General features: G+C 36.5%; 4 protein-coding genes across 4 annotated transcripts; 1 reads left to right on the top strand and 3 right to left on the bottom strand.

The window, feature by feature from the left end:
* Positions 1-44,893: 44,893 nt before the first annotated feature.
* Positions 44,894-53,639, bottom strand: LOC143566718 (peroxisomal membrane protein PMP22-like). Its single transcript, XM_077053340.1, has 6 exons — positions 53,481-53,639; positions 51,772-51,870; positions 45,790-45,891; positions 45,621-45,696; positions 45,173-45,243; positions 44,894-45,052 (listed from the first exon to the last, which is right to left on the bottom strand). The coding sequence occupies exons 1-6, from the start codon at positions 53,547-53,549 to the stop codon at positions 44,909-44,911; spliced, it is 561 nt and encodes a 186-aa protein (XP_076909455.1). The 5' UTR covers positions 53,550-53,639; the 3' UTR covers positions 44,894-44,908.
* Positions 53,640-55,849: 2,210 nt separating this feature from the next.
* On the top strand, positions 55,850-59,174 carry LOC143566727 (uncharacterized). The gene is made up of 8 exons (XM_077053352.1): positions 55,850-55,867; positions 56,140-56,218; positions 56,948-57,034; positions 57,226-57,268; positions 57,341-57,368; positions 57,697-57,764; positions 57,884-58,011; positions 58,807-59,174. The coding sequence occupies exons 2-8, from the start codon at positions 56,153-56,155 to the stop codon at positions 59,002-59,004; spliced, it is 618 nt and encodes a 205-aa protein (XP_076909467.1). The 5' UTR covers positions 55,850-55,867; positions 56,140-56,152; the 3' UTR covers positions 59,005-59,174.
* A 547-nt stretch (positions 59,175-59,721) lies between these two features.
* On the bottom strand, positions 59,722-64,557 carry LOC143566726 (arogenate dehydratase/prephenate dehydratase 1, chloroplastic-like). The gene is made up of 11 exons (XM_077053351.1): positions 64,104-64,557; positions 62,872-62,939; positions 62,706-62,798; positions 61,565-61,765; positions 61,407-61,487; positions 61,233-61,328; positions 61,033-61,110; positions 60,848-60,937; positions 60,680-60,747; positions 60,510-60,591; positions 59,722-60,116 (listed from the first exon to the last, which is right to left on the bottom strand). Exons 1-11 carry the CDS (start codon positions 64,402-64,404, stop codon positions 60,060-60,062), a joined length of 1,215 nt encoding a protein of 404 aa, XP_076909466.1. The 5' UTR covers positions 64,405-64,557; the 3' UTR covers positions 59,722-60,059.
* Positions 64,558-68,746: 4,189 nt separating this feature from the next.
* On the bottom strand, positions 68,747-71,343 carry LOC143566716 (proteasome subunit beta type-3-A-like). Its single transcript, XM_077053339.1, has 7 exons — positions 71,229-71,343; positions 70,960-71,141; positions 70,020-70,127; positions 69,857-69,946; positions 69,416-69,500; positions 69,225-69,319; positions 68,747-68,915 (listed from the first exon to the last, which is right to left on the bottom strand). Exons 1-7 carry the CDS (start codon positions 71,232-71,234, stop codon positions 68,867-68,869), a joined length of 615 nt encoding a protein of 204 aa, XP_076909454.1. The 5' UTR covers positions 71,235-71,343; the 3' UTR covers positions 68,747-68,866.
* Positions 71,344-72,089: the final 746 nt, after the last annotated feature.

Raw genomic sequence — 72,089 nt, 5'->3', positions numbered from 1 at the left:
TATATCTATCATCTTCATCAATCCTCATTCATTCACATATTTTCATCAAATTCTAACTCTTGAATCAAATCAATTAGCTTGGAATGGTTGATGTTTGAAGCAAGATTAACACCTCCCCGTTTACATTTTATTGGAACATAATCATACCTTTCGTTACTCGTTTGCCAATTACCACCATAACAAACAACAACATTATCAAATTCCATGGAAGATAAGGTTTAGGGTGGTATGAAGTGGAAGATGATGAAGATAACTCATGTATATTCTTTGGATGATCATGTCGGAAAAGACGGAATCTCATACTATATTATCGGTATAGACGGAATATAAATATATTTTGAAGATCTAGACTAAATTTAAACACATAAGAAATAAACTACAAACTCGTCTTTTTGATACAAATTCACCCTAAATGCGTCTTGAAAGACTGAATTTGAAGACACATTTTCCCATGTTTTTGGAAGTTGTGGGGACCCGTTAAGAAACATTAAAAGACCGTCGGAAAAGACTGTTTAATTTCAAGAACTTTTAATAGGAAATATGGACTGGTCCACCAATATTTTTAAAAAACCTGTCGGATTTTGACACTTGTCTAAATTTTATTGGCCGGAAGATTTTTCAGATCTCATCTCCTCAGTCCAAATTTAATGGGCTATTTTGGGAATATGTTAAAATTTAGGGCTATTTTTTAGTTTCTCTCTCCTAAAAAGGCCATTTTGAAAATTTTCCATAACAAATAACAATCCAACTACTTATGTGAAAAAAAGTCAACGGGTTGACTTCAAATTTAACATAAAGTCAAACACAAGATCAGATTCAAATCATCCAAACCACAAAAGATTCAATTAAATCCCAACATAAGACACGATCAGATCAAACCACTTTTAGAATAAGTCGCCGGATTTGCAATTTCTGGATGCCGGAAAGCTTTTGAGACGCTATATCACTGATCGCCGATAAAACTCCGGCCGTCAAAGCCTAAAACATGCAAAATGTCAGCACATAATTCCAGAAAAAAAAACACTCAATTTATTATTAATCAAGAATCTCAAACCCCAGTTCTTGATTCAACTAAAAAAACACAAAGTTATTATTATTTAAAAAAAAACCCAGTTTATAAATCATAAAAATAAAGAAAAACCAGTTCAAAATTGATAAAATGAAGTACCTTTGTTCTTAAAGGATGTTGTTGAAGCTGTAACATGTATTGTTGAAGCCCTTTCTTTGCTATTGACATTTTTATGAAATCTTTCTTTGGATGTGTGTTGGGATTCTAAATCTGAATAACGTGTAAACTGTAGTTATAAAGCGTGAAGTTGTTAACTAATCTATAATTAAATATTATGGATTCCATTATGAAATTGGATATCAGTTTTCCTATTTTGTCCCTGGCTCTACCTAACCGGCGTTACAACGGCTGCCGGAGACTATTCGTTAGCAAAACATTTTAATTATTAATATTGTCCTAAAGTTGAATCAAATTAATGTAGAGTTGGTTAGTAACCTAGAGGACAATTCGTATAAGCCAATTAATAATTAATTAGTTGATATAACTCAGCTTTCTGATCGTTCTCTGGGTCGACCGTTGATTGTGTTAGTGGCTTCATGCCACTCGACGTTCCTCCTCCTCATGGTCCTATGTGGTGCTGGTACGTATGTAAACGGGTTGATTTGGGTTGGATTTTATCTCAACGAGTCAAGTTTAAAAACTTACCTGAAAAAGAGCTGGAGAATTAAAGTGGTTAAAATTCGTCCCCAACTATATTTCAAATATGTTTAACCTATTAATCCAAGCATACTAGAAATTATTTTAAAAGTGCAGGTTTATAATCATATTAACACATTAACCACCGATAATTTTTTTTTAAAGAAAGACGGATACAAAATGTTTACAGAGACTCAACCAGACTTTATTGTTTTAACGCTACATCGTTACCCTATCTTTGTTATTATTTTGGTATATGATAAGTAACATTTGTGTGATGCGCACTATAGGATCTTGGGAGATGTTTTCATGGGTGCTTACCACACCGTATTCGACTATGGAAATCTAAGAGTTGGATTCGCTAAGGCGGCACAGACAAGTCTAGATGTTTGTTTCCGCCCGTTCGTATGTTGTTGCCATACTAATGGTTCTTGGGAATAAACATGTTTGTATATACATCAATCGATTGTGGTTGTGGTTATAATATTGAACGGATCATATGGGTGAGGCAACTGATCATTGTTTAATCACATGTCTTGATAGAATATTATTAGATTGATGAAAATTTTAATGTTTGAAAGTTTCATGCAACTGTTGGGCAATTGATACCAGCAAACATTTGATCTACTGTTGGGGAAAAAAACACGAGCCGGACAGGTATACCCAAAATTCGAAACATCCCGAATGGGAATACCTAAAGCCCAATGGGTATTGGGCTAGATATGTGATTAGTTTAATGTTTTTTTGCGGGCATAGACAGATATGTAGTTAGATGATACCCGGACCAGTTATTCAAAGCCACATACTCGTTTCCCTGAATATATATATATATATATATATATATATATATATATATATATATATATATATATATATACCCGAATCAAAAGTTCAAAAAATTTGTTTATAATTTTATTTTCCCTCGACCTCCCTTAACCCGTGTCTAGTAAAGCTCCATTTCAATAGATTTATTTATCATATATAAAAAAAACTTTACATATATATTTAATGATATTATTTATATTTTATATGTTACGAATTATATACATAAATTTATATAAAAGTTATAATAATATTCTTTGTATATCTATGACAACATTTATATGTAAGAAATGTATCATATTTTAATTTTTAATAGTAAAAAATGTACTTGGTACAAGAAATTTTCCATTATAACAAACTAATTGCTACACGTGGGCATCAAGCAACCCGTTGGGTAATGGAACATCCCACTAAATCGAAAGCACATTGTTTACAGATAATTGGATTATGAACACATTAATTTAAAAGAGAATACTAAAATGTATTCATAATCATTCACACGATTGCTTACATGAACATTGTTTTAAGTTACACACAGAGATTATCCAAAATAACATAAAGAAAGCTAGTAATTTATGTCAATCATCATGTAACTTGCTCATGCATGCCTTCCCGAGCTTACACATTTTCTTAGAAATATACTACAAAACGTTAACTAAAAATAGTTGGTGAGCTTGTTAGTTTAAGACACGATTAATCACTATTTCATAATGCGTGAAAGTTTGTACATCAAATCCCATATTAATATTCACACGTAAGGTTTGTAATTTATTTTCTTTTGTCCGAATAAGTTATATATTTTTCTCACTTTTAAGTTATAGATTTCTTCACAACTTAATTAATTAATTAAGCAACTTATTTATTTCAGAAAAATATATTTTGTATATTTATATATAGAATTAATTATTAAAAGTTTAAATAAATCTATAAATTAGTGACAAAAATATAACTTAAACAAACAAAAATAAATAAGTTAAATAAAAACGTATAAAATAACATAGATTTTCATTAAATAAATAAGTGGTTAATTAAATAACATTTTTTTCAAATCTATAAAATGTAAGTTATAAAAATAGTAAAAGAAAAAAATAAAGAAAACATAGCATTTATAACATCTGGGTTCAAAACCGCTAACAAAATTAACTGTTAGAGACTAATTTGCACATTTTAGGCTGAAATAATCTGTGGGGTGTATACTGTATACCACAAGAACCAAAATGCGATTTACTCTATGATATAATATTATATTATTTAATATAGTGATATAATTGAATTAATGCAATAAATTATTATGGAGAAGATATGATCATACGAGACCTTACATTACGATATGAGGATGTGATACAATTCAATGCAATGCATCGGAATGCAATATATTACATTACGATATCATATAAGGTATTTTCATAATCTTATTGTCATTTAACAAATATATTTTTTATATCTGAAATGTGATCTCATGAGTAGAAAACAAATAAGTTGATTAATTAATATTTTTTTTTAATAAATCTATAAATTAAAAGTGAACAAAAATATATCTTACTCAAGCAAACGAAAATAAATAAATTAAATATATTGTATAAAATAATATAAATTTTTATTAAATAAGTAAGTGGCTAATTAACTGAGAGCTTCTTATCAAAGCTATAAAATGTAAGTTATAAAAATAATAAAAGAAAAAAAAAATAAAGGAAACATAGCATTTATAGCATCAGAGGTCAAAACTGCTAACAAAATTAAATATTATGGGCTAATATGTACAAAAGTTTCATTTTGGACCGAATAATCTACAGGGGTGTAAACCAAAGAAGCCTAAGTGCAACTTACTCTGTGATATGGTATGGTGATATGATATGATATAATAATCTTATTGAATTGATGCAATAAATTGTTATGTATGTGATACGCGACATTACATTAAGATATGATGTGATACAATGCAATGTAGCGAAATGCAATATATTACATTAATAACGATAACATGTAAGACATTTTCGTAATATTATTATCGTTTAACAAAAATACTTTATAATATATGAAATGTGATCTCACGAGTATAAATATCTCCTAGAGGGTTTTTTTTGTAACATTTCGGATCTTTCATATTTGTGTTCGTATTTGTTTACCCGATTTGGGAATGTAATTCGGACATTTCGAATAAATAAAAACTTGTATATATTTATTTAACTTGGTTTAACTTATTTTATATTTTCATAGCTTTCAATTATGTCAAATAGCTCTTAAAAACCCTTAAAATCACTTAAAATGTCTTAAATGTGTATATTTGGAACATCATGGACCAAAACAGAAATTGCAGACCACCCCTCACGTCACGCCACGTGAAGAGGATGGCCTCACCTGGCCACGCAGCGCGACCAAGGTACTACAGATCATACTTTTGGTAATTACGGGTTTTAATGCAAAATCGGTTATTTTCGACCCAAATCTTGTGTTTTAAGCTCCAAGAAAACCCCTTTAGTCATGGTATATGTCCACATTTATTTTCCCCTTCTACAAGAATCAATTTTTATGAACCAATTCTGTCTTAATTATGTTATTCGTTTTCCTTAATCGAGTAATTACTAAAACAACTAACATAACCTCTGTGTATTTAACCCTAAGACATTCTCCAATCCTAAAACACTTTGCCTCAGCCATCCATATCAGTAAACCCACGAAATCCTTTCTCTTTTCATCATCTTCTTCGAGAATTAATCAAGTTCGTCTTGCTACATAGACTTTTAAGTTCAAGAACTCTTTGACCGCGAATTTCTTCTATTTCTAATCACTTTCCGGCAAATTGTCTTCTGTAAATTCGTTCACTTTTATTCAATAATAAATTGTAACGATTCCGGCAAATTCAGGTATACCCTAGCCGGAATATACTATTTACGTGTTATTCAATACTGAATATGAATTATAATGTGTTTATACGAGTATATAAGATTCACAGTACGAATTATACTCGAATGAACAGTTAGTCGTATTAGAATTACGATTAACCGATGAACGGTTATTGAAACCCGAACGAATCGGGGATTACGTCATAGATGAAATATATGATGTTTAGTAAGGTTTACGAAGTATTAAGGCTTCGGGATAAGTGAATTATAGCACAGAAAAAGGATTTCGATTTATTAGTACGTCGGTACGTTAAACGAAACCTTTAACATCAAACCAAGCAAGAGACGATCGATCAAGCCGAAAAAGATGCACAATGACCGACAATATGATGTGTTGAGTCAATAAATGTCATGGTTTAAGTTTTTAAAGATTTTAAATCGGTTTTATATAAATTTTATTTTTAAGCCGAATTAAGCGTTTAACCGAAAAACGAACTGAACCAGATTATCCACAACGTTATCTGGATTACACAATCCAAATGTGTGGCCATGGTTGGAGTTGTGGGCCCCCCCCCCACCTTACTATGGACCGATCGGTCCATAGCCTCACACATACACATTTCATTTTTCTTTTTTCTAACTCTCCAACTCCAAAACCCTTTCAACCCTTTACACATTCATCCAAAACCCTTGATTTCTAACAAGAATTGTAAGGTAAAAACACGGTTATAATGTTTGATTCATAGTTTTGATTCTATGATCTTGAGTTATTTGCAAGAGGATGAAGTTTCAAATGAAAAATGGGTGAAAACCCGAGATGAAACCGATTCTTGGAGGATCAAGTGATGTATACAAGTTATACAAAGGATCTTGGTCCAAGAAAGTAGTTAAAAGAGTCAAAAACGAATTTTTACGGTCAAAATCTTTGTTTTGATGTTTTAATCGAAACCATGAAAGAAATGGCTTGATTGTGGGTATAACTTGCTTGGTGTGGTGTTGTTGTGCTTGTAGGTGTTGTATCTAGTGGCTAGCAAAGGCTAGAAACCAAGATCTTTGCGATCTAACGCTAGAAAACACAAGGTAGTTCGGTTTTCGTATGATTTAGATAATTTGGGCAGATTGTGATAGACCTAGTGTTGGGTCACTAAATTTCACAGAGATGATCTACACATGAAAATATGAGATCTGTGAATTTTTAGTAATTTTTGGATAAAGGATGAATATTTGGTGAATTTAATGCTCGGTTTTGGCCAAAAATAGTGAAAAATAGCTAAACATCATGAAAAATTCTGGAAAATTTAAGATAAGCTTTATATAACAAATAAAAATCACACACAAAATTTCAGGTTCATTGGAGAAGTCTAAGTAGGATTTTCGGTAAAACGAGTTCTAGGGATTTCTAGCTCGGTTTTGGTAAAAATGGCATGAAAAATGAGTTTTTAGTTCTGGAAAAATTACAGGGAACTATGTGGGTGACAGGGGTCATCCCAGAAAAATTTGGGATTTTTCGAAGGTCGTTTGGTATTTTCGACATATTTGGTGTTTAAATGACGTTTAAAAATGGTTAAATAAATTTTAGATATGAAAATTAATTCTGGAAAAATTTTATAAAATTCCTTACTGTCAAAATATGGTTTGTACAAAATTTTCAAGGTCCGAGACTAAACGGATATTTATTTGTGCTAAATGGAACTTAAAAACAAACTTTTAAAGCTTAAAACGAGTAAACCGACGAAGTTCGCTTAAGCGAGCTGACTGGTGTTTGAAAACCTTAAAAATGGATGATTTTTATGAAACTAAGTTAATCAAGTAAAAATAAATCATCCGAAAATAATTCGGATGATTTGGGTAATTTTACCCGACTTAACCGTTTCCGGTGTATTAAAGGCGGAAACGGGCCCCGCGGCCAAACGGGGTGTCTAACCGAGCTCTAATTTCACCACTTTAATGAAAATATCAATAACAACTATTTTCAGGTCGTGTGTGGTCAAACTCATTTTTTGAAAACATAAAGACGGATAACCGTGCTAGGCACGCAAAACGAGAAAACAAACTAACGGTAGTTTTGACTAAAGAACTCTAAGTGATATCACAATCTAAGTCCTGAAAAGTATTTCGGGGTTAACATTGTCCCCGGATCGTGTACGGTACTGGGTTAACAGTGTCCCCAGACGTACCGGTTAACACGAATTTAAGTTATATTGATAGAAATTGTGTAGTAACGATTTGGGGGATCGTATTACAGATCTGTACCAGTAGCCGTGCACCGTAGTACATCTTGCTCACAAGAAGGTGAGTTTTCACGAGCCCCTTTTTATTGAACTGTTTTAAATATTTTCCCGGGGCGGAAAGCATGTTTTTTATCAAAGTGTTTAAGTACATGCCGATCGCATGGAAATCAATGTATTTATATAATGTTTATTGTACGGAAATCGTACGGTAATGTATTAAGATGGTAATTGTCTGAGTTGCTAATATTGTAAGGCCCGAAACAGTGTTCTGGGTTAACAGTGTCCCTAGAGGTTATTAAATGTATTTCTGGGTTAACAGTGTCCCCAGAGGCTATTAAATGTATTTCTGGGTTAACAGTGTCCCCAGAGGCTATTAAATGTATTTCTGGGTTAACAGTATCCCCAGAGGCTATTAAATGTATTTCTGGGTCAACAGTGTCCCCAGAGGTTATTAAATGTATTTCTGGGTTAACAGTGTCCCCAGAGGTTATTAAATGTGTTTCTGAGTTAACAGAGTTTTCACTTGTAGGCTCAGCATAATTACATCATTAATTTATGATTATTAAAATGATTTGTCATGGTTTACTTAAATTAGTGAAACTCACCAACTATTCGTAGTTGACCCGTTTTCTTTACATGCTTTCTAGGTACACCAAAATTGGAATGAATGATACGTGCTTGCTGATGTGTGCTATTTTGTGGAAGCTTAAGAGTCTATATTTTGTTTTAAATATGTTAACGTACTATCGGTAAAACTTATGTGATAACACCTAGATGGTAACGAAACTCGGAACAATGTAATTCGTTTAAATTAATGTAGTGGTGTTTTCTTTATAAGCAATGCTGTTGATATCAGATGTGTCTGTTGCATCCCGTGTACGTTTCCGCTGCGGTTACGGGGTGTTACAGAACTTGGTATCAGAGCCATTGGTTATAAAGAATTAGGATGTCTTTAAAAGATACCTAAAATATAACCAGTAGCTCAAGTATTATAGGATCTGAATATCAACTAATAATTTATTGTGACGAGATCGGGATGAACTTGGATGGACAAGTGGGTTATTATGGTCCGGAACATAATAATAGACTTGTCTGCACGAGGGAATTCAGGGAAAGTCACGGGGGACTTTAATAGGTAAAATTGGCAACATACGTGCAAATATGTGATAATATTGTTTTGTGGTCAAGTTGTATAAGTAAGTGTATATTAAATTGATTATGATTTACACTATGGAAAGAACTATATGTTTGTTAACTTGTGTGCAGGTAAAATGTCAAGAACTCCTAGTTTGTCGATTGAGGAGGACCCGGAGGAGGTCAGCTCCGGGGACTCTGGGAGCCCGCTCGTAGCATCTAGCACAGAGCCTAGCGAGGCTAGCCTTAGGAGTTCCGGCCAGTCCTCCCCAGCTAGGATTGCCAGATCCCCTACCCCACCCGCACCACAGGCCGCCCCTGCACCCCCTGGATTCGGACCCCGCCTCACGGCGCGGATCAGTATCCCACATGTCCGACCTACCTCGCCCCCACCTAGACCTGCTACCCGCAGGGGCGAGTCCTCCCGTTCTCAGCCCGAGCCTGCGACTCCACCTGTGTGGGGTCTTCCTAGACAGGAACGGGACGCGGCGGCCTGGCTCCGAGTGCTCACCGAACAGGTGAATGAGCACTCCGCCGCCCTGACGGTGGGAGTCCAGAGGAGGATGTACTTGGGGGATTGCATACTGGACCATCAGTATGCGATTGCCCAGCTGAAGAGGGAGTGCTCATACTCCCAATGGATGCTCGGCCGGATGGAGATACGGGTCCGGGTTATGATGGCTGTGTTGGTGGTGTTGGTGGCGATATTGGTGGGGTTGGTTTACCACCGTGTTTAGTTGTGTTGGGATGGGAATAGACAGGGACCGCTTTTTGATACTCTGTGTAAGCAGTTAGTGGTGATGCTAACATGGAGTGAATCTTGTTTAGTTATAATACAACCACTGGCCCTTAGGGGGGGTCTCTTTTGGGGCATATCAGTATAGATACTTTTGGGTATCATTCAAGCACTGACCCGTTGCGGGTTATGTCGAGATGATGCCGACATAGGCCCTACGTATGAAAACTTAACTAATGTAATAGTGACAGGAAAGTAATATGAACGGATGTTTGTGTAATATGTACTAACGTTTATTAATGAATGGAATGTTTGTTGTGTTTTATGATTGGAACTTGTATTGATTATATATATTTTCTTGATGTTGTGTAGAATGGCACCAAAACGTTCAGCCCAATTGTCGGAAGTGGACGTGAGCCGTCTGATTGCTCGCCAGTTGGAGGCGGCGATACCGGATATAGTATCGCGCATCGCCGCCAGTATCAACAATTCGACCAATCCAACCCCTCCGAGCAATCAAACGACCACCAATAATAACGGGGAACAAAATGCTAATCCTCCACAAAACGATAACACGATTCCGAGTAATGACGCACCGCCTACGGTGGTCGCTACAGACAGTAATGGCCCTATACCTACTGTAGAGACGAACCGTACTGAAACGATTCCTGCATCCAGGGGATGTTCGATCAAAGACTTTATGTTGTGTAAACCTCTAGAGTTTAGCGGGTCTGAAGGACCAAATGGGTTAGTTAAATGGATTGAGAAAATAGAATCCGTTGTGAACATCAGCAACTGCCCCGAGGATTGTGTCGTTAAGTACACCACCTGCACACTCACGGACCATGCCTTGACATGGTGGAACACCATAGTGCAGACTCGCGGTCAGGCGACGACAAACCGCATGACCTGGACAGAGATCAAGGCTCTTGTATTGGAACATTTCTGCCCGAGAAACGAATTGCAAAAATTAGAAAATGAATTGTGGAATCTGGAGATGCAGGGGGCGGACCACTTGGGTTATACGAACCGGTTTAATGAGTTGGCGCGATTGGTACCATGGATGGTCACCCAGAGTCGAAGAGGGTGGAGCGTTATATTTGGAGACTAACTCCAGTAGTAAGGAGTATAGTCAATTCTGGGGGACACCAGACGTATGAGGGTGCGGTGACACAAGCTGGTATCATCACGTATGATTTCGTAAGAAGCGGGTCACTGAAGGTGACGGGAGAATCCGCTGGGGGAAAGCGGAGTACGCATGACCATAGGAGCCGGGAAAAACAGCAAACTTGTAAGGCCCCGTTACCGGTAACCCTACTTTCGTGTTGGATTTACTCATAAACACAGTTCTAAATATCAGAGTTAATTAAAACATTTATGCGGAATATAAAACTTTCATAAAACATTACATAATTCATAACTTGTCTCAAAACATTCATTGTCTTTCACATTAAAGCATTAAAATTAAAACATCGTAAGTCTTCAGATGCCAGACTCCTGTTCAGTGCCATGTGTCTCCTCAAGCGAGCTGCCTCATCCTACTCACCTGCGTGCATACTAAAAGTCAGCTACGCTGAGTGAGTTCTAGTTAATCACATAATCATACAATACCTTCTTACATTTCATACTTAATCTCTTAACTTTCTTTCATATACACCTAAGTGCTCTTACCTTCATTTTTACTTTCTTACTTTCTTTACATACATAATCATACGTTCATTTTTACCTTCATACTTTCCTTACATACATAATCATACTTTTTTAAAGAGCCTTTCGCCCTATAACCTCACAGATATTATAAGGGTCTGGTCCCTTGTTTTCGAATATTAGAAGGGTTCGATTCCCTAACATCACAGATATTATAAGGGTCTGGTCCCTATCATCACAGATATTATAAGGGTCTGGTCCCTAGTTTTCGAATATTAGAAGGGTTCGATTCCCTAACATCACAGATATTATAAGGGTCTGGTCCCTAGTTTTCGAGTATTAGAAGGGTTCGATTCCCACTTCGTTACCATACAACCATACATCATACCTCAAGTATTATTAGGGCTCGGTACCCTTTTCGTAACCATACAACCATACATTATCATTTCTTTCTTCTATTATCACTACCATGCTCATATACATAACATACATAACATTCTTACCTATACCTAGCGTTACAACCTGACAGTAAGTGCAATATCCGAAGATCGTTCACGTACCATCAAGCAATCATTCTTACATAACACATATATCACATAGGGCATACACTTATCACTTAGGATAAATGTATTAACAACACATCAAGTATGCACACAGCCCCGAAAACATAACAAGGAATGGGGCTAGAAACTCACCTGAACACGGTTACGTTCACCGTTAATCGTAATTCCTTTCTTCAGTTGTGCACGGCTGACTGTATAACAAGTATACGTATCAATTAACTATCACTTCTCATAATGTATTTCTATCTTTATATGACCCACAACGAACGGGGGTCCGGGGCAGCGCCCTTGGCAGCGGGGTCTAGGGGCGGCAGCCCCTAGCAGGGTCCAAGGGGCAGAGCCCCTGGCTGGGGTCGAGCTGCCAGGTCAGCTTGGAAAAATTTTATTTCCATTAACTGTCTTAACACATTTTTCATTAGATTTTTAATTCATTTTCAAAACGAACTTGGCTTTAGGCGAAGTTAAACCTCAGGCGAACTTAGCTTTAGGCGAAGTTAAACCTCAGGCGAACTTAGCTTTAGGCGAAGTTAAACCTCAGGCGAACTTAGCTTTAGGCGAAGTTAAACCTCAGGCGAACTTGTCATCAGGCGAACTTAAACCTCAGGCGAACTTGTCATCAGGCGAACTTAGCTTGCAGGCGAAGTTCATCAGGCGAACTTAGCTTGCAGGCGAAGTTCATCGCTTGAAGGCGAAGTTGCCCAGATGAAGGCGAAGTTGCCCAGACAGCCTGCTGTTTGGTTTCTGTCCAACATTTCGAGCGATTTTAACACCCCCGCTATGGTTCAATATCACCCACTATGCTTTCCGACCATTTCCGGTCACTTAACACTAAAAAACTTGGATCTTTAAACTTCAAAGTTCAAGAATCTTACCTTTTTGAGCTTGTTGGATCTTGTTTCCTTGCTTAATCACAACCAACCGCTCTCTCTTCTCTCTCGGATCTCGGTCTCTCTCTCTACGGCTCTCGGCCTCTCTCTCTCTCCTCGAATCTCGGCCGCCGGTCGGCTTGTGTATGGGGTGTGTGTGTGTTTTGGAAGTGTGAAGGAATAGATGTAAATGAAGATATTTTTGGGTTTAGGGGATATTTATATCCCTTAAATCCCATTCTCATCTAACCCATCTCAATTAATCCAAGTCCTTGATCCGCTCCTACCCGATATTAATAATTAAAAACGCGAAATCACTAACATAACTTTCTTTATTCAATATTATAAATTTTAGGATGTTACAAAAGTAAACGTGCTAGGCCCACTGCCCAGAACTACGCCATGACTAGTTCGGGCGGAAGGCAGGAACCGCAGACAAGGATGTTTTCCAGGTGTGGGAAATGCGGTTACCAACATGGTGGCGAGTGTAGGGTGGTAGTGTGCCATCGGTGTGGCAGGGAAGGGCACTACGCGCCGAGATGTAGGACAAACCTGAACACTCTGAACCGACAACCGCAACCTATCCGTGCGCAGCCAATTAGGAACCAACCAACCCAACAGCAAAACCCGCAAGGAAGTCAAATGGTGACCACTAGCCGTGCGTGCTTTGAGTGCGACGGCACAGATCACTTCAAGAAAAACTGTCCGAAGCTGAACCAGGGAGGGAATGGGAGGCAAACTGTGGGCCAGGCATCGTCGTCCAATCCGGCGTGAGGCCGAGCATTCGTGATGGGGGCGAACGAAGCACGCCAGGACCCCAGCGTAGTGACAGGTACATTCCTCGTCTCTGATCATTACGCTTCTGTATTATTTGATACGGGTGCCGACAGAAGTTCTGTCTCCGTTAAATTCCTGTCGATAGCAAACCTGCCGATTAGTGAAACTATAGAACCTTACACCGTAGAAGTCGCTAACGGTAAAATCATGATAGTTAATCGGATAGTTCGGAATTGCCCTTTTATTCTGAACGAACAATCCTTTCTGATTGACTTGTTACCGGTAGAATTGGGTAGTTTTGATGTGATAGTGGGAATGGATTGGTTAGCACGTAACAAAGTAGAAATAAACTGTGAAAAGAAAATCGTCAAGATCCGGGTGTCGGATGACGAAGAGGTATTAGTGCAGGGTGAGAAGTCGGGCAATATGATACCGTTTGTATCCCACCTCAAGGTGTTAAAATATATACGCCAGGGATGCGTGACGTATCTAGCGAGCTTGACGGCCACGGATCCTGAGGAAAAACGGGTGGACGATATCCCAGTGGTACGCGAATTTCCACAAGTTTTCCCAGAGGAACTTCCTGGATTACCGCCAACTCGACAGGTCGAATTCAGAATCGACTTATTACCTCAAGCTGGCCCTGTTTCTAAGGCGCCCTACCGACTTGCACCATCCGAGATGCAAGAATTGTCCAATCAGTTGCAAGAATTGTTGGATAAAGGATTTATACGTCCTAGTTATTCCCCGTGGGGTGCACCTGTACTATTCGTGAAAAAGAAAGACGGGAGCCTTAGAATGTGCATTGATTACAGGGAATTGAACAAGTTGATAATCAAAAATAGGTATCCTCTCCCCCGAATCGATGATCTGTTCGACCAACTACAAGGTGCGAGCTACTTCTCAAAAATAGATCTTAGGTCGGGATACCATCAGGTTAGAATTCAGGAGGAGGATATCCCAAAAACCGCACTCCGGACTCGCTACGGCCATTACGAGTTCTTAGTTATGCCGTTTGGGCTAACAAATGCACCAGCAGTATTCATGGATCTAATGAATCGAGTCTGTAAACCCTACCTCGATAAATTCGTCATCGTGTTTATTGACGATATTTTGATATACTCGAAGAGTAAAGAAGACCACGAGCAACACTTAAGATTAATTTTAGAGCTTCTAAATCAGGAGAAGTTGTATGCAAAATTCTCCAAGTGTAACTTCTGGTTACAAGAAGTGCAATTCCTTGGTCACGTTATAAATCACCAAGGAATACATGTTGATCCAAGTAAGGTTGAAGCAGTTAAGAATTGGCAAGCGCCTAAATCGCCAAAGGAAATCCGCCAATTCTTAGGCTTAGCTGGATACTATCGTCGATTTATAGAGAACTTTTCCAGCATCGCCCAACCTTTAACCCTCCTGACCCAAAAGGATCGAAAGTATGATTGGGGAGAAGATCAGGAAACGGTGTTTCAAACGCTAAAACAAAGATTGTGCCAAGCGCCAATCTTAAGCCTCCCCGATGGAGACGATGGTTTTGTCGTGTATTGTGACGCATCCCGGAGAGGGTTAGGATGTGTGTTGATGCAAAATAATAAGGTTATAGCTATGCTTCTCGACAGTTAAAAATACACGAGAAAAATTACACTACTCATGACTTAGAACTGGGAGCAGTTATCTTCGCACTTAAAATCTGGAGACATTACCTCTAGGGTACAAAGTGCACCATCTTCACCGATCATAAAAGTTTGCAACACATATTCGATCAGAAAGAACTTAATATGAGGCAACGAAGATGGGTCGAGTTATTAAGCGACTATGACTGTGACATCCGTTATCACCCCGGCAAAGCTAACGTCGTAGCCGATGCCTTGAGTAGGAAGGATCGGGTTAAACCATTGCGAGTGCGAGCGTTGGGAATGATAGTCCAGTCGAACCTTTCGGATTTAATTCGAGTCGCTCAACGCGAGGCGTTGAAAGAGGAGCAAATGGAAAAAGAAGGACTTTACGGTAACGAGAAGAATTTCGAACAGCGTATGTGTAACACCCCGACCAAAGGCGGATTATACATCGGGGCGCCACATATTGCTTCATTACTCGCGACACTATTGGTGTCAATATTTATTAATACACATTTTATCGCGCACGCGCAGCGGGGAAAATATAGAACATAAATCAAACATAAATCAATATATTATAAATTATAACATTCGAACAACATTAACTTGTCTTGATACATTTTAATTCTAGGTCCAAAAGTAAAAACTTCCTACGTGTCCACAAGCTCCAAAACAGCTACTGCAAACCTGAACATGTGTTAAAATAAACGTCAAACACTTGCGTGTTGGTGAGAAATCAAGTTTAATACAATACATAGATAACAATAAATCTGCGCGCAACATGTGTATGTCTGGTTTTCAACAAGGGTGTAATCTGATCGGGACCAACTCTAAGAGACAAGACTGCCAGTGCTCACAATTGAGCTCACAAACAAGACTAACTGTGCATGTGTAAACAAAAGAGAAAATCATAAACGAATGTTCTCCCGTGTTCATCTAATGGTACCATGAAAACTGCGGAATAGACCGACAAGACGGTTAATGATCCACACATACAAATAAACAGCCAAGTCTACGTCCTCAACACATGGGATACTGCGCGACTAAAGTTCATAAACAGTTTAAGACTCTAAGTTTGTATGAACACATGAACATCCCAAAACATTAAAAGCAAAAAGGGATTAGATACGAGATTACTCACTTGATAAACGATGCGGTGTAAGATAAAGCAAGAACCAACTTTAAACAAGCACAAGTTAACCTATAAATAAGATTATTGTTTTAATGATCTGTTTTAAGTCTTGATTATAAGTTAGCATAATTAATAAGTAAATTATTATATATAATATATATTTATATTACCGGAAAAGCAGGGAAGAACAAGGAGGAAGACGGAGGCAAGAGAGGAGACGGCAGGAGGACAACGGCAGAGAGCAAAAAGGGAGGAAGAGATAATAAGAGAGATTAAGTGTTTTGTGTGTGAAGTGTTAGGAAAATATTATTATTATATATAGGAAAACCCTAGGGAACACAATCCCTAGAAAAAGGGGAAAAGATCTCAAAAAGTAAAAGATTCCAAAAGCAAAAGATATCAAAAGATATGGCAGCTGCAGGGGGCAAGATAAAGCTGACAGGGAACAGTAAAAAGCATGGGCGGATCAGATAAAGGTACTGGTCAAGCATGGCAAAAGCAGATCTCAAAAGATTATGTCAGTCACTTTATCTGTCAACCAATGGGGTTGGTGCGCATGCTGCGCCGAAAGTAACTATTCAGACATTAGATGGGTTAGGTCAACGGCTCAAAAGATAAGACAACACAAAAGCAAACGGCTAGATTTAAACAGAAGATACAAGGGTTAAGCGCGGGAAGGCTGAGTGCGCGAGCGCGAAGGCTGGCACAACAATCCTTAGCGTGCTGCGTGAAGAACAAGAATTCTAAGCGCATCGCGGGAAGAACATACATTCTTAGCGCATTGCGGGAAGAACATGCATTCTTAGCGCGCTGCGAGAAGAGTTCTCTTCACGCATCGCAGGAACATGGAGTCTGGCGCGTGGAGCTGCAGACATCCTTAGGCGGGAAGAACCAAAGGACAAGCAAAGAGTTGAGGGAAACAAAGCGTAAGGGCGGGACGGCGACAAGAGGGAAAAGAAGGCGGAAAGAGAGAAGGAAGAGGGAGGGGACGGCGGAAAGAAAGAGAGAGAAAGAGGCGGGAAGGAAAATATATTATTATTATTATTATTAAAAGTAAAATATAAGTATAAATATTAAATAATAAAAGAGAGATCGGGTCAGAGAAACGGGTACCTGGATCGGGTCGGATCGGGCAGATGTCACAGTCTCCCCTACTTTAAGAAATTTCGTCCCGAAATTTATCTCGAAGTAGGTTGCGCAGAGAACAGGTGCGGGTACTTGATCTTCATTTGATCTTCCCTTTCCCATGTAAACTCGGCTCCGCGCTTGGACTCCCAACGAACTTTCACGATAGGGATACGACTGCGCTTGGTTTGCTTAACCTCGCGATCCATAATCTCAACAGGCTTCTCAATGAAATGCATGGATTCATCAACTTGAACTTCATCAAGTGGAATGTGAAGGTTCTCGTCAGCTAAACACTTCTTGAGATTGGAAACATGGAACGTTGGATGCACATTACTGAGCGCGGGCGGCAGGTCAAGTCTGTAGGCAACTTTTCCCACACGCGCGAGAATCTTGAATGGACCAACATAACGAGGAGCAAGCTTACCCTTCTTCCCAAAGCGGACAACACCTTTCCAGGGCGACACTTTGAGGAGAACAAGATCACCAACTTGAAATTCGAGAGGCTTTCGCCTACGATCTGCGTAACTCTTCTGTCGGCTTCTGGCAGTCAGCAGATGATCACGGATCTTGGCGATTTTATCGGTTGTCTCTTGAACAAGTTCGGGTCCTGTGATTTGAGCTTCTCCCACTTCGCTCCAACAAATCGGGGAGCGGCACTTACGACCGTAAAGTGCTTCAAATGGGGCCATACCGATACTGGAATGATAGCTGTTATTATAAGAGAACTCGATCAAAGGCAGGTGCGAATCCCAATTACCTCCAAAATCAAGAACACTAGATCGGAGCATATCTTCAAGAGTTTGAATAGTTCGCTCAGACTGACCGTCAGTCTGAGGATGATATGCCGTACTCATGTCCAAGCGAGTTCCTAGCGCAGATTGGAGAGATTTCCAAAAGCGAGATATAAAACGGCCATCGCGATCGGATATGATGCTCAAAGGAGTACCATGGCGGCAGACAATTTCCTTGACATAAAGCTGCGCGAGTTGCTCAACACGGTAGTTTTCACGAATGGGCAGGAAGTGAGCAGACTTAGTCAATCGATCCACTATTACCCAAATGCTATCATGTTTGCTTGCTGTCAAAGGTAACTTGGTAATAAAGTCCATTGCTACACATTCCCATTTCCACGTAGGAATTTCTGGTTGTTCGAGCAAACCAGATGGGCGTTGGTGTTCAGCTTTTACTTTAGAACAAGTCAGACATTTAGCTACGAACACAGCAATATCCTTCTTCATACCGGGCCACCAATAAGTAATGCGCAAATCCTTGTACATCTTATCAGCGCCAGGATGAATAGAATATCGAGATTTGTGCGCTTCACTCAGGATATCTGCGCGAAGATTCTCATCAAAGGGGATCCAGATGCGATTAAGATAGCAGAGAATTCCACTCAGATTAGGGACAAAGTGCGCTTCCGCGCCACACGCTAACTCGGCGCGAAGGTTACCGTTACTGATGGATGCGCGCTGCGCGTCACGAATACGCGATTCAAGGTTGCTTTGAATCGGCGCAAAGTGAAGATGCGTGCGCGGCAAGATACAGTTAAGTTGGCAGGGTTTTCGGCTGAGCGCATCGGCTACCACATTAGCCTTACCAGGATGATACCGGATCTCACAATCGTAATCGCTGATGAGTTCGTTCCATCGGCGTTGCCTCATGTTAAGTTCCTTTTGATCAAAGATATGCTGAAGGCTTTTATGGTCAGTGTAAAGGATACACTTAGTACCATAAAGGTAGTGTCTCCAGATCTTCAAGGCAAAAACAACTGCACCAAGCTCGAGGTCGTGAGTTGTATAATTCTTTTCATGAACCTTAAGTTGCCTTGATGCGTAAGCGATAACCTTGCCGCGTTGCATAAGAACACAACCGAGACCTTGGTTGGATGCATCGCAATACACGACAAAATCATCATTACCCTCAGGTAGCGCAAGAACAGGAGCTTCACACAACAAACGCTTGAGCGTTAGAAAGGCTTCTTCTTGCTTCGAGCCCCAAATATACGGTTTACCTTTGTGCGTCAGAGCTGTTAAAGGCAAAGCGATCTTCGAGAAGTTCGAAATAAAGCGCCGGTAATAACCAGCTAAGCCTAGAAAGGAACGGATCTCAGAAGGAGAGGATGGCGTAATCCAGTTCTTGATTGCTTCAATCTTGGATGGGTCGACATGAATACCCATCTTGTTTACAACATGACCAAGAAACTGTACTTCATCAGACCAAAATTCACACTTGGAAAGCTTAGCATAGAGCTGCTCGGTTCGAAGCTTCTGCAACACCAACCGAAGATGTTGCTCATGCTCGGCCTTGGTCTTAGAATACACCAGAACATCATCGATAAACACGATCACGAATTTATCCAAGAAAGGCCTACACACCCGATTCATTAGATCCATGAAAACGGCGGGTGCGTTGGTTAGACCGAAGGACATGACCAAGAATTCAAAATGGCCATAACGAGTTCGAAAAGCAGTCTTCGGAACATCTTCATCGCGGATGCGCAACTGGTGATAGCCAGAGCGGAGATCAATCTTCGAGAAACAAGAGGCACCTTGGAGTTGATCAAAGAGGTCGTCAATACGCGGTAAGGGATACCGGTTTTTAATGGTGAGTTTGTTCAACTCGCGGTAATCAATACACATGCGAAACGATCCATCTTTCTTTTTAACGAACAACACCGGAGCACCCCAGGGCGAAGAGCTAGGGCGAATGAATCCTTTAGCAGTCAACTCTTGAAGTTGGCTGGCCAATTCTTGCATCTCAGCGGGTGCAAGACGATAAGGAGATTTAGCTACGGGGGAAGCACCAGGGACAAGATCAATACGGAACTCGACTTCACGAGCGGGAGGGATACCAGGAAGATCATCAGGAAAAACTTCAGGGAAATCACGCACAACAGGGATATCGCGAAGCTTCTTCTCTTCAGCAGGCTTAACCACATGGGCTAGGAATGCAATATACTTCTTCCGTATGAGCCTTTGGGCTTCGGCGCAAGACATAAGTTTAAGACCACTGGAGGGTTTTTCGCCGTAAATGTAAAGATCACCATTTTCTCGAGGTATGCGAATCAATTTCTTGGCGCAAATAACTTCGGCGCGATTATGCGAGAGCCAGTCCATACCAATAATAACATCAAAGCTTCCAAGAGGCATAGGGATGAGGTCGATCAGAAAATCATTTTCGTTAAGATTAAGCGTACAATCTTTAATCACTGAGTTAATTAAAATAATTTCACCATTAGCCAATTCAACTGAAAAATCTTCTTTTAAATCGTTGCGCGGTCGCGCAAGCTTCTGCTCGAAGGCGCGAGAGATAAAGCTTCGATCGGCGCCAGTATCAAAAAGTACAGAAGCATAAAATCCGTTAAGTAAAAATGTACCATTAACTACGTCATTAATCGCTTGCGCTTGGTGCGCGGTTATGTTAAAAGCTCGTCCACGCGTCACTTGGTTCGAAATCTGGTTCACCGGATTCGCTTGTGTGATTTGCACTTGCAGTCTCGGGCACGCGTTCCGGAAATGACTGGGATCACCGCAGTTAAAGCACGATCTGGGTCGTGGGTTTTGGTAGGTTGGTTGTGGATTCTGCGGGTAGACTGGTGGTGTTGGCGCAATTGGATTGGCGAGAAGGACTCTACAGTTCTCAGCAGTGTGACCAGTACGGCCACATCGGTTACAAAGTCGACACGGGGTTTGGGTTGGGTGGTGAAATCTACAGGTTGGGCAAAAGGGATGGTTTCCTGTGTAAGGTTTCTTAGTTGGCGGGGCAGGGAGTGCTGGATTGGTTAGGGCATAGTTGTGAACTACAGGGGGAGTTGGGTAAGCTGACAGAGGGTTAGGCGCGTAAACTGGGGGTTGATAAATGGGTTGCTGGACACTGGGCGGGTTGGTAAGCGCATAGGCCTTGCGCCTGCGTTTGAGGTTGTTACGGTTTGAGGGTTCTGGTTTGGTTTCTGCGGGTTCAGGGACAGTTTTGGTGGTTTTGGTCTTCTCAGTTCCCCGCAGGAACAGAGTTCCTGCTCTGACATGGTTGTCGCTGAGCACAGCGGCCAACTCAATAGCGTCAGGGAGGGTTACTGGGTTTCTGGCCCACACAGAATCTTGAATTTCCATGGGGAGACCCCCAAGGAATTTCTCGATGGCTCGGCGGGAAGGGGTAACAAGGTGAGGGACAAGCAGGCTTAGTTCATGGAAGCGCGTCGCGTACTCGCGCGCTTCACCGCTGTATTGCTTCAAGTTCCAGAATTCTTCCTCCAGGCGCTTTACTTCGTTGGGAGGGCAGAATTCTCGCGTAAGAATTTCCTTGAATTCCTCCCATGTCATGCTAGAAGCAGCCTCTGCGCCACGCGCATGAGCTACTCCATTCCACCATGTAAGCGCTCTGGATTCCAGGACACTGGAAGCATATAGGGTTCGTCTGTCTGAGGGGCATTGGGTGTGGAGGAAAGCGTTTTCAATCTTCTCAAGCCATTGGAGCATCACGGTGGCTCCTTCAAGACCTGTGAACTTCGGAGGGTTACCCGCATTAAAGGACTTAATGTTATAACTGGAGGTATTAGCATTGTTTTGGCTCAAAGCTTGGGCTATTGCGGCGGCCATTTCCTGGGAACGTTGCTGTCTACGCATGCGCGAGGCTTCTCTTCTCTGAAATCGGCGAGATAGCGGAGGCATTCTATAAAAGTTTTAATTTTAGTTAATATCTTGGTTTTAGCGCAAAGTTTTAATCTTATAAAGCTTGGTTTCACGGAGTTAGATACTATCAAAAGTTAAAGTAAAATAAATGATCCTAAATGCAGACTTAATAAAGGTAACAAATTCGAATCAAGAACCGACAATTCACGTATCACCATGACTTTCCGAATTCCCGATTTAAAATATACGAGCAAACGAGTATTGGAGATTGACGATTCATGTATCACCATGACTTTTCAATCCTCAATATAAAACATACAAGAAAATGAGTATTGGAGGTTGACAATTCATGTATCACCATGACTTTTCAAGTCTCCAACCTCAGAACATAATCGTAAATGGAAATTGAAAATCAACTATTCATGTATCACCATGACTTTTCGGATTTTCAATCCCAACAAACGAATATGTAAGTAAAATCAATAAAAATCGAAATTCACAAAAATCGAAATATCGCGGAATAAAATCATATACTGCGCAAGCGCGAGCATATTCATAAATAACGAGTAATTAACAATAAGCGCGCAAACATGAGATTTCTCTCATGCGCGAGAAGGGACTCTTAGGTATTCTAGGCCGTTACGTCTAACCACCTATCCTAAAGTCAACGAGCTCTGATACCAATCTGTAACACCCCGACCAAAGGCGGATTATACATCGGGGCGCCACATATTGCTTCATTACTCGCGACACTATTGGTGTCAATATTTATTAATACACATTTTATCGCGCACGCGCAGCGGGGAAAATATAGAACATAAATCAAACATAAATCAATATATTATAAATTATAACATTCGAACAACATTAACTTGTCTTGATACATTTTAATTCTAGGTCCAAAAGTAAAAACTTCCTACGTGTCCACAAGCTCCAAAACAGCTACTGCAAACCTGAACATGTGTTAAAATAAACGTCAAACACTTGCGTGTTGGTGAGAAATCAAGTTTAATACAATACATAGATAACAATAAATCTGCGCGCAACATGTGTATGTCTGGTTTTCAACAAGGGTGTAATCTGATCGGGACCAACTCTAAGAGACAAGACTGCCAGTGCTCACAATTGAGCTCACAAACAAGACTAACTGTGCATGTGTAAACAAAAGAGAAAATCATAAACGAATGTTCTCCCGTGTTCATCTAATGGTACCATGAAAACTGCAGAATAGACCGACAAGACGGTTAATGATCCACACATACAAATAAACAGCCAAGTCTACGTCCTCAACACATGGGATACTGCGCGACTAAAGTTCATAAACAGTTTAAGACTCTAAGTTTGTATGAACACATGAACATCCCAAAACATTAAAAGCAAAAAGGGATTAGATACGAGATTACTCACTTGATAAACGATGCGGTGTAAGATAAAGCAAGAACCAACTTTAAACAAGCACAAGTTAACCTATAAATAAGATTATTGTTTTAATGATCTGTTTTAAGTCTTGATTATAAGTTAGCATAATTAATAAGTAAATTATTATATATAATATATATATATTACCGGAAAAGCAGGGAAGAACAAGGAGGAAGACGGAGGCAAGAGAGGAGACGGCAGGAGGACAACGGCAGAGAGCAAAAAGGGAGGAAGAGATAATAAGAGAGATTAAGTGTTTTGTGTGTGAAGTGTTAGGAAAATATTATTATTATATATAGGAAAACCCTAGGGAACACAATCCCTAGAAAAAGGGGAAAAGATCTCAAAAAGTAAAAGATTCCAAAAGCAAAAGATATCAAAAGATATGGCAGCTGCAGGGGGCAAGATAAAGCTGACAGGGAACAGTAAAAAGCATGGGCGGATCAGATAAAGGTACTGGTCAAGCATGGCAAAAGCAGATCTCAAAAGATTATGTCAGTCACTTTATCTGTCAACCAATGGGGTTGGTGCGCATGCTGCGCCGAAAGTAACTATTCAGACATTAGATGGGTTAGGTCAACGGCTCAAAAGATAAGACAACACAAAAGCAAACGGCTAGATTTAAACAGAAGATACAAGGGTTAAGCGCGGGAAGGCTGAGTGCGCGAGCGCGAAGGCTGGCACAACAATCCTTAGCGTGCTGCGTGAAGAACAAGAATTCTAAGCGCATCGCGGGAAGAACATACATTCTTAGCGCATTGCGGGAAGAACATGCATTCTTAGCGCGCTGCGAGAAGAGTTCTCTTCACGCATCGCAGGAACATGGAGTCTGGCGCGTGGAGCTGCAGACATCCTTAGGCGGGAAGAACCAAAGGACAAGCAAAGAGTTGAGGGAAACAAAGCGTAAGGGCGGGACGGCGACAAGAGGGAAAAGAAGGCGGAAAGAGAGAAGGAAGAGGGAGGGGACGGCGGAAAGAAAGAGAGAGAAAGAGGCGGGAAGGAAAATATATTATTATTATTATTATTAAAAGTAAAATATAAGTATAAATATTAAATAATAAAAGAGAGATCGGGTCAGAGAAACGGGTACCTGGATCGGGTCGGATCGGGCAGATGTCACAGTATGGACGAAATTCTCTATTTCAAAAATCGGATTTGGATCCTGACCCTCCATGACCTTCGTGATTTAATCATGGACGAAGCGCATAAATCAAAATATTCCATACATCCGGGATCAGATAAGATGTACAAGGATGTGAAGGAGTTCTATTGGTGGCCGGGTATGAAAAAGGATATAGCCACATATGTCGGCAAGTGTACGACGTGTGCGAGGGTTAAGGCGGAGCACCAGAAACCTTCGGGAATGTTACAACAACCGGAAATTCCTGAATGGAAGTGGGAGCAGATCACGATGGATTTTGTGACACATCTCCCCAAGACGTCCCGAGGACATGATGCAATTTGGGTAGTCGTGGATCGATTAACCAAATCGGCACATTTTATTCCGATTAGAAATAATTATAACACAGAGAGACTTGCGCAGATTTATATAAATGAAATTGTGTCTCGTCATGGTATACCCATCTCGATCATCTCCGATCGGGATAGCCATTTCACCTCCAAACTTTGGCAAGCTGTGCAAGAAGCGCTGGGAACGCGTATTGATCTAAGCACAGCTTACCACCCTTAGACCGACGGTCAGTCTGAGAGGACCATTCAAACCCTGGAGGATTTGCTTCGTGCATGCGTACTGGATTTTACGGGAAATTGGGATCAACATCTCCCGCTCGTTGAATTTTCCTATAATAACAGTTACCATAGCAGTATAAAAGCAGCACCGTATGAAGCATTGTATGGTCAGAAATGCCGATCACCACTCTGCTGGACTGAAGTGGGCGACACACAGGTTATTAGATCAGATCTGGTCCAGGAAACGACCAGCAAAATTCTTGAAATTAAGAACAATCTGAAGGCCGCACGGGATCGGCAGAAGAGTTATGCCGATACCCGTAGAAAACCATTATCATTTGAGAAAGGTGATAAAGTGTATTTGAAAGTATCACCTTGGAAAGGAGTAGTCAGATTTGGAAAGGCGGGGAAGTTAGCCCCTAGATACATTGGACCATTCGTCATTATTGCAAAAATCGGTCCTGTAGCATACCGATTAGAACTGCCTGATGAACTGAGTGCAGTTCACAACGTGTTCCACGTGTCGAACTTGAAAAGGTGTCTGTCGGATGAGACATCGGTGTTACCTTTAGAAGGTGTCCAAATAAGTGATAAACTCAACATTGTAGAGGAGCCCATAGAAATAGTAGACGGGAAAATCAAGCAACTCAGACACAATAAGATCTCGTTGGTCAAAGTTAGATGGAACTCGCAACGAGGCCCAGAATATACATGGGAACGAAAGGACGAATTTCGGAAGAAATACCCCCACCTATTTCCTCAAAAGGAAGTAGTTGACGCGTAAAATTTCGAGGACGAAATTTTTATAACGGGGGGAGAATGTAACGATTCCGGCAAATTCAGGTATACCCTAGCCGAAATATACTATTTACGTGTTATTCAATACTGAATATATGAATTATAATGTGTTTATACGAGTATATAAGATTCACAGTACGAATTATACTCGAATGAACAGTTAGTCGTATTAGAATTACGATTAACCGATGAACGGTTATTGAAACCCGAACGAATCGGGGATTACGTCATAGATGAAATATATGATGTTTAGTAAGGTTTACGAAGTATTAAGGCTTCGGGATAAGTGAATTATAGCACAGAAAAATGATTTCGATTTATTAGTACGTCGGTACGTTAAACGAAACCTTTAACATCAAACCAAACAAGAGACGATCGATCAAGCCGAAAAAGATGCACAATGACCGACAATATGATGTGTTGAGTCAATAAATGTCATGGTTTAAGTTTTTAAAGATTTTAAATCGGTTTTATATAAATTTTATTTTTAAGCCGAAAAAACGACTGTTTTAGCCTCGTTTTAAGCCGAATTAAGCGTTTAACCGAAAAACGAACTGAACCAGATTATCCACAACGTTATCTGGATTACACAATCCAAATGTGTGGCCATGGTTGGAGTTGTGGGCCCCCCCCCCCCACCTTACTATGGACCGATCGGTCCATAGCCTCACACATACACATTTCATTTTTCTTTTTTCTAACTCTCCAACTCCAAAACCCTTTCAACCCTTTACACATTCATCCAAAACCCTTGATTTCTAACAAGAATTATAAGGTAAAAACACGGTTATAATGTTTGATTCATAGTTTTGATTCTATGATCTTGAGTTATTTGCAAGAGGATGAAGTTTCAAATGAAAAATGGGTGAAAACCCGAGATGAAACCGATTCTTGGAGGATCAAATGATGTATACAAGTTATACAAAGGATCTTGGTCCAAGAAAGTAGTTAAAAGAGTCAAAAACGAATTTTTACGGTCAAAATCTTTGTTTTGATGTTTTAATCGAAACCATGAAAGAAATGGCTTGATTGTGGGTATAACTTGCTTGGTGTGGTGTTTTTGTTCTTGTAGGTGTTGTATCTAGTGGCTAGCAAAGGCTAGAAACCAAGATCTTTGCGATCTAACGCTAGAAAACACAAGGTAGTTCGTTTTCGTATGATTTAGATAATTTGGACAGATTGTGATAGACCTAGAGTTGGGTCACGAAATTTCACAGAGATGATCTACACATGAAAATATGAGATCTGTGAATTTTTGGTAATTTTTGGATAAAGGATGAATATTTGGTGAATTTAATGCTCGGTTTTGGCCAAAAATGGTGAAAAATAGCTAAACATCATGAAAAATTCTGGAAAATTTAAGATAAGCTTTTTATAACATATAAAAGTCACACACAAAATTTCAGGTTCATTGGAGAAGTCTAAGTAGGCTTTTCGGTAAAACGAGTTCTAGGGATTTCTAGCTCGGTTTTGGTAAAAATGGCATGAAAAATGAGTTTTTAGTTCTGGAAAAATTACAGGGAACTATGTGGATGACAGTGGTCATCCCAGAAAAATTTGGGATTTTTCGAAGGTCGTTTGGTATTTTCGACATATTTGGTGTTTAAATGACGTTTAAAAATGGTTAAATAAATTTTAGATATGAAAATTAATTCTGGAAAAATTTTATAAAATTCCTTACTGTCAAAATATGGTTTGTACAAAATTTCAAGGTCCGAGACTAAACGGATATTTATTTGTGCTAAATGGAACTTAAAAACAAACTTTTAAAGCTTAAAACGAGTAAACCGGCGAAGTTCGCTTAAGCGAGCTGACTGGTGTTTGAAAACCTTAAAAATGGATGATTTTTATGAAACTAAGTTAATCAAGTAAAAATAAATCATCCGAAAATAATTCGGATGATTTGGGTAATTTTACCCGACTTAACCGTTTCCGGTGTATTAAAGGCGGAAACGGGCCCCGCGGCCAAACGGGGTGTCTAACCGAGCTCTAATTTCACCACTTTAATGAAAATATCAATAACAACTATTTTCAGGTCGTGTGTGGTCAAACTCATTTTTTGAAAACATAAAGACGGATAACCGTGCTAGGCACGCAAAACGAGAAAACAAACTAACGGTAGTTTTGACTAAAGAACTCTAAGTGATATCACAATCTAAGTCCTGAAAAGTATTTCGGGGTTAACATTGTCCCCGGATCGTGTACGGTACTGGGTTAACAGTGTCCCCAGACGTACCGGTTAACACGAATTTAAGTTATATTGATAGAAATTGTGTAGTAACGATTTGGGGGATCGTATTACAGATCTGTACCAGTAGCCGTGCACCGTAGTACATCTTGCTCACAAGAAGGTGAGTTTTCACGAGCCCCTTTTTATTGAACTGTTTTAAATATTTTCCCGGGGCGGAAAGCATGTTTTTTATCAAAGTGTTTAAGTACATGCCGATCGCATGGAAATCAATGTATTTATATAATGTTTATTGTACGGGAATCGTACGGTAATGTATTAAGATGGTAATTGTCTGAGTTGCTAATATTGTAAGGCCCGAAACAGTGTTCTGGGTTAACAGTGTCCCTAGAGGTTATTAAATGTATTTCTGGGTTAACAGTGTCCCCAGAGGCTATTAAATGTATTTCTGGGTTAACAGTGTCCCCAGAGGTTATTAAATGTATTTCTGGGTTAACAGTGTCCCCAGAGGTTATTAAATGTGTTTCTGGGTTAACAGAGTTTTCACTTTTAGGCTCAGCATAATTACATCATTAATTTATGATTATTAAAATGATTTGTCATGGTTTACTTAAATTAGTGAAACTCACCAACTATTCGTAGTTGACCCGTTTTCTTTACATGCTTTCTAGGTACACCAAAATTGGAATGAATGATACGTGCTTGCTGATGTGTGCTATTTTGTGGAAGCTTAAGAGTCTATATTTTGTTTTAAATATGTTAACGTACTATCGGTAAAACTTATGTGATAACACCTAGATGGTAACGAAACTCGGAACAATGTAATTCGTTTAAATTAATGTAGTGGTGTTTTCTTTATAAGCAATGCTGTTGATATCAGATGTGTCTGTTGCATCCCGTGTACGTTTCCGCTGCGGTTACGGGGTGTTACATAAATAACCCTTAATCAAATTATGGGATTGAGGGTATTTAACGAGTCATTTGGACTCCGACCCGTTAAGAGTAAATTAGTCAACAAAGTTCACTAATCGATTTCTATCGCTTTTGGTCGGAACTAGCCTTTGGACCAGGGGACTTTTATGTTTGGTTTGAGATTTAGAGTGTACTGACTAAAATCTGACTTCCGACTCGCAGTTATGATTCTGGTAAGTACCAGCTCGCCTTTTTAATGAAAATCTCATAATCTGAGTTTTGTACATCCGTTTGGTTTGATTCCAACGGTTATATTCTCGGTTTTTACTCTATTTTTATTTTGTATAAGTCTTAGGTTTGCTTGGATTAGAATACTTGTCGCGATAACCTTGCTCGTTTATTTTATCTCACGGTCTACTCGCTTAATCGTCAATGTGGGTAATCACTCCCCTATTTTACTGCTTTCAAATACTTTGGGGACTTTATACGTAACTATTCTTATTTTTCACACTACATATTACCCATACTAGCAAATCATAATTATTGTGTTGTTGATTAATAAAATGTTTATTTGCTAATTGCTTACTGATGTGGGCCTAAGTATTGAAGACCGGACTATTTTGTATTTGGAGGCCCAAGACCGCGCTATAAAAGGTGGCCCGCGAAAACGGGCATAACTTGGCCCACGAAGCTCCGTTTCAGGCCTATTACCAGTCAAATCGAAGATTGCGACGAGAATCAAAGGTAAGACGTTATTCCTTATCTGGATGATAACTCAGCCACAATACTCGATCTTATAGGTCAAAGCGGAACAATTGTCATACAATCGAAACTTTAAGCGGTCAACATAACCAGTTAAATGGTTACATTCCTGATATAAAAACCGAATTCACGGTGGTTCGTGGCTAAATTCGGAAAATTTCCAAATGTTTATATTATATATATTTATTTTAAACATTTTGTTGGGTGTAAAACCCATGTAAATCCATGGACACTCCAACAATTCATTTCTCAACCCGTTTTGTTTTTTTTATCTTTTGTTGGAACATTATCATCCGTGGTGGTTCACGAGATGCTCCAACTACCTATACATTTGTTTCGTTAATCTGTTAATTAGTTGGATCAGTTAAAATGTCATGGAACGCTTATGGGCCGACCAACTTAATTGTTTTGATAATTTGTTAATTAATTTGGCCATTTAAAATGACATGAAACGCTCATGGGAGGCACAATTCACAAATTGAAGGAGCCAAAATTGCAAACCAAAGGAGCCAAAATTACAATTTACTTTATGATATGATATAATAATTTTATTGAATTAATGCAATAAATTGTCATAAATATGATACAGGACACTACATTAAATATGATGTAATACAATGCAATGTAGCGAAATGCAATATATTACATTAATTACGATATCATTTAAGGTATTTTCGTAATCTTATTGTCATTTAACAAATATACTTTTTAATTAATATAATAAATGTGATCTCACGAGTATAAATATTTCCTAGAGGGCCTTTCAAAAGTCACAACAACTAAGATCACATTAAAAAATATGGTGAACACTTCACTTAAGTTTGTCTTTTTAGCCACATTGGTGCTTGTACTTGTAGTTGTACGAGATGCTAAATCGACTTCAACTATTGTCGATGCTGTTGGAAATCTGATTAAAGATGAAGATATTGCCTCCAGGAGGCCTTGCAGAGATGTGTGGGATTGTCAGAATTTATGCCCACCTCATTTCACTCCGTTTTGTTCGGAAGACACACACGAGTGCCGATGTGAATTAATTTGATAAGAAATGTAATATTAAGGGCATGTAGTCTTCTAATAAATATGAAATTAATGTTTACTTTCTCTTTAATATGTTTAGAACACTAAAGCAAAAATAGTATACTGAAACATATGAAATTTTTAATTTTCTTTTCAGTATGTTTTAAAGAACACGAAAACTAATTTAATTGTAACTTAAAATTAATTTATGATAGTATATACAAAAAAAGAATGGAAACATAAATATAAATAGCATAAAAATTATAAATTAATATAAATAGCAAGGTTATTCGTGTGTTACGACGGTGTTATTTGTGTTGGATATTAATATCATTTCTAATTGGTGATACTTCGGTATTTTATTAAGTATTTTCATTCAAATCAAGTAGCATGATGTATATAGTAATGTTATATTTACATATAATACAGGGCCGACTCCGAGAAAGCAAAAAAATTTTGGGTTGAAGGCGAAAATTTTTTTGGGCTTTAAGTAAAAGGAGTATTTTGTTGGGTTTAAACAATTTAATTTTTATATGGGTTTACTTGGTTATAATTTGAGTTGTGTAAAAAACGTTTATATAAAAATATAATTAAACATGTCTCAAATTAGACTACAACCCATAACCTTTTGGATGAGAGTAATACCTTTTTGCCACTAGACAAAGCTAGTGATTATGTTATTGAGTTTAAGCATTAAATATATATATTGTATTTAATAAAAATACATATATATTTTTTTAAAAAAAATATTCAGGCCTAACGGGGTGTCGGGCATGTGGCCGTCGACCACCCTGCCACCCCCAAATTAGGCCGGCCTTGATATAATATTTATATTTGAATATAATTGTGACAAATTCAATAAATTAATACTAAATTCCTACGTATATACATGCTATCATGCTGCTAGGGCGAACAGTAAATAAATCTTTAGGCATAAAAAAATATTTAAAAGGATGATTAAAACTTATGTTACTGAGTCTGATAAAAAACAAAAAGATAACTTACACTTTTTAACCTAGTAACCAGGACGAACACTTTTAACCGAGTTTAAAAACTTACCTAGCAAAGAACGGGAGAAAGCGGTTAAAATTCGTCCCAACTATATTTCAAATATGTTTAACCTATTAATCCAAGCAAACTAGAAATTATTTTAAAAGTGCAGGTTTATAATCATATTAACACATTAACCACTGATAATGTTTTTTAAAAAAAGCTGGATACAAAATGTTTACAGATAGACTCAACCAGACCATATCGTTTTAACGTTACATCGTTACCCTATCTTCGTTACTATTTTGGGTATATGAGAAGTAACATTTGTGTGATGCTTTAGGATTTTGGGAGATGTTTTCATGGGTGCTTACCACACCGTATTCGACTATGGAAATCAAAGAGTTGGATTCGCTAAGGCGGGCATAGACGAGTCTAGTTTCGTCGGTTTGTATGTCATTGCCATACAAATGGTTCTTGGGAATAAAAATGTTTGTATATACATCAATCGAATGTGGTTATAATCTTGAATGGATCATATGGGTGAGGCAACTGATCATAGTTTAATCACTTCGGATATCCGAAATTTCGGATATCCATTCGGACAGTGAAACGGATATCCGAAATCATAAATAACAATTAAGAAATAGATCTTTTCCCAAAGTTCACCTTCATTGTTTCAAGCTTAAACATTGCAAACACATATGTTAAAGCCTAAAAGAGACAAATACATGTTCCAACAAAAATGCTAGTTTTTTTAGCAAAATTATTCAATTGACTAAAACCCAAAATCAATTTTAGAACCACTGTTACCCATTTACTCATACCCAGGTCGATTGTTCCTTACTTCCTTCAAATTTGAGAGCCCGGAATGACCCAATTAATATATCAGAGTGCGAGTATGTAACCACGTATAATAGCAGGGAGGCCGTCAAGGGTCGATCCAACGAGGGTAGATCAGATCCAACGATGGTATCTTGTGGAGACTGGATTCACCGAAAGAGAAAGAGAGAGAGCATAGTCAGTTATAGTTTCTCTTATTAGTTATGTAAAATAAAATAAAAAAATATATTAAATTTTATACATCGGATAGTTCGGATATCCAAACTATCCGAAAAATCTCAGAATTGATATTCGAATCCGAATTTTCGGATATCCGAGATTCGGATATCCGAAATTTCAGATAGTTCGGATACGGATTCGGATTCGGATTCTTTTGAAACACACCTAGGTATAGTAATCTAATTGAATTAATGTAATAGATTATTATGAATACGATACGAGACATTACATTAAGATATGATGTCATACAATGCAACAATGGCGTACCCACCCTTTGGGTAGAGGGTCGGCCGACCCTTGCGAAATTTTTTTTTACTAGTATATATGTGTTAAAATCCTGACCGACCCCTGTATAATTTTGACCCCGACCCCTGTATGATTTCGAGAACGACACAACGACTCTGTTGGAATTTCGAGAAACCTCATGAAATTTGAGACCGGCCCTAATAATATATATATTTTTTTTGCATATTTACATCTATAATTATATAATATATAAATGTATATAAATAATATACCAATTAAATTTGAGTATAATAGGAAACAATTTAAATAACCAGCGGGGCTTGCCCCAATGGCCAGGAACATGATGGATGACCCGGATGTCACGGGTTCGAGTCCTGATTCCGATCGGATTTTTCCAGAGCAAAAAAACATGTCGTGCCTTCGAGCGGGGTGAGCCAACTGGGTTTTACCGGGAACGACCAAGCCAAACTCGGATGCCAGCGTGGATCCCGATTATGTCAACATAGTCTGGCTGGCCTGAGTAGGGTGGTGGGGCTCCTCCTCCTGTTAGACCGAGGAGTGTGATATATCTTAACTGCAAAAGTCACCGTTCGAAAAAAAAGGAAACAATTTAAATACAAGTTTAAGCTTAAATACTCAATTAATCTATGCTCAATTCTTAAGCACAATTCTCAAATTCCTAACATAATCTACATTTAAGCTAATTAAAAAAAAGAAGTATGATGGCGGAAGTAATATGTCAGGTGAATTTAATGGATTAAATTGTTTAATCTAAAAAATGTTTCGGTTATATAATATTTTGCTCACTTACTGTCACACCCGGCCATAGAGGCCTAGACGTATGACCAATAGTTGGTATCGGTTTTGAAAATATATCGGAGTTTATTTTGTTGCAGCGGAAAATTCTTTTGACAAAATATTTCTTTACATAAATAGGGATTTAAATACCCTTGATGATATAAAACATTTATTTTAACATAATCATATTTTATAAGGAGTTTAACAAAATGAGCCCACGGATCCTTCTATATCTCCAATGAGCTATCTCCATGATACTCTACTGTCTTTATCACTTACTACTGATTACCTGAAAATGTTTAAAATACTACGTCAGCTAAAAGCTGGTGAATAATATTAATAGACACAAAATATTTTATATTGGCAAGAATTTATAACTCGTTCAATCGTAATTTGTATTAGTATATCTACACATTCAGCAGGACTGTTTCACCCGAGTGTACAACCACTGAGCACACTAGTCTTTTTACTCAGATTGACCGTAGTTTTACGTATGCCTACAACTGAGTCTCTTTACTAGCCATGTTACGGCCTTTCATCCGTAACACGTGTATAAAATTGGATCCAAGTATACGTGCACTTATGGCCTGAATGCTATGTCGTTAGATTACCTTTACGCATCAAACGTTTTGAAAACCATTCAAGCCGTGTGTTTGATTTTTAAATCATATGTAAAAATGCTTAACGCCTTCGCGTTAGTTTTGGAGTCAATGTACTCACCTTTATTATGATCAAAATGCTTTTACTGATTTATGTTGCGCGTGCTATCTCGAACCTGTAGTTACGAGAATACCTTTGTATGAATATCTAGATCAACTGATCTAGCTTTAGACCTTTAGTCTAATTTGTAGCTTTAAACCTTGATAAGCATTTATTTTGATATAAAAGTCATTTTTAATCAAAATGCTATTTTAGTTCGTATAGCGTATGATATGGCATGCTTTGGCCTAATAGGTTCGAACACTCTCATCAAGCTCTCCATGAAAGTAAACGGGTCCCGCGGTTGATTGGGATTTATACAAATTACTTTCCTTAGACAAGAAACTCAACTACCGGTATTGTCACCCTTCCAGTTACTACATGCACGTCACGCTTTTTTTTAATTATAAATATCTTTTATATAAAAGTTAATGTTTCTTCGTCTAGAAGAAAATCAATTAACAATAATCTTTGCATGTAAAACTTTATATTTCTTAATAATAAAGAAACGTTTGTTTTTGTAAGCCTTTATATATATATAAAAAGTTTAAATATATCTATAAACTTTCCAAGGTTTAGGCTATACCCTCGACTAAGATCTAAGCTATGAATTGAAATATCTTAAACATAACTCTTACCTTAAAATGGGTATAACGCTTAAGGACGAACGAGGACTACTTCGACTATACGCAGGGTGTCGGGGCTATGAAACTTCGAAACTCTATAGTGGCGTCGGAACTCCAACTCGGTGGCACAAGCTTCGAGAAAGTGAAAGTGGTTTGGTGTTCGGGATGTCACAGATGAGCAACATATGGCCACTATTTATAGTTGAAACTCACACCCTCGGTCGGACCGTCTCTTGCCACCATTCACTCTTATGATGACACGTGTCCTTTATGTTGACATGTGGCGACACATGTCATTCCATATGATTAGTCATTGGACACACGTTGATTTCATGCGATTAGTCATCGGACATGTGTCGCTTCATGATGGTTTTATATATTTATTTTAGCTAAATGACTAATTGGACCCTCAACTTCTTAAATTGACAAAATTGGTATGAAAATTTTAGGGATGTTACATCCTCCCTACCTTTGAATTAATCTCGTCCTCGAGATTGATCGAATAAGTGTGGGTACCTCTTTCGCATTTCTGACTAAAGTCCCATGTATACTCTGGACCACGCCTAGAATTCCATCGAACTTTAACGAGTTTCAATCTTTTTCGTTTGAGGAATTTGATTTGGCTATCCTCAACTTGGATTGGTTGCTCTACAAATTTAAGCTTTTCGTTTATTTTCACATCTTTTAAAGGCATTTTAAGAGATTCGTCGGCCTAACACTTGCGTAGGTTTGACACGTGAAATATATTGTGTACTCCTTTCATCTCTTCTGGTAGTTCCACTCGATAGGCGACTGGTCCGATCTTTCCGAGAACCTTGAATGATCCAACGAAACGAGGACTCAGCTTTCCTTTCTTGCCAAATCGAACTACGCCTTTCCAAGGTGATACCTTTAGTAAGACCTTGTCACCTTCCTGAAATTCTAATGGTCTCCGACGAACATCAGCATAAATTTTCTGTCTATCTCTGGCTGCTTTTAGACGTTCTCGGATCTGTATCACTTTGTCAATCGTATTTTGAACTATTTCAGGACCTGACAATTGATTTTCTCCAATCTCTGACCAACACACAGGTGTTCTACATTTACGCCCATATAATATCTCGAATGGTGCGGCTTGAATACTTGTGTGATAACTATTGTTGTAGGAAAATTCCATTATTGGTAAATGGATATTCCAACTACCTCCAAAATCTATCACGCAAGCTCGGAGCATGTCTTCCAATGTTTGAATTGTTCGTTCACTTTGTCCATCAGTTTGTGGATGATAAGCCGTGCTTAAGTTTAAGCGCGTACCCATCGCCTTCTGGAAACTTTTCCAAAAATGGGACGTGAAACGACTATCTCTGTCAGAAATAATGGATAATGGCACTCCATGTAAAGATACTATGTTATCCACATATAATTGTGCTAATCTATCCATGTTATATGATTCCTGAATTGGTATGAAATGGGCAGACTTGGTAAGTCTATCTACGATAACCCAGATTGCATCATTTTGTCGTGAAGTTTTAGGTAACTTCATGATAAAATCCATGGTTCTCATATCCCATTTCCAAATTGGTATTTCTGGTTGCTGTAGTAAACCTGTCGGCTTTTGATGTTCTGCTTTAACTTTAGAGCAAGTTAAACATTTAGCAACATAGATGGCAATATCTTTCTTCATGCCTATCCACCAATAATCATTTTTAAGGTTATGATACATCTTGTCACTTACAGGATGCATCATGTATTTGGATTTATGGGCTTCTTCGAGAATCTTTTCTCGTAAGTTTCCTATGATTGGTACCCAGACTCTATTCCCTAATCTGAGAATATTATCTTTACCCTTGACTAATGAGTCAATGGTACCATTTCGTTTTTCTTAAACAATATGATTTTCTTCCATTGCTTTCTTTTGAGCATTCTTTATTTGCTGAACTAGATCTATTTGTAACTCTAATCTTAATGCTCTAACCCTCTTGGGTTTTTCATGTTCTTTTCGACTTAATGCGTCGGCTACTATATTAGCTTTACCCTCATGATAGACTATTTTACAGTCATAATCGTTTAGGGTTTCCATCCATCTTCTTTGACGCATATTAAGTTCTTTCTGATCAAAGATATGTTTTAAGCTTTTATGATCAGTGTACACGATGAATTTAACTCCATAGAGATAGTGCCTCCACAATTTCAGCGCGAATATTATGGCACCTAATTCTAGATCATGAGTTGTATAATTCTTTTCATGTACTTTTAGCTGTCTAGAAGCATAAGATATAACTTTGTTTCCTTGCATTAGGACACAACCCAATCCTGTGTGAGATGCGTCACTATATACCACAAAGTTTTTCGTACCCTCTGGCAAAGCCAGTACAGGTGCATTTGTAAGCTTTTGCCTTAGTATATCGAATGTCTCCTGTTGCTTGGGTCCCCACTCGTATTTGACATTCTTTCGAGTTAATGAGGTTAATGGAACAGCTATTCGGGAGAAATTCTCTATGAATCTTCTATAATAACCTGCCAAACCTAAGAAACTTCTAACTTCGGTTGGCGTTTTTGGAATCTCCCATTTAATTATAACTTCTATCTTCGCAGGATCTACTTGTATGCCCTTTGCATTGACCACATGTCCAAGAAATTGTACTTCGTGGAGCCAAAATTCACATTTGGAGAATTTAGCATACAATTTCTCATTTCTAAGTAGTTCAAGTAAAATCCTGAGGTGAACTTTGTGATCCTCCTCTGATTTAGAATAAATAAGTATATCGTCGATGAATACGATTACAAATTTATCTAAATAGGGTTTACAAATTCTATTCATCATATCCATGAATGCGGCTGGAGCATTAGTAAGTCCAAACGGCATAACCGTGAACTTATAATGTCCATACCTTGTTCTGAAAGCTGTTTTGGGTATATCTTCTTCTTGCACCTTTAGTTGATGATAGCCTGAACGTAAATCAATCTTCGAAAAGAAACTCGCTCCTTGTAGTTGATCAAAGAGATCATCTATTCTTGGTAGCGGGTATCGATTTTTAATAGTTGCTTTGTTCAAGGCTCGGTAATCGATGCACATTCTCATTGATCCGTCTTTCTTTTTTACGAACAATATTGGAGCTCCCCATGGTGAAGAACTAGGTCGAATGAATCCCTTCTCTAAAAGTTCATCCAACTGTTTCTTTAACTCTTGCATTTCCGTTGGTGCCAATCTGTATGGGGATTTAGCAATTGGAGCTGTACCCGGTAACAGATCAATTCTAAACTCAACTTCTCTATCTAGAAGGATTCCTGGTAGTCCCTCTGGAAATACATCTACGTACTCCTTAACTACCGGCACATCATCGATCTGATTCTTCTTTGGCTCTTTGATCACACATGCCATGAATGCTAAACATCCTTTTCTTAGGCATTTGTTAGCTTTAATCATCGAGATTATACTAACGTGACCATCACTTTTGTCTCCTTCAATTTGAATCCTTTCTCCTATTGGTGTATGAATTTCTATAATCTTTTTGTGGCAAATGATACGAGCTTGATTATCAACTAACCAATCCATATCGAGCACTACATCAAATCCTGCTATTGTCATGGGCAGTAAGCGTACATGAGTGATATGCCCTGCCAAGGTAATTTCACCATCTTCTAATGCTTCAGATATCTTGACTAGTTCACCGTTTGTCGTTTCGACTTCGTAGGTTTTGTCTAATTTTACTAAGGGTTTATTTAATAGACTACTGAATTTATAATCTATAAAACTTTGATTTGCACCAGAATCAAATAAAACCCTAGCATACGTATTATTTACAGGAAACGTACCGGTAATAACGTCCGGTATCTCTGCTGCTTCACGAGTGTTAAGAACGAAAGCTCGTGCATTTCCTTTCCTTGCACCCCCGTCAGTTTTGATGCCACTTCCACCGACTTGGTTCAACTTTGGATATGCTGTTTTGACGTGCCCCTTCTCTCCACAACCAAAACATGTATTGTCTTTATTCTTGGTGTAGCATTCCTCGGTTGAATGACCAGAAATGTTGCAATATTTGCAAAATTTCTCAAATCGGCATTTTCCTAAATGCCTTCGTTTGCAAGTCTTGCATTCAGGGATTGAAGGTTGAAACACCTTCTTACCTGATTTCTTATCAGATTTCTTTGATTCACTCTTTGTTTTTAAACTCTCTTCCACCTTCTTAGTTACCTTCTTCTTTTCTTTTTCCTTCAGTGTTCTCATCATTCCTTCAGTTAGGACTCCAGCTAGCTATGTCGCTAAATCCATTGTGGTTGGCATTGCTGCCTTAACCACATCCCTGATCTTACTATTTAAACCCCAAATGTATTGATTGATTTTCTCTGACTCAGGTGTTACCAACTGAGGTACCAACCTTGAGTATGCAAAGAATTTGGAGTTGTAATCTTTTAGATCAGAACCTTCCATTTTCAGATTTAGAAATCTTTCCTTCATCTGCTCTTGTTCATATTTAGGGCAAAATTTTCGGGTAATCATGCCACTAAATTCTTTCCATTCCATAGAGTAAGCATTCGTGCTTCCCTTAGCTTGAATGATAGAGTCCCACCATTCTGATGCTTCATCTTTAAATAAGTTGGAAGCATGCAACACTTTATCCTCGTTAGCACATTTACTAATGGTTAACACTTTCTCAATCTTCTCTATCCAGCGCAGTGTCGCTACTGCACCTTCATTACTACTAAATTCGGTCGGTTTACATCCTTGGAATGCACGGTATGTACATCCTTGATGTTTAGCCTTCTTTTTCTTCTGTTTTTCTTCTTCAGAGTCACTATCAGCATTAGAGCTGGCATACTCTTCTTCCTCTCTTTCTAACTTGTTGTACAATTCTTTGTTCGAAGATTCTTGTTCTTTTATAGCTTTGATCACTACTGGTAATGCTTTGGCAATTCCTTTAGTAATTAGATGTTGCATCTCCTCCTTTCGAACAAATTGACCTTCGTTTAGAGGGGTAGCATCGGTTTCAAGATTTACAGTTGTTTTCTTTAATCTCCCTCTCGTGTTCCTCGAGGGTCCGCTGTTAACTTCGATATTCGAGTTCCCTTTCTTCGACATTCTATAGACGAGAAAAAGAGATAAATGTTATTTACTCTGCCTAAACATTTACTAAATATACCTATCTTATCCGTAATTATTTAGGTTAAAGCCTAGATACTTAACAAATATCTAATTCGCTAAAACCGGTGGCTCTGATACCAACCTGTCACACCCGGCCATAGGGGCCTAGACGTATGACCAATAGTTGGTATCGGTTTTGAAAATATATCGGAGTTTATTTTGTTGCAGCGGAAAATTCTTTTGACAAAATATTTCTTTACATAAATAGGGATTTAAATACCCTTGATGATATAAAACATTTATTTTAACATAATCATATTTTATAAGGAGTTTAACAAAATGAGCCCACAGATCCTTCTATATCTCCAATGAGCTATCTCCATGATACTCTACTGTCTTTATCACTTACTACTGATTATCTGAAAATGTTTAAAATACTACGTCAACTAAAAGCTGGTGAATAACATTAATAGACACAAAATATTTTATATTGGCAAGAATTTAAAACTCGTTCAATCGTAATTTGTATTAGTATATCTACACATTCAGCAGGACTGTTTCACCCGAGTGTACAACCACTGAGCACACTAGTTTTTTTACTCAGATTGACCGTAGTTTTACGTATGCCTACAACTGAGTCTCTTTACTAGCCATGTTACGGCCTTTCATCCGTAACACGTGTATAAAATTGGATCCAAGTATACGTGCACTTATGGCCTGAATGCTATGTCGTTAGATTACCTTTACGCATCAAACGTTTTGAAAACCATTCAAGCCGTGTGTTTGATTTTTAAATCATATGTAAAAATGCTTAACGCCTTCGCGTTAGTTTTGGAGTCAATGTACTCACCTTTATTATGATCAAAATGCTTTTACTGATTTATGTTGCGCTTGCTATCTCGAACCTGTAGTTACGAGAATACCTTTGTATGAATATCTAGATCAACTGATCTAGCTTTAGACCTTTAGTCTAATTTGTAGCTTTAAACCTTGATAAGCATTTATTTTGATATAAAAGTCATTTTTATTCAAAATGCTATTTTAGTTCGCATAGCGTATGATGTGGCATGCTTTGGCCTAATAGGTTCGAACACTCTCATCAAGCTCTCCAGGAAAGTAAACGGGTCCCGCGGTTGATTGGGATTTATACGAATTACTTTCCTTAGACAAGAAACTCGACTACCGGTATTGTCACCCTTCCAGTTACTACATGCCCGTCACGCTTTTCTTTTTTTTAATTATAAATATCTTTTATATAAAAGTTAATGTTTCTTCGTCTAGAAGAAAATCAATTAACAATAATCTTTGCATGTAAAACTTTATATTTCTTAATAATAAAGAAACGTTTATTTTTGTAAGCCTTTATATATATAAAAAGTTTAAATATATCTATAAACTTTCCAAGGTTTAGGCTATACCCTCGACTAAGATCTAAGCTATGAATTGAAATATCTTAAACATAACTCTTACCTTAAAATGGGTATAACGCTTAAGGACGAACGAGGACTACTTCGACTATACGCAGGGTGTCGGGGCTATGAAACTTCGAAACTCTATAGTGGCGTCGGAACTCCAACTCGGTGGCACAAGCTTTGAGAAAGTGAAAGTGGTTTGGTGTTCGGGATGTCACAGATGAGCAACATATGACCACTATTTATAGTTGAAACTCACACCCTCGGTCGGACCGTCTCTTGCCACCATTCACTCTTATGATGACACGTGTCCTTTATGTTGACATGTGGCGACACATGTCATTCCATATGATTAGTCATTGGACACACGTTGATTTCATGCGGTTAGTCATCGGACATGTGTCGCTTCATGATGGTTTTATATATTTATTTTAGCTAAATGACTAATTGGTCCCTCAACTTCTTAAATTGACAAAATTGGTATGAAAATTTTAGGGATGTTACACTTACTTCATTTGCATTTGTGTATTGTTTATTCGTTATATGAAGTTAGCATTAGCCATTGCAATCGTAAGCGCTGAAATTTGCTTTTCGACAATGGAGTGCGTGAAGTCCGCTTTGCGTAATCAGATGGGTGATTAGAGTTTAAACGATGGTTTTATTTGTTTCATTGAGAAAAACTTGCTTATAAATGTCAAAGTAGATGATGTTTTGGTTAGATTTCAAAAAATGAAAACCTGTATAGAACAAAACTAGATATATTGTACAATAATTATGCATTAATAATGAAGTTTCTCGTACTTTTTTTTTTGTTATATAATGCTTTGTTTGATTATAATTTTTTTCTATATATATGACCGACGCATTTCAACCCGACCAGATGGTCAAACCGGACAAAAGAAATATTATATAGCGATGGTCAACTGTGTACAGATACAAAAAATTTCCGACCCCTGTGAGAAAATTTCCTGGATCCGTCACTGCAATGCAATGTAGCATAATGCGAATACATTACATTATGATATCATGTAAGGTATTTTCGTAATCTTATTGTCATTAACTTACAAATATACTTTTTAATATAAAAAATGTGATCTCATGAGTATAAATATTTCCTAGAGGGACTTTCGAAGCTCGAACAACTAAGACCACATTAAAAAAATGGTGAACACTTCACTTAAGCTTGTAGTTTTAGCCACATTGGTGTTAAGTACTTTTAGTTTTGCCTCTGTTAGTGCTATACGAGACTCTAAATCTACTACCACTATTGTCGATGGTGCTGGAAATTTGATTAAAGATGAAATTATTGCATTCGATATACAGTGGCCTTGCAGAGATGCGCAGGATTGTGAGGATTATTGTCCACCTGGTACCCTTCCAACTTGTGCCGATGTGATTCACGTGTATAAGAAATGTAATAGTAAGGACTATGTAGTCTTCTAATAAATACTCCTATGAAATTATTGTTTACTTTCTCTTTAATATGTTTAGAACACTAAAGCAAAAATAGTATATTGAAACATATGAAAATTTTAATTTTTTTTTTCAATATGTTTTATAGAACACTAAGACTAATTTAATTGTAACTTAAAAGTAATTTATGATAGTATATACAATAAAAGAATGGAAATACAAATATAAATAGCATAAAAAATTATAAATCAATATAATATGATCATATGGTATGTTATTTTCTATACCTAATAAATAAAAATCATAAGCGATGTTCATGTGTTCTCGCTCATCTTATATAACGATCTTAAAAGAATACTAAAACTTAAAAGGATATGTTTCCGAAAAAAATAAATAATTTTAATTATGGATAGTTATTATCTCATTTACCAAGTGAACTTTAACATATTTTTAGTGTGTTTAGGGGCAGATCTTAGCTTGGGCCAAGGCGGGCCTCGGTCCACCCGACTTTTTACGAATAAGTAAAAGATAAAGTTATATGTATTGAGTCTGACCCATTCAGATTTAGTGACGGAACCACATGATGCTTAAATCAGAGAAAAAGAAAGTAAAATAGTTACTTCAGAAAGCTCAAAGCTCAGGTGAGTTGTGCGTCTTTCGTCTTTCCGGTGAAAAGAAATAAAAGGAAGAAGATGGTGAAAAGATTATTTAATTTACTTGGTTTAGGGTAATAAATACAAAGAAATTAATATTTTATTACAAATTCAATGTATTAAAAAAAGATAACTTTGACTTTCAATTTCCCCTCTTGACACTTTTTTTAATATCCATTAGTTTATTTTTATTACTTAAAAACAGCATACATAATTTTAGTTATTTAATTCTATTAGTTTATTATATATATTTTTTTGATGTTGTAGTTTGATTTAGGCGTTTCACATTGTTACATTAGATTTTAAATATAGATATACAACCTGGTAATCTTATTTTGAATATATTTTTTAAAAATAATTAGGTACAATTTAAATATAATTGTTTAAATTTGAGATAAACAAATATGCATTCATTTAGGTTTTTATTTTTTGTTTGTTTATGTTCATAAATTACGTATGTTTAAGTTTGTTTGGTTAGTTACGTTCATTTATATATTTATTTAAGTTATTTTTAACTAATTACAATTTAATTTAGTTCTATAAAACTAAAAATACTATTTATTAGAATTTGTTTAATCTTATTAAGTTTTAAGGTAGAACTAATTGATGTTTAAATTTATTTTAGTTGGTGTTAGTTTAGTAACGTTCATTCATTTGTGTTAAATTATATTTGTCCGTATTCGTGAAGCGTGTGATTATACTATTAACTAAAATAAACATACACGTTCAATTTCCTAGCCTACACAAAACGCACACCGTTTATTTGATTATTCGTAATTTGTCTTTCGTTCAACTAAACCTATACGAATATTCCTCATTAATGTTCGTTTGGGTCGTTTACAAGCCTAATTATAATTCTCTAGTTCCGTCAATGTATATGTTCAAGATCCTCCGGCCCACTCATATTATTTGTTCAAGATCCGTCACTGTGTATGATCTCTATGATACCTCATAGACAATGATCATGTCCGAATGATCAAAGCGGCTTGCAACAGTTCTTGAGGTAATATGGTTATGTGCGCGCTATTAATGAAGCTTATCGAGCAAATATGTCACTGATTCTGATCAGAAACTGGCATAATACATAGATTTCACTAAGGAAACACGACAACACATCTTGCTGTTTTTGTGTAATTGTGAAAAAAATATCGAAAATATAAGTAAACAATCTTTTAAACTACAATAAGACCCAATTTTGCATAATAGCTGGAGCAGTAGATGATTTTATTAAAGAAGCTCCTTTATTATTTGCTTAACCTTTGGTTATTGTCATTGACCTGCTTGCTTTTAGGCTCAAGAATATCCCTACACATTAAAATCAAAATAAATTAACGTTTCTAGTTAGCAGGGTATTGGTGAGGTCCATGAGTTTTAAACATTACGTAAAAAACGTACCAGCACATTGCGACAAAGCTTTGGACGATCACACGGAATTGCAGCGGCACGTGGCGGTGGTTTATCCACCCGATTACCGGCCAAAACTGCACATTGGTCGGTAAATATTATTCGGTACTTACTAAACTTATAAAAGTAAGCAACTCCCGCATAAATGTAAAAAAGATTTAATAAAACAAAAAGCTTGTAAAAGGAAATTATTGTACCGTCCATGATGCATACTGAACTGTTGGGTATTCCTTCTTGATTTTAGTTTTTACTTGGATCCATGGTCTTCCTGCGCATAACGTACGTGACATAAACATAAGTTATTTTATAACTTGAAATACTTGAATCAGTGACGGACTCAAAATTTAAACATGAATATTATTATGACAGAATTCTTAACATGAAAAATAATAATAATAAATTATTTAAAACTAATAATGGCCCTAGCAGACTAGCAGTATGAAGAACATACCCTCGATAACAAGCCCGTAATAGAGCATTAGAATTTTTAACATGAATATTATTATGAAAGTAAACTTTGAGGGGATGCATTAGAATTTTTATCATGAATGTTATTAAGATAGAATTTTTAACATGAATATTATTAATACAAAATTATTCAAAAGTAATAATGGCACTAGCAGACTTGCAGTAAGAAGAACATACCCTCGATAACAAGCCCGTAATAGAGCATAAACATCAAGTTGTTCCATGGACCTGATGTTAATTGTTCAACCACCACCTGAAATTGTATATGAAACCGCCAATTAGCCATCAGTCCATCACATAACTACCATTTATACATGTATTCAAATTTTAGAGGTTAAAGGAATACCTTCTTGGCAACCGTTGACGAGTCCTTTTTGCCCTTGAACAATTTCTCCAATAGCATGTGGTAGAAATGCCCAAACGGTCCAAGATACGCGCACCCCAAAACCTGCATAGCAATGAATCCGTGTATACATGAATCAGTTCTGTTAGCTACAAATTGTAAGAACATAGAAATTCAGAGAAGAAAGGAAAATTCCCAAATCATAGCTGTTCATCTCATTAACAACCAGGGTAGTTATACAACTGACAACGACTAACGAACAACTAATTCGTTCAACTAATACATTCGGACACGATTGACCCTTGAACCATCTAACAATTACATTTAACCCCCTCAACTATTGTTTATTAGCTAACAAAACTTCCCCCCCAAAACAAATTCTTGTCCTCAAGAATTAAACTCTGGAAAACGTAATTCAAACTCATTTAAATCTTCCCAAGTAGCATCTTCCAACGGTAGGCCTTGCCAGTGAACCAGCACCTGTGTAGCTAGACGATTACGCTTGCGAACCAACCGACGGTCAACAATCGAACGAGGTTGCAACAAAAATCTTGGACCAGTAGGCAATGGAATGGAAGGCTGATGGTGGCCATAAGCTGGTTTCAATAAGGACACATGAAATACAGGGTGTAGCTGCGTCTCCACTGGTAAGTCCAATTTGTAAGCTACCGTACCCATTTTCTCTACGATCAAAAAAGGCCCAAAATACTTGGGACCCAATTTAGAATGCTTAATCTTTCTCAATGAATTTTGAACAAAAGGATGCAATTTTTGGTACACCCAATCGCCAATTTCAAACTGCCTTTCACTCCTTTTTTTTATCTGCATATTGTTTCATCATGTTCCTTGTTTGAGACAAATTATGCTTTAGGTTAGTGATCATCACTTCCCTATCTTGATGGAATGATTCCACAGCTTCCACACTAGTATCATAAGGTACATAAGGAATGTGTATAGGAGGAGGGAACCCATACAAAGCCTCAAAAGGACTCATTTTTAGTGATGAATGATAAGTACTATTATACCACCATTCGGCTAAACTGAGCCATTTAAGCCACTGATTAGGAGACTGCATGCACATACACCTTAAGTAGGTCTCTAAACACCTATTCAATACCTCAGTTTGTCCATCACTCTGAGGATGATAGGCAGTAGAATATGCTAACTGAACCCCTTGCAACCGCATAAACTCTTTCCAAAATTGGCTCAGAAATATAGGATCTCTGTCAGAGACTATAGTCATAGGACACCCATGTAGTTTACAAACATTATCCAAAAATGCAGTAGCCACTTGAGATGCATTAAAAGGATGAGCAAGTGCAATGAAATGAGCATATTTAGTTAAGCGGTCTACAACCACCAATACAGTATCCTTACCTTGCACCTTTGGCAGCCCAGATACAAAGTCCATAGAAATGTCTGTAAACACATGAGTAGGGACTGGTAGTGGCTGCAACATACCCGGAGTGGCTATTGGCTCATATTTTGCTTGTTGACACAGAGAGCATTCTTTAACAAAGGTAAAAACTTGTTTATAACATCCCTTCCAATAGAAAAAAGCTTTGATCTTTTGCAAAGTTGGAAAATACCCAGAATGCCCTCCCATTGGAGAAGCATGAAACAGTTGTAAAATGTCTTTTTTTAACTGCTCATCATTACCCACTCATAGTTTATTCTTCCTCTTAAGTAATGTCCCATCCCATGTTACCTGAGGAATTTGGTGACCTTGTTCCAGTTTAGAGATAATAGCCTGCAAGTGAGTATCATGCTGCCAAGAAGCTTTTATTCTATCCAATAATAAAGGATTTACAGAACTCATTCCTATTTCAAATAGAGCCATACCATGTACTCTGGACAACCCATCAGCCACCACATTCTCTGAACCTTTTTTATAAGTAATCTCATAAGTGTAGCCCATCAATTTAACTAACCAAGTTTGCTGTAAAGGAGTGGTTATCTTTTGACTTAAGAGATACTTTAAACTTTTTTGGTCAGTCTTGATAAGGAATTTCTTGGTGATTAAATAACGGTGCCAAGTCTTAACAGCCATTATAATAGCCAATAATTCTTTCTCATAAACTGACAAAGCTTGTTGTTTAGTGGATAGGGCTTTACTGATAAAAGCTATAGGATGGTTTTCTTGCATTAAAACAGCTCCCAATCCTTTAGAAGAAGCATCGGTTTCTACCACAAATGGTTTTGAAAAATCAGGAAGGCTTAAAACAGGAGCTGATGTGAGGGACACTTTCAACTAATCAAAAGCAGACTGGGCTGCTTCATTCCAACTGAAACCATCTTTTTTAAGAAGATCTGTGAGTGGTCTAGCCAACACTCCAAAAGATCTTATAAACCTCCTATAATAGCCGGCTAAACCCAAAAAACCTCTCAATTGTTTGAGATTTAATGGAATTGGCCATTGTTGAATAGCTATAATTTTCTTAGGATCGGTTTGAACTCCTTTACCAGAGATAATATGCCCCAAATACTCCACATTTGCCCCTGCAAATGAACACTTAGACTTCTTTGCATAGAGACAATCCCTTCTAAGTAAAGCCAATACTTGTTCTAAATCAATGAGATGTTGTTCCATTGTAGGACTATACACTAGTATATCATCAAAAAATACTAGAGTAGTTTTTCTCATCAATGATTTGAATGTAGCATTCATCATAGATTGGAAAGTAGCAGGAGCATTAGCTAGCCCAAAAGGCATAACTACAAATTCAAAGAGACCCTGGTGAGTTCTAAAAGCTGTCTTATGGATGTCATTCTCATTCATTCTTACCTGATGGTATCCGGCCCTTAAATCCAGCTTAGAGAATACATGTGCACTACCCAATTCATCTAGTAACTCTTCTATTAAGGGAATTGGAAATCTGTCTTTAACAGTTGCCTCATTTAGTTTCCTGTAGTCAACACAGAATCTCCAAGTACCATCTTTCTTCTTAACAAGCACTACAGGGGAAGCAAACGCACTCTGACTATTTCTGACAATGCCGGTTTCTAATAACTCCTGTGTTAATTTCTCCAACACAAATGGTTATATTTTCATCTTTCAAAATGTTTTTGTGATCGCAGCCCCGTTTAGGAGGTAATGGAGTAGGAACAGAAAAGACATCTTCATATTTTTGTAAGAGATTAGCTAAAGCTGGATTATAAGTATGATCACTGACCACAGTTTCATGCTGAAATGATTCTGCAGTGAAGGTTTGTAAACCGAACAGTTGAGCCAAGGCCACATCTTTAGTGTTGCACAACAAAGTACTCATTTTGTCAGAAGAGCATAAAGTCATGCTATTAGAACCAATACCCTTAAGCTCAAATAACTGATCTCCCACCTTGAATTTCATTGTCAACTTCTTAAAATTCCAACTAATATCATTGAGAGTCTGCAACCATTGCACCCCCAAAACCATGTCATAACTACTTATTGGAATAAGCATGGCATCGGTTGTAAACCAATTTCTTTGCATCATCAACTTAAAGTTCTCACACAACTTAGTACAAGGCATCTTATTACCATCTGCTATGGTGATGTTCAACTCACTAACACTTTTGATTGGGCATTTAAACTTCAATGCCAAATCTAAGTTTAGAAAATTATGAGTTGACCCAGAATTAATTAGAATTTGTAAAGGCTTAGTTCCAATTGACCCTTGTATCCTCATAGTAGAGAAAGAAGGCATACCCATAATAGCATTGAGAGAAATATGTGGTTCTTGTGCAGGTTGTATGAACATTTCATTGAGCTCCCTTTCTTCATATTCTTCTGCAAATAACTCTATGGAAAAGAGTTGTTTATTTTTGCAAACATGTGCAGGGGTGTATTTCTCATTACACCCAAAACATTCACCCTTTGCCCTCTTCTCTTCTATTTCTTTATGAGACAATTTTCTTGAACTAATTGGTTTAGGCCTAATAGGTGGTGCAGGCAACAAAGGAATGTTGGCACTACTAAATCCTCTATTACCATAATCTGTAGTTTTAGGAGTAGAAGATGAATAATAGGAAGATCTAATAGGTTTAGGCTTATGACTTTGAGCCACAAAATTGTTATCATCCTGAACTCTCGCCAACATGTAAGCCTCGGGTAAACTCTTAGGTCTAATCAGTTTCACAGGGTTCCTATCTCAGGTTTAACAGCTCTAAGAAACAAACTAATTGCATATTCTTCACAAATACTTACCCTTGTCAAGGCTAAGTCAAATTCTTTACAAAACTCATTAAGAGGCTGTTCTGTTTGTTTCAAATCTGCCAAAGAAGCTATAGCATTCTGATTAAGTACCAATCCGAATCTTGATGTTATAAACCCCCTATACTCAGGCCATAACATTCCCTCAATACTACCATCCCTTGATCTAACAAAAGACCGATGCCATAACAGTGCTATATCATCCAAATGTACAATAGCACAACGAACCTTTAAATGTTCAGGAGTAGCATCAATTTCAAAGAAATGCTCCACTCGACACAGCCAACCTTCAATGTTTTCACCATTAAACTTTGGGAATTCCATTTTCGTTAAACGATTTTGACTGTTATGATAGGAATTGAACTGTGTATGGTTTGTAGAACCCACTGGTCCTCTATCATAATTGTCAGTCTGATTCGGTTGACCATTGTTCATACCTTGAATGCTCTTAAGAATTTCATTCATTTGATTCTCTAACTGTATTTTCATGGAAGAAATGTTTACAGCATTTTGAAGCGCCAATGTTTTGAAACCATCTAACTCTGTGAGATTCTTGTTTACAGCAGATTCTAAACGAATCAAAGTCTGGTCATGTTCTTGAACTCGTTGCTCCATCGTTTGATTACGAGTCATCATAGAATTAGGTGAAATTGATCAAGCAATTGATCAACTAGAGCGAATTGAAACAAATTTGAATGGAATTCTTAGGGAAACTGATCGAATGGTGATCAATTTAGGGTAGACAACAATTTAGGTCAAATTTAGGGCAGAAACGAATTAGGGATTTAGGAATGAAACGAATAAGATTGAAATTGATCAATTAGGTCAAAAAATGAAAGAAATCAGACAGAATTGAATGAAACTGAACGAACAAATGATCAATTTCTCGATTTAAAACGAAACAAACGAAGATGTGATCGAATTGAACACAGAACTCCGAGAATCGGTAGCTCTGATACCAATTTGTTAGCTGCAAATTGTAAGAACATAGAAATTCAGAGAAGAAAGGAAAATTCCCAAATCATCTCATTAACAACCAGGGTAGTTATACAACTGACAACGACTAACGAACAACTAATTCGTTCAACTAATACACGATTGACCCTTGAACAATCTAAAAATTACATTTAACCCCCTCAACTATTGTTTATTAGCTAACAAGTTCCAACTTAATTTCAAGTGATTTGAGCACAAGAATGTCCAAATTTACTACATATTTGAACTTTGGGGGAGAATATTTTAATATATGATTTGTTAAACAAAATTTTAAACAAACAAAGATGAGCACGATTCTAACGCATTACACCTCAAGATTATTTCAATGCTAGAGCTATACAAACACTACTGACACATTATCTGAATGGCTCCCTGGCCTCTTATATCCATATAAAGGACGCACGAAGTTTGTGAAACACCACTAACGTTTCATATGGATCGTATGGTCCATACATGTCATATAATAGGTGAAAAATGGCCATATGGCTCATATGAGGGGGCAAATCATATGACCCATATGATGTGACCAGTGTCATATGATCCGTATTACCATTTTTTCGTCCTATCATACGACACCTATAGACATAGTGAGTAGACTTGATTTGACATCATACTGCTCATATGATAAACCAAATACTCTTCTTTTTTTGACAAATAATAATCCAACTACTTGTGTGAATAAAAGTCAACGCGTTGACTTCAAATTTAACAAAAAGTCAAACACTAGATCAGATTCAAATCATCCAAACATCAAAAGATTCAATCAAATTCAAACATAAAACACGATCAGATCATACCACTTTTAGAATAAGTCGCCGAATTTGCAATTTCTGGATGCCGGAAAGCTTTTGAGACACTATATCACTGATCGCCGATAAAACTCCGGCCGTCAAAGCCTAAAACATGCAAAATTTCAGTACATAATTCCAGCAAAAAAAAAACCCAATTTATTATTAATCAAGAATCCAAAAACCCATTTCTTGATTCATCCAAAAACACAAAATTAACAGAAAAAAAAAACAGTTCTTGATTCAAAAAGAACAAAACCCATTTCATAATTCATGTTTTGATAAGGGGCTACGAGAAGCCATCGAAGACATAGTTGTATGTGGAGGCCCGTTCTTTGGTGATCTTCAGTGGCGACTTGCATCTTTACCGATGAGCTTAGGGGGTTTAGGCCTTCTTTCGGCTCATGATGTTGGGGTTTACGCTTTTGTAGCGTCGAGGGCTCAGTCTTGGAAGCTACAGAATCACATCTTAAGGAATAGCGGAGTTGTCGACCTGGACCCAGACTACGTGCAGGCCCTGGAACGCCTAAATGGCGCTCTCCCAGACTTTAACATTGGCGGTTTCTCTAATATGGACACCGCCCCACCAAAGCCTCAAAAAACTTTGGCGAATGCCCTTTTTGGAAAAATCGCTCAGAGCCTGGGAGAAGTTTTTGGATTGTCCCCTCGACAGAAGGCGGTTTTTGAATGCTTACAAGGTCCTCATGCCCAAGATTTTCTGACCGTTATCCCGATTGATGGCTTGGGCCAAAGCATGTCTGCGGTCGAGTATAGGGCCATTCTTAAGTACCGTTTGATGGTCCCAATGTACCCAGAAGACGAAACATGTCCGATCTGCCGTAAGGCCTGCCTGGATAAATTCGGAGAGCATGCGGTTCATTGCAAGGAGATGCCTGGGTTCAAATACCGACATTATTGGGTGCGGGACGTTCTTTGGGACATCTTAAGGCGAGCTGGGATATCAACTAAAAAGGAAGCCCCCGTAAACTTCCTTACAGACCCCACGGAAGGGAGATCCACTCTACGACCGGCAGATTTGCTCGTCTTTGGTTGGGCCGGGGGAAAACACGCTTGTGTTGACCTCACAGGGGTATCTCCCTTAGCTGGTTTGAGGGATAATGGGTTTGTAGCTGGGCAAGCAATGAAAAGGGCTGAAACGAAGAAGGTAGAGAAACATGCTAAAGCCTGCGAAGAGAACCAACATGTTTTTGTCCCTCTGGCTTTTGATACATTTGGCTCCTTGGCACCGGAAGCTATCCGTTTTCTAACCAGGGTCCAACAGGTTGTGCATAGCAATGTGTCGACTCCAAAGGGGCAGGGGTATGTCTTTAGCAGGTTAGGGTTTGCAATTCAGAAAGGGGTGGCGGCGCAACTTGTTGCCCGCCTACCTGCTATATTGATGTAATATCTATGTTTCTACATATTGGAACCCAATTTTTGACACATCTAAATAAAGAAGATGAGAATAATTCATTAAAACAAAAAAAAATTAATTCATTATTAATCAAGAATCCCAAAACCCAGTTCTTGATTCAACTAAAAAAACACAAAATTAATTAAAAAAAAAATTAAAAAACCCAGTTCATAAATCATTAAAATAAACAAAACCCAGTTCTTGATTCAACTAAAATAGCGAAATTAAATTTTTTTTTTAAATCCCTGTTGATAAATCATAAAAATAAAGATAACACATTTCAATTTTTTATAAAAATAAGTACCTTTGTTCTTAAAGGATGTTGTTGAAGCTGTAACAGGTATTGTTGAAACCCTTTCTTAGCAATCGACATTTTTATTAATTATTAAAATTAAAATTTATTTCGATGTGTTTTGGGATTCTAAAGCCGAATAATGTGTAAACTGTAATTATAAAACGTGCAGTTGTTGACTAATTTGGAATTAAATATTATGGATTCCGTTATAAAATTGGATATCCATTTTCCAGTTTTGTCCCTGGCACTTCTACCTAACACCATAACCGGCTGACTACAAGAGCTGCCGGAGACTAGACGCCACCATGACGTTACCAAAATATATTATTAAATTTGCATTTTATAAAGTTGTCCTAAAGTTCAGTCAAATTAATATGGAGTTGGTTAGTAACATAGAGGACTATTCAACATGTTTTAAAATATTATAATCGGTTTGTTAATGTTAGATTAAGTAAAGACTAAATTATACAAGTTAAATGTTTTGAAAGGTTTGTACGTGTTTGGACTTGGTCTATATTGATTAGAGCATTCACAAATGTGTTTTCATGGATGCATTTTTTTTTCTCATGTCATTAGTTTTCTTATATTAAACTAGTTTGCTCATGTCATTAGTTTTCTTATATTATTAGTCATTTTTCACACATTTTTTCATAAAAACTATAAAAAGACAAGGTTCTTTTGTAGATGGTGGGGCCAGATGTTGAATAAAATTTTAAAAAAATGTAAAATGCGGTGATAATGTGACGATTTTAATGGGTGTTTTCAACATTCCTTGTTGGGTGAGTTTTAAGTGGTTCAAATAATAGTATTTTTATGATGCCGCAGTTGAGTATGCATGTTTTTTTGTGTTTTGTGTCTCCTTATTGTGGATGCTCTTAACACGTTATTATTTGTACGTGGTTAAACCATACAGTGGGGGAGATGGTTGATGGCAGTGGCGGACGACTGACGATGGTGGGTGGCTAACAGTGATAGCGATGGTCCGTGGCGGTGGTGATGGATGTAGGGTGAAAAAGGGGATGAAATGAAAAAAAAAATTAAACATGAAGATGGATGGAATGAAATTCGGGTATATTTTAGGGATGAAATGAACTAGATACTTGATCATTTAATTCCATAAATCAACGAAAGACATTTTTTAATTTCCTCCCAATAGGTTATTTCATTCCTACATATCAAATTATCAATCGCTACCAAATTATGGGCAATATGGTATCATATACTTATTTATGCATAAATTTGTTAATATGGACTTGAAAGCTGTTAAATTTGGACTAACAAACCATAAGTGGGCTAATTTATATTTTCATTCTCATTCACAATCTCAATTTAACCTAACCCAACATAAATCAATTATTTTATTAAATTGTTTATGTTTATTTAAAATATATAAAAAAACCAATAATGTTGTATCGAAATCACACTTAAAAACATATATTTATCAAGACCTTCGTATTTAGTAAAATTATGTCGGAATGTTTATAAAAAAAAACTAAACAAATGTGTTTGCAGATTTTTAAAAGTTAGTTGATATGTAATTAATTGTTAAAAGGAAAAGTTAAGAATGGTAAATGGAAAGGTGTCAATAGGCTCTTCTTTTTTTTTTGCTTTGTAATTTTTATTTGTCCTTTTCCATTCACTTTTTCTTCCGTGATTTCTTTATGTGTGTTGTTGATTTTTTAAAGAGTTGAGTGTTCCCGTTTCTCATTATACTTTCAATCACATGGTCTAAGTTCGATGCAAGTGTCCAAACTTGACTAGATGTCGTTGTTAATGGTTCCGTATAAAAGAAGGCACACATTCAAAATCAAAACTTGATTTCTTGAATGTTCTCAAGTATGCAAACCTTCGATACCCTTTTACTATTTTTTTTCTCGAGTATTATCGCCTAAACAGCACCCAACTTTTACCAGTTAGTGTTGCAAAACTCATCATTTCAAAACGTTGTTCTGAGTTCTAGGTTTGAACCACCATTGGTTATGTTCCACCACTTCTTTCGTCTTTACTAACAATGGTGACCAACACACAATGGAAATTAAAAAAATAATAATAATAAACGAGCCGAGCACAAATTTATAAAATTTCTCATGACCTTATAATTTAGAGATTATAATGAGTTTTAGCTCAACTGGTACTGGTACTGGTACTGGTACTGGTACTGGTACTGGAGAGAAATGAGACTTGGGCTAGAAATTTAAAGGTCGCTGGTTCGAATACGAAATCATCAAGTTTTACCGCAATTTTGAGAAGTGGGTTTTCTTCGGTAATTATTAAAAAAAGAAGAAAAAAACTAGTAAGAGTAATTATTTGTCCTGTAGTATAAAAAAGAAGAATAGACCGTGCAGTCACTCAATTATCAATTAATCACCAGTTCTTGTTCATCCCAATTAACCCAGGTAAGGTAAGATCCACTCAGGTTCTATTGATTCATTGTGTTTACGCTATGTCCAATTGATTCTTGAAATTAACCCAGATGGTTAGGTGATTTAGACTGTTGATGTTACGAACCCTAAATCACTAGATTTAAATCCAAGATTCATTCGTATTAGCAAAAACCCTTGTAAGATCAAAACTTGGATTCAATAAATGTTTGATGTTAACAACAAATATGATTGTTTCAAAGCAAAGTTGTGTTTGGTTTTTGTGACTTATGTTAATGTTGATGAAGGTTAGTTATAAGGATGATGATGAGTGCAACCATCAGGCGGAAAGCGTTAGCTCTCTGTTCTTCTTCTCTGGCAAATAATGTATGTGTGCTTTGATTATTTTATTTCCCAAGGTTTCGTTATTTTTGATAATTTGTTTGTTACCTCTGAAAAAACATATTTTAGCTTTTGAAGTTGCTAATTAGAAACATAATTGTTGGTGGATGCAGCAAGTATATCGTAAACGAACCGAACGAACATCAACACTTAATTGGACAAATATTTGTGTTCATGTTCGTTCGTTTAAAAACTGAACATGTTTGTGCTTGTTTATGTTTGTTCATTTAAAATCCAAACGAACAGTTCACGAACATAAATGAACATATATGAGCAAACGTAAACAAACACAAACAAACATAAAGGAACATACTTGGATGAACACAAACGAACAAATATAAGACATTAAGTAGATGATTCATCCAAAAGTAGATGATTAGATTTTAGGGTGATATAATTTGTAATTTACAAATAATATTTAATTATTTCTATTAATATGTAAACGAACATAAACAAAAATAAATGACGTTCACAAACATAAATGAACGAAAATGGTGTCATGTTTGTTCGTTTAATAAATGAACATAAACGAACAGTTCATGAGCATTTCACTGAACGTTCGGTTCGTTTGCTGGCCTAAGCTAATGCTTAAGAATATTTCATGATCATCTTATCTAGATGATAGACATATTTGTATATAGCTGTAATTCTTGTGTAGAACTGAGCATAATTCATCTATTTTTTTTATCACATAATAAGTTAAGTTGTTAATAGGGTATTGCACAATCACTGGAGAGAGCTTCGCCTGCATTAGCGGGATGCACATCACGAGGATATGCTGCCGGTATCCCAATGTTCGAGGTAGTTAATTGTCTCTAGCTTATTATGTTTCTTTAGATTATTCATTTCACACGGCCATTAGGCAAAGCTAGTTAAGTAAATTTTATCATTTCTATATTTTACTATTTTAGCAGTCAATTTTGTTTTTTTTATAAGTTGCTATGTGATTATGACTTATAAAACTTCTTGTTTTTGTCACACAATTGTGCTAGCAATTTGGAAAAAGGTCACAACTAGTACCGGAATTTCATCAAGGTATGATTAAAATCATGAATTTATTAACACAGTAGTAGATAATATCATAATATATTACTTGAATGATTGCAGGTGCTCCTGTTTGTTCAGAACCCTTGAGGTAAAGTTTTTGTCAACATGAAAGTGAAGGATGTACATGTTTCATTCTTTTTATTTTTATTATTTATTTTTTATATTACGGGTGTTTGGATATGCGATATGAAATAATTATTTGGTTATTGGGTGTCTAATGATCAATTTTGGATATTAGTTTTAGACTTTTAGTCACATGCCAACCGTAACAAGCAAAACTTATAGTATTTGTTAATTGTAGAAAGAAATAATTGTTGGAATTTTAGACAGTACGTTTATTAAAACGCACATCCAAACAATCCTTTGTAACTAACATGCAAAGCTGACATTTCTGCACAACAATTTGTGTGGCACAGGGACGTATCGTCTTTTAAAACAGGTTTTTCAACCCAGAAGTGGATTAGATCTTTTTCTACATATAGTGGTACGTTGTTACGATCCATACGATTTTTTGAATTTTTTCAGTTATGTTTAATGTTATTTTGTAAATTTTTTTACTATAAAATTCTATTTATTCAGTTATAAAATCAATTTTTGTAACAGAACCTGCTAAAATAGAGAAGGTGGTCAACACGTCGGTCAAAGGGGTACACAATGGCCCTGCTTATTTCACTGCATCCGGTGCTGTACTTGGAAGTGCTTTAAGTACACCCGTTGTAAACGCTCCACAGGTAGTGTCCTTAAACTTTTGTTTTCTAATTACAGAACTTATTTCTCAGCCAATTTTCTCGTTGTAATATAATTGCTCACAAAATCTAATTTGTTACTGACACTTCATCCATGAAATAGTTATTTTTCAAATGTCTAAAATACCCTTTACTGATTACAATATAGTTGAATCATATTTTTAATGCATAAAACCTTCCAATTTGATACTGAAATCGGATCTCATGAACTATCTATTTGTGAAATGCCTAAAATACCCTTCACAACTTAGTTGAACATATGGAATTATATCTTTATCAAATACGGTTAGAAGTGGAAATTTCGACCCATTTTCTTATAATGGGTTGATTTGGGTTATGTTTAATCTCTTAACAAGTCGAATAGGGTAAATTAAAATTTTACAAGAAATGGGTCGTATGGTGGGTCTAAAGTTTCCAAAGGGCATTTTTAATGCATAAAACTATAAAACCCTTTCAATTTGTTACTGAAATTCAATCCCATGAACTAGCTATTTGTCAAATGTCTAAAATACCCCTTACTGATTACAATATAGTGGAAGAATATGAACCCAAAACTTCATTCTCATTTCCAATTAGAGTTGGTAAATTTGACTCATTTTCTAGTGAATGGGTCAATGAGTGATGGGTTATGTTTGTAAACTAAAAAGTTACAAGAAACGAGTCATATTGGTGGGTCTAAGAGGTTTAAATTTCCAAATGTGTATTTTTAATGCATAAAACCTTCCAAATTATTTTATTTAAGGCTTTAAGCAATAATATTTTTTTTTTAAATATTTGCAGGCTACTAAACTGGGCCTGAGCTCGACGGTCTCTCCAACTTTCTTACCAAATCTTGCTTTATTTTGGCATATAAATAACGGGATTGAAGAGATTCTGGCTGATTATGTTCACCATGAAATGACCCGCAGCTTGATCTTGGTCATGATGAGACTCTTCCTTATAGTTGCTGCAAAAGACGTGTTTGTGGCTACAAATTGAATCAACCCTTTTCGGAATCCATAGATTTGATTGATGTTAGAGACTTTCATTGTCTTTTATGCGTGTCGAAGACGTTGATGTCGACAGTTTGTTCTTGGAAAAAGATGAATAATGATTAGTCCTAGAATGTTATTATAAGAGTCTTGGGCTACATTTTGTTTTTTAATCATAATATTAATTGGGTGTTTAGCGCACTTTCTATAACATGTTATAGTTGTAAGGAGTTTTATCATCTACATAATTTTTCAACTTACTATGTCTTATCATTTCCTTGTCATATCACTCTTGTCACAATTATTAGAGGTATTCATAAGAAAGCATCTAAATAAAAATTTATTAGAAAATGAAGACGCTTAAAGTTGGAAATGATTCCAAAAGCCAAGCACACAATGTAATGTGGTTAAATTAAATATGAGATTTGTACAGATTGAATGAGGTGTCAAGGCCATTTATATCATACACATTGATAAAATAGAAGGCTTATCTGTAAATTACCATTTGAATATTTTAAACATACAAAACAACAATATTCCATTTGAGGTGGTATATGGAATATGGTCGAAGTCATTAACACTTGTTTCTATAAATTCAAATAACTTGGTTATTCAAATTGTCCTTAGTATTGTTTGACTTTAAAAGTCAACAAATTGGCTAAAAAGTCAACTATTACTTCATTTGTCAACAGACAGCCTAACCTATTGCTTCAAAACAACTCCACAAATGCATAATAATATTACAAGTTATGAACCAAGTGCATTGTAATGTAAAGAATCCAGTATCACAACTATGCATGAGATTTTTAACTACTCTTCTTCCTCAAAATACACAAAAACAAAACAATAATAATAACAATAAAGAAGCGGTTTCGGTTTTGGTTATGGAATTTACTTTGCTGTGTAACGACCACCGCAAATGAAAATAACACGAGAAGAACTAAATAAAAAGGATTTGATTCATCTGACTTGTCAAAAGCCTTGTTTAATGTTTTAATCTCTTCCAATATGGTTGACGAATCTGACACTGTGGCATATAAAATGATGGGGCTAAATTGTGACCTATAGAGTCGTATCCATCGGATAGCAGCCAAGAACACGAAGAAATCTAGCAAATTCCTGCAAAAGTTACAAATAAGTAGTTTCACATCTCGGGTATGAATTTTTAGGTCTATATTATAAAGTTATAACGCAATTAAACCAATTGAACATCCGGGTTGTCAATTCTAAGCCATTTTATAAAGCGGTTGTGTTCGGTTTAACCTGGTTACTCAAATGGGTTGTGTTCAGGTTAGCCATTTAGTTAAACAAATCAACCCATCAACCCGCTTAAAATAAGTATAAAAATGTGTTAATACACAAATAAATATGTTGGTCGTGCTCCTTTTTTTATAACTTTTTTTTTTTAATTTTACCCGTTTGAGCATTGGAGATAGAATACAACCCAAAAAAGCCTGTTTCAAGTAAAAGAGTCAAAATTGCCACCTAGTATATGAAGTACAAAAGATGTACCTGTAGATGTCCTAGAGCATATTGAGCACGAGGCTCAGCCATCGAAGCTTCAAAATCAATGTAAAACAGGTAGTCAAAGTATCTGTGAAAGTCAAATGTGAAGTTTTAATATTTGAATTTTCACATTGACTAAAGTTTTAAAATTTCCCTTTAATTATAATTGCACTCACTTGGCACTACCCTTGTTGCTATCATCAACAATCTTCAGTGGACGTTTCCTTTGCGGTCGACTCTCGATCTTGGAAAAAATTTAGAGGGGCATCTTAGACATTTCATAATAGTCCTTAATGTTTTCTAAAATGAATGCTTCAAAATGAAGGGTAGAATAAAGAACTTACCTTTGATAAGTTAATCTCTCTTAGAGCAAACACAGCTAATGCTTTAAACAACACACCTGGGCCTTCTTCTAATGTAAATACAATGCTCGTCTTGAAAATAAAAAATAAAAAGAGAAATCACTTTTGGAATTAATAAGAATTTTAAAAGATAAAAAAAAGGTTAGTTTTTTCTTTGATTTTTTTACCTTATGAGGTTTGTCTGTTCCCGGTATTATAGGTTCTCTTGCTAGTATTAGAAAACGTGTAACGTTATCTAAATCATTCTGAAAAAAAAAGTTGACATAGAAAGAGTTATATGAGATAAAAACTCATAAATCATTTTATTAATAAATGTGATTTTATTATATAACACTTTCGCATGGGAAAGATAATATTTAGGTGGCACCTGGATTTTTTGTGCTAGAATATCAAGTCCATATATTTCTGCAGCTCGAGAACTTGCAACTGCTCCGGTCTCTCGAACGCCTTCAGAGGCTACAATCTATTAAAACATAAAAAAACATGTAAAGAACTGAAAAAAAAATAAAGCAATAAATAATGTATTTAATTTATAACTTACCTGAGCTGCAAGAGCAGTATCTTCAGCACTAACTTTAACAACACCTAATTTGTTCAATGCAATCTCACATTGATCAAGTGCCTATAATATAATAATTATGTACATCATATCAATTACTGGTGAAGGGTAAACAAGTAATTTCAAGTTTTGAAGTAAACCTGAGGGTGGCTTAAAACGCGCTTTAGCTCTTCTTTTCTTACTCCCGGGACACCCAAGAGGCAATGATTAACAACTAACTGAACTTCACCAACAATATGAAGTCGATGACGAAGGAGTAAATCGTAATTTCTATGAATACTTCCGCCTACCGAGTTCTCTATTGGGAGCACTGCTTTATCTACCAACCATAATTCAACCGCCTGAGTTTAAATAAACGCATCAACAATTTTGTTTAGGCATGTTAACGAACCGAATAAACACGAACGGAGCATCTTCGTGTTCATAAATAACTTTAACAGAACGGTTCACGAATGAACAAGAATGAACGGGCATAACTAAGCTAAAACTAATTAAAAGTAAAATGTGAAGAACAATGCGACGGTCCTAAAAAATTACTAAAACTATATTATGTTATAACGGGCCAAAAAAGTTCAACGAATATAATAATGAATGTAAAAGAACTAACATAAACAAACTTAAATGAACAAACATTCATGAACATAAATGAACAGACATGTGTTCATGTTCATTTGCATGACTAAATGAACAATTTTTTTTGGATCAAGTTTGTTCTTTTATTAAAGAAACGAACTTCCCAGCGAACAGTTCTGAATGCTCGGTTCGTTTACATGCTTAATTTTGTTACATTGTTTCATACTTTTGTAAGTTTTAATTAGTATACTCATAAGTAATAAAAAATCCTCTAAATATATATATATATATATATATATATATATATATATATATATATATTTGTATTTCCTTTACAGGTGACAAATTGGGTTGCATATTACCTAAATGAGTCAAAAAAATAGTTTTTTAGCTAAAAGAGGAACAAGTCAAGCGGGTTAAAAGTAGCCAGAATAGTACTTTTAATGCATACAGCGTCCTAATTTCTTTTATTTAAAGATTTATATTATTAAGTAATCATATAAACATAATTAGTTATTATTATTATTATTATTATATTTCTTAAAGGTATATGCGGGTCAACCGGTGAACCGGACCGATATGGTCGGTGTTTACCCGTGCTAAAATAATCTGTTTCAACATTTAACCCACCGATAAAATAAATTCAGTTTATTAGATTTCATGCTTACACGAACCAAATAATTATAGAACAAGATAAAAAAATGATACCTTGAAGACAGATTCAAATTGGTCACATGGAACGGTTTCGCATTTTGGGTATGCTTTAAGAGCAGCAGATTCACTATATGCACCTGGTAAGCCCTAAAGTAACCAAGAAAACTGAAACTTAATAAGGAAAAAGTGATTTACTTATATAAAATAATCATGTAATTACCTGGTAAGCAACTCGGACCTTTGAACCGTCATTACTAGAAGAGACAAGATCTGTAGCCGATAAGGGCTCTGCAATTACAAATGCATTATTAAAACATACGACTTTGAAAGTCAAACCACCACTTTCAATTTTACAGTTGACATGAATCAGTTTATTCTTTTAAGCAAAAGGAAAGATTTACTCAAAAGTTACAATAGCTACCATGTATATAATAAGAATTGCGGTTAAAAGTGTGTATACATATAAGTAACTAATTTTAGTTTCTTTGGATACAAGTGTGACAATCAAAGTCAAAGGCAGACGATTACAAGATACAAAAACAAGAAAATAGTATATGCTTGGTTCAGAAATACTCCACATATAACAACACAACTAATTGTTAATCGTTATGAAGTTATCGATATTCGATACTAAATGTTTAAATCTAAAAAGGTACCAAAACTATCCACCTAAATTTAACAATGCCCTCTAGAAGTTATTTTGATAGTTAAAATCATTCTTTATATATATACATAAAAAAAAACAACTCCATCAAAAATCCATTTTTATTCATACAATGTCACAAGAAATCAATGTAAACGCCAACATATCTTGAAATGTCCATAAAATATGTCTATCAATATTTGAAGTTGGAAGTTTGGTACACTTGTATGTCTATGTCTCACCTGTTTTAAAGCAAAGTACTCAGACAGGGTTTTTTTTTTTTTTTTTTTTGGGGGGGGTGGGGGGGGGGGGGGGTTATTCAACTTTACTTTTATTGATTACAAAAAAAAAGAATGTTGCCCCTGCAGAATGATTATCAACAAAAAGTACGTAATCTGTTTTTCCCTTTTAGCATTTACAAATTACATCTTTAAAGTTTGTCCAAAATCTGTCATTCTAACAAAGCTTAATGTTGTTTTCCCCTTTTTACAATATAAAAGAAAAGCCAAAAGTTAAATAATTCAAAGCTACAGTAAACAAACTGTTACAACTATCAGTCAAATTTAGACAATTAAAAGAAACACCTAAAGTCAAAAAAATTGTAGCTTTCTGAGGAACAGATGGACAGATTAACAAAATTAATCCCACCTAATTGACCTAAATCAAGAAACCAACAAATCTTTTGCTAAAAAAAACCATCTTTAACAATGCAAGATTCCAAATCAATCCAATCCAATCAACCCCAAATCAAGAACCCATCAAAACCCCCAAACAAGAACACCAATCTTGAACAATGCAAGTTAACTTACTCGGTAAAGAATTCAAATCTTTATGAAAGCCTTTGGATTCAGTGATCCGGGTCTCTTCAATGTTTCCATCTGCATCACTTGAACCCAAATCAGGTGGAGTCAAAGGCTTCTCATCATCTTCAACAGGGTGAGCCAATTTCAACCCCAAGCACTCCCATTTCTTGAATCTTGAACTTGAACAATTGACCCTATAACTACTAAAAGATTGAATCTTTTTATTGTTTTGGGAGAAATAAGGGATACCCAATTGAGAATTAGAGTGATTACAACAAACCCAGATGGGATTTGCCTTCAAAGCCATTTCTTGATGATGTAGCAATGCTGCTGAAGTCTCATTTTCACAGAGGCTTCAACGACATTATCGGCAATTGTTTTCTTTCTGTACGATTGTATACGATGCCCTCTTTCTTTTCAGCTGGAGCCTACAACTGGATTTAACCAGAAAATACAATGTATGTATGTATATATATGTAGATAATTATATAATATTATATATATATATATATATATATATATAATATATATATATATATATATATATATATATATATATATATATATATATATATATAGAAAGAGAGTAAGTAGCCGGTGGCAGATAAAACATGGACCAGCACGCAGAGAGTGTTAGGTTAGGTACGTGTGAAAAAAGAAAGAAAGAAAGAAAGACAGACTATAGGCATTTGTTGTTGGTGTTTATTTCATTGTTACCATATTAGGTAGAATGTGTGTCTTGGGGTTTATTCATGTGTTTCATTATTAATAACTTATATAGTACCATCTTTATGATGTAAGACAATCAAAATATGATTTACATGTTTTCATGTGTATCCATCCTATCACAAAAGCTAAAAATGATTATGAATTTACCTCAATTTAAATTGAATTGAATTGAATATTTTTAAGCGGTCTGATGGTATCTATTTATCTTAATCGAGTAGGAAACAGATTAAAGGTTGAATTATATGGTTGATCTTGGCTTGTAAAAACCATAGAATGCTAGATCGGGTCACAACTCACAAGGATTCATAAAGTATAAACATTGGCCTTGATAAAGTGTTAGAACCTACATCTCGCATTTATGGTTTGGTAATTGTTTAAAAGGTTGGTTAAACGAACTTGGTTCAACTTGAAACTTGGTGAGACTTTAGATCGGGTTGTTGTGAGCTAGAAAATAGAAAACTTGACCATAGACCTAGGTTAGGTATTGAACTCGCAAGAAATAGTCCTCGGACCAACCTAGACATCACGTTTTGAATGAACTCGTAAAATAGAGAATAGGGTCTTGGTCTTGCATGCCGGGTCCCAACAGAATTTGTTTTAAGGCTTAGAACTAGATCATGCCACAAAGGGGGTAAAGCTAGATCTCGCAAAAACCAATTATGAGAAAAGATCATGCAGACAATGAGAAATACGTGAGCCAAAGGCTGATCTGCGTTGAAGGCTGAATCAGACAAAGTTGTTGAACACGAGAAAATTTGTTTAGAGAATCAACATGCGTTTCTCCCATTTTGTTTTCTGGCCCCGGAGGCTGAATTTTTTTAGCAGGGTTCAGCATGTTGTTCATGATACTTTTTTAGCTCCTAAGTCTTAAAGCTTCGTTTTTGGTAGGATTGATTTTGCTATTTAAAAGGGGTTTGCGGCACAACTTGTTGCTCGTTTACCTTCCACTTTATTATAATTGTTTTGAATTTAATGAGAAATATAATTTGATCCACCCACATAACATTTTGTGTCATTATCGTTACGAACCTAACCAGTATTGACTGAACTCACGTTGTTGTACCACCGCAATACGACAGGGTTTGATACCTAGTTACAATAGAAAAGATGGGTGTATAACATTAGCTACTTTTTATATATATATTGTAGTGTCCTTGTCAAGCTAATTAATCATCATCACTCTTCATTCAATTAACATTTTTAGTTTGTTGTCACGTTGTTTTCTCAACGAACCCATCATTTTCCATCAAAATAAAGATGGGATGATTAGGCTAAGAAATTGGATATGGTGCAATAAAGTTAGTCCCTTGTCAATAGGATGAGCAAAATGGGTACCGAATCGGTACCAAAGTTTTAAGTTTCGAGATCGGTACGGTAACGGTATTTCCTAAATTTTTACCCTCGGTACCGGTACCATCCCGGTACCGAGCCGAATATTTCGGTACCGGTACCGGTACCAAGAATTTCCGATTTTCAGGATCGATATTTTCGGTATCGGTACCGGTCGGTACCGTGCTCATCCTACTTGTCAAGACTATGAAGTTAGAAAACAAAATCTGCCAACGTCTAAACACGAGAACAGTTTTGGCCCATGTTTCTTTTACATCAATTATAGATGCATGTAAACTTATCTAATGAAGCCATAGTTCGATTTACTTTGACCTTGGCTCTTTTAATAACCTTTTCAAACTCAAGCTTTCACTCGTTTATTATTTATTAATAGTATTTTTTGGTATAAATGTTTAAATATTTTAATTTTGTTTTGAACAGCTTAAATATTTAATTATATCTATGCATATTATGATTAAAAATTTATACATGTAACAAATTTATATTGTTTGGTTATTTTTTAAAGCTTGTGCTCGATCTCTTTTATCGAATGAGCTTCAAACGGGGTTCAAGTTGGGCTTGAACTCATTTAAGCTTCTCTCATTTTAATGTTTTAACGAGTCAATCTCAAATACACCACGAAAGGCTCGGTTTGTTTACACATTCATTTTTTTGGTTTTCCTTGTTCGCATAATATTACCAAGTATGTAACTTAAGATAGTTTTAACCAATCATATGGTATGGAATACCCGTGCTTATTTAGGTGTCATTTAGTCAATGTTTATTTGTGAAAAAAAATATAACTTAACAATTGTTTTAACCAATCATATGTATATTTTAACGTATTTTCCTAAATTTAAGAGATTATATTACATGATTGCAAAGGACAAGACTATTATGGGCCATGTGACAAATATACGAAAGGACTTTAGCAACAATCAAAATTGTATTTGCAGTAGCGTGTCTTTGTATTTTCTTAAACCTTAAGAACTATTTTATTTTATCTTCCTAAAACACAAAGCCTTTATCAATACTTCTTTTAATAGATAGCTTTATGAAGTTTTTTGAAATAATGTAAAATAAGGGCTTATAAAACAGTGGCGAAGCTTGGGCTGAGGCAACCGGGGGGGGGGGGGGGGGTGGCGAGCTCAAAATATATACAAAATTTCACAAACGAGAGGGGGGGGACTCAAATTTTTGGTCGAAAAAGGCTAAACTTACACTACATATAAAAATTTTCGGCCGAAAACGGGTAAATTTACACTACTGCGCAAAAAACGGGGGGGGGGGGGGGGGGCCCGGGCCTCAATGAAGCTTCGCCCTTGTTATAAAATAAGTCATCTTTTACTTTAAAATAATACTTAACTCCCTACTTAAAAAGTTTCTTTTCTTAAAAATTCTAAACTAATCCATAAGAACTAGTTTCATTTTTAGAAGGCTATGACAAGTAGACGCTCCATCGCTATTCCTCGTTATTTTGGTAATAGAAATACTTCTCTCAACTAATTAACAAGCTAGTCGAGTTGAGCTGACTTCGTCTTAAACTCAACGAGTTAGATTGGATTGATTCCTTCGATTAATCGAACAATTTAAAAATGTCACTAGAACTAGACATGTTTATTAAATGGGTTGAACATTATAGGATATATAGGCCGTTTCAAGAATTACCAACCGTATTGTTGTCGATGTTGTGTACAAAGTTAATCTAGCTTATTTTTAACATTCACGCTATCCCATTATTGTGCACTAAAGGTATAAAATGGACTTTCCTTTACAAAAGCCAACTTAATGCAAACTTTTCTTTCTTTTTCTCTGTTATCTTACACCTTAAGTTTCTTCCAAACATACCATCTCAAGGCTCTCTTTCTCTAGTCTAATATAGTCTATATATATTAAGTGTGTTTTAGAGTGTTGGTTATTGCATTCAATCAGCTGGTATGGTTAAATTATGTTTTAACTCTCTCTCTCTCTCTCTCTCTCCACACAGCACAACACATAGACATATATGTTTGTATGCATATGTATATCTATACATATGTATATAGACCAACACTCTCTACTATATACGCCGTGCAATAAATGACTGTTTTTTTTTTCTTGTGCATGTTTTGAAGAGCTATAGAGCATGACTAGTTATGAGGCACCAACTTGGGCAGATCAATGGGGTGCTGGAGGGATAGGGGCAATCCGAGACTATCAACACGAATTGATCAAAGTGGACGATGATAAGAATAAAACGAAAACACTGAGTCAAGTAGCAAAGGAAAGAGCCAAGAAACTCATCAAATGGATCAAGAACATCTGCCAAAACAAGAACAAAAACAAAACCGAAGAAAGTGAAAACTAGCAGGCATCATATATCAGAGTATGTTCAGACTCCAATTTGTATAAAACTGAAACTTCGAACTGGCCTTTACGTTCGTCAATCCATGTGGTTAGTCGTCAAACGTGTAATATTCATAAGCCATCTTTAACATTTTAGAACTTCAATAATACAAGTGCAGTTCAAACCACCCAAGCCAATGTGTGGTTATTCAACTTATTCTTATCAAAACCTTGAGACTAGTGTTTTATGATCCACCACGTCCATAAACCCAAACACTTTCTTTTATGATAATTAATATACCAAAGACATAAGATCAAGAAATAATCTTATGACAATCCGAAAGTCAAATGTTTCACTACTATCAACTGTAACTAAAGTTTAAAGGTTAATCCATTCTTCCTTTCAAGATTCTTTCAGTCACTTCAGTTGGTGTCCTGCAAAAAAAATTCCATACAAATTAAATTACATAAATAAAGAACTGTAAAAAACCAAGTTACATATATGTGTAATAAACAACTTACATATGTGTGAAAAAACATTTCACATATATATAATCATAAAACTACATATAGTAGATGACAAAACAACCCTTAAATAATATAAAAAATATATATAATATTGGTTGATAAGGGTTCTTAAAGTTCTTCAATTACTTGGGAAACAAGAACCAAGTAGATTACTACAATAACTATGTATGAAATGAAACAAACAGAAATAAAATAAAATAAAATCAACAAACTTACACAATGTAAACATAACCTCCCCAACCACTCAAGCAATCACGATCAACCGAAGATAAGAGAGCTTGGGATATTGTCTCAAAAAGTTCCTCAGCTTCCTGCATACAGTAGCATTATTATATAAACTTTCTGTTGCATATAATTCGTTTTGACTTATGATTAGTTGCCATAAATCACAAAAAACAGAAACGTACCATGTCCGGCTTAAACATCGATTCACAAGCACCATATAAAGACTCGGAAGCAGTACCCGCTACCACAAAATCTTTTGCCAGCTCTCTATGATTCATTCAAAAAATAAAAGATAACAAATTAATGCGTAATTAATACAATCATAATTAATTATTTTGACATAGGGCTGTAAACGAGTCGAGCATACATGAGTTCGAGCTCGACCTGAAAATTAAACGAGACAGCTCGGCTCATCTTGAGCATGAGCTAGAAGTTAAAGATCAAGCCAACGAGCCGAGCCGAGATTTGGCTAAAATGAGCTAGCTTGGCTCAGGTTGTTTGAAATCAAGTTTTTTTAGCTAGATTTATTCGAGCTTTTGTCAAGTGAGCTACGAGCCGCGGATTTTTTGAACAGCCCTGTTTTGACATGTGACCAACAATAAAAGCATAAAAAGTGGACCTACTTGGCACCAATGGATTCCATTGTGCAAATAAACGGTTTGTCGTCATCTCCCAAACCAGCGATAACGGGCTGACAGAAATATGGGCCAAACCTACACAGATTATTAGTAAGTTAACACTTTGTATAATTTTATGAAACTAAACGGTAGTAAAATAATATTTAACCTTTTCTCATACAACATGGCAGAGACAAGACTAGCAAATGTTTCAGGCTTCATGTCTCTTTCTTCACGTAGATGATACAGTTTATGGCGAAACACGAGCCGTTGATGACTGCCATAACACAAAACAAAAATTAAAAAAGAAATACCAATTGCACAACAAAATAAGAGATATGGATATAGGTGTTTGGATGTGTGTTTTTAGAAGTAACTATAATCAATTTCTTGTGTTTGGATAAGCAACTTTTGCCTCATACTACTCAAAATCAAATATTCGATTTTGAATAATCAGTTACATACTAACAAAACTACTTTCGAGCCGGGGGTCTCACCGGAAGCAACCTCTCTATCCCTATGGGATAGAGGTAAGGCTGTCTACATCTTACCCTCCTTAGACCCTACCATAGCATTGCTATTGGTGGGATATACTGAGTACGATGATGATGATGATGAGTTACATACTAACAAAACAAAACTAATTATCCAACTTTTTTACTTTAGCCGAATATATATGAGTCTTCTAACTAACCAACACCACATCACGCTTTTAAAACCAACCTCCTTCACCAACACCACTAAGTAACCTATTTCTGCCTCTAGTAGCCAAGATCAAATACTCACTCAATATGATTCATACTAGCTCAACAAAACTGATCCCCAATAAGTAAATTACTTGTACCCCTACATTTAGGGTGTGCGTGAAACTGGAAAAAATGATCCTAAACTGTGGTGTTTAAACTCCAAATTAACAAAAATCAAGTCGTTTGGATCTCACTGTTTTGAGGTAATTAACTACAGAAAAGTATAAACCTAAATTCATTATTTATTTATTTTTTTAGCTCTGTGTAGCCCAAAACCGAAGTGACACATGGCATTATCAATTAGTAGCCAAAAAATGAAAATTAAATAACGATTTTCAGAGTTGGATTAATAATAATAGTTAGAGTGTTTGAGCATCGCTGGCGAGGGCAGAGAGAGCGAGAAAGAGCTTATCGTGAATCATGAAAATCCGTTGGAAATCAGTGGCGACAGTTTGGAGTTGCACACCGAGACGACGATCACTAGCGATGGCGAGGCAGTTTTTGCCAACCATCGCCACCAATGCGCTTCCATTGTACTCGAATATCTGTAGCAGTAATTATCAAATTGTTGTTAAGCTTAGGGTTTGAGTAAATAATAATAATAAGTGAAACGCCTAGCCTAAATTGCCTACCGACATCCAGACGGAGACAGAATTATTAATTAGTTGCAGAAAGAAAGAAAGAACGAACGGGTGGTTCTGTGTTATTTATTGATTCCGGTGACTTGGAGGCAGGGTTGCTTTATTTTAATAAATCCGTCCTTTTACTTTCAACAAAATTTCCGTTTTGTTTTTTTATTTTCAAATATCAACGATTACCGGTGCCGGTATGAGTAACACTGAATTAATCCGGATATATGTACGTGACGGGCACCAAATTGGTCGCCAATTTAATGATCACCTTAATCCGGTTGTCGATTTTAAGTGATATATGTTTGTTTGTTCAACTCTTAGATGTTATATTATTGAAGAAGCCTATGAAACTTGTACAATAATAATATGGTTGATTAGTTTATTTTATATATTAAATATGAAGAATCCTAACTAAACCCCTACATATTTCAAACAAGTACGAAATACCAAACGTACTCGTACCGTACCCTGCCTGTACCTAAACCGAAATTCAATAAAACGAGTACCGATACACCAAATAGGCTAAATCGGTACAGGTACGAGTACGTGTATGTGCATCCCTAGTTTGAAACTTTGAATCGGTGAAACGTTGGCTTATCGGATTTTAGAGATAAAATGCTCATTCTAAACTTGCTTTTTTTGTTATTTAGAGATACCGTTTATATGAATATTTTTAATCTTAGGATCATATTAGATATATAAACGGTGTCACATACATGCACGTAACTAATTACCAATTACGTATCTAGTATCACATATGCATGCAGGTTTCGGCCTATCGGGCATTCTAGTCTACTACCTTATTTTGTAAAAAGTTGTCCATTAAGATGTTTAAGTACATCTCTCATTAGTATAATTTTC

The sequence above is a fragment of the Bidens hawaiensis genome, unplaced genomic scaffold (assembly GCF_021521415.1).
Source record: "Bidens hawaiensis isolate Kalapana, Puna unplaced genomic scaffold, B.hawaiensis_p1.1 tig00023041_1, whole genome shotgun sequence".
In the NCBI taxonomy this organism is placed as follows: Eukaryota; Viridiplantae; Streptophyta; class Magnoliopsida; order Asterales; family Asteraceae; genus Bidens; species Bidens hawaiensis.
The sequence above is the reverse complement of the archived record's forward strand: the minus strand, read 5'-3'. Positions and strand labels throughout refer to the sequence as shown.

What these genes read in the sequence shown, in the direction of transcription:
- LOC143566726 (XM_077053351.1), bottom strand. Translation starts at nt 64,404, where the DNA reads ATGGCTTTGAAGGCAAATCCCATCTGGGTTTGTTGTAATCACTCTAAT. An exon ending in AGCAACAAGGGTAGTGCCAA is followed by an intron (nt 60,592 to 60,679) that starts GTGAGTGCAATT and finishes TGACTTTCACAG; the next exon opens with ATACTTTGACTACCTGTTTT. An exon ending in ATGCTCTAGGACATCTACAG is followed by an intron (nt 60,117 to 60,509) that starts GTACATCTTTTG and finishes TAACTTTTGCAG; the next exon opens with GAATTTGCTAGATTTCTTCG.
- LOC143566716 (XM_077053339.1), bottom strand. An exon ending in ATGGAATCCATTGGTGCCAA is followed by an intron (nt 69,501 to 69,856) that starts GTAGGTCCACTT and finishes AATGAATCATAG; the next exon opens with AGAGCTGGCAAAAGATTTTG. An exon ending in GGAGGTTATGTTTACATTGT is followed by an intron (nt 68,916 to 69,224) that starts GTAAGTTTGTTG and finishes TTTTTTTTGCAG; the next exon opens with GACACCAACTGAAGTGACTG.
- LOC143566727 (XM_077053352.1), top strand. Translation starts at nt 56,153, where the DNA reads ATGATGATGAGTGCAACCATCAGGCGGAAAGCGTTAGCTCTCTGTTCT. An exon ending in CTTCTTCTCTGGCAAATAAT is followed by an intron (nt 56,219 to 56,947) that starts GTATGTGTGCTT and finishes AGTTGTTAATAG; the next exon opens with GGTATTGCACAATCACTGGA. An exon ending in CCGGTATCCCAATGTTCGAG is followed by an intron (nt 57,035 to 57,225) that starts GTAGTTAATTGT and finishes CAATTGTGCTAG; the next exon opens with CAATTTGGAAAAAGGTCACA.
- LOC143566718 (XM_077053340.1), bottom strand. Translation starts at nt 53,549, where the DNA reads ATGTCGATTGCTAAGAAAGGGTTTCAACAATACCTGTTACAGCTTCAA. An exon ending in AACATCCTTTAAGAACAAAG is followed by an intron (nt 51,871 to 53,480) that starts GTACTTATTTTT and finishes TGCATGTTTTAG; the next exon opens with GCTTTGACGGCCGGAGTTTT. An exon ending in CGTCAACGGTTGCCAAGAAG is followed by an intron (nt 45,697 to 45,789) that starts GTATTCCTTTAA and finishes ATACAATTTCAG; the next exon opens with GTGGTGGTTGAACAATTAAC.